The sequence below is a fragment of the Carcharodon carcharias genome, chromosome 15 (assembly GCF_017639515.1).
Source record: "Carcharodon carcharias isolate sCarCar2 chromosome 15, sCarCar2.pri, whole genome shotgun sequence".
NCBI lineage: Eukaryota > Metazoa > Chordata > Chondrichthyes > Lamniformes > Lamnidae > Carcharodon > Carcharodon carcharias.
In genome coordinates this window covers 80216421-80277368 of record NC_054481.1, presented here as the reverse complement: position 1 = coordinate 80277368, position 60948 = coordinate 80216421, and the positions used below count along the sequence as shown (strand labels likewise).

General features: G+C 49.1%; 3 pseudogenes; all 3 read left to right on the top strand.

Annotated features, from left to right (window-relative positions):
* Positions 1–1252: 1252 nt before the first annotated feature.
* Positions 1253–37347, top strand: LOC121288402 (annotated as a pseudogene).
* Positions 37348–46782: 9435 nt separating this feature from the next.
* On the top strand, positions 46783–52834 carry LOC121287893 (annotated as a pseudogene).
* Positions 52835–56720: 3886 nt separating this feature from the next.
* LOC121287930 lies at positions 56721–59741 on the top strand (annotated as a pseudogene).
* Positions 59742–60948: the final 1207 nt, after the last annotated feature.

Below are 60948 nucleotides of genomic sequence, written 5' to 3'. Positions count from 1 at the left end.
ATTGTAGCAGTAGCAACAACAGCAGGAACAGCAACAGGAACAGCAACGTCAGCAGGAACAGCAACAGCAGCAGAAACAACAGCAACAGGAACAGCAGCAACAGCATTAGCAGCAATAGGAACAGAAGCAACAACAGCAGCAACATGAGCAAAAAGAATCGTAACAGCAGCAGCAGCAACAGCAACAGCAGCATAACAGCAGCAGCGGGCAACTGCAACAACAGGAACAGCAATAACAACAGCAAAAGGAACAGCATCAAGAGCAACAGCAGCAGCAACAGCAACAGCATCAGCAGCAACAGCAAGAGCAACAATAACATCCAAAGCTGCAACACCAGCAAGAGGAACAAAAGCTGCAGCAGGAACAGCAACAACAGCAGCAACAGCAGCAGCAGCAACAACAGCAACAATAGGAACATTACAGCAGCATCAATCGCAGAAACAGCAACAGCAGCAACAGCATGAGCAACAGCAGCTCGTGGAACCCGAGCAGCAGCATTAACAGCAGAAATAGCAACAGCGACAGCAGCAGCAAGAGCAAGAGCAACAGCAGCTGCAGCTGGAACAGCAGCAACAGGAACAGTAACAATAGCAGCAATAACATCAGCAATAATAACAATAGGAACAGCAACAACAGCAGCATCAATTGTAGCAGCAGCAGCTGCAACAGCAGCAGCAACAGCAGCAACAAGAGCAACAGCAGCAGCAACAGCAACAGCAACAGCAGCAACAGCAACAGCGACAGCATCAGCAGAAATAGGAAAAGCAACAATAAAAGCAACAATAGGAACAGCATCTACAGCAGCAACAGCAGCAGCAACAGCAGCAACAGGAACAGCAACAGCATTTTGAGCAACAACTGCAGCAATTGTAGCAGTAGCAACAACAGCAGGAACAGCAACAGGAGTAGCAAGGGCAGCAGGAACAGCAACAGCAGCAGCAACAACAGCAACAGCAACAGCAACAGCAACAACAACAGGAGCAGTGGCAGTAACAACAGCAGTGACAGGAATATCAGCAACAGCAGCAGCAGCAAAGCTTTAGCAGAAGCAACAACAACAGCATCAGCAACAGCAGCAACAGCAATAGCGACAGTTGGAACAGCAGGAGCTTCAGCAGCAAGAACAGTAATAACAGGAATATCAGCAACATCAGCAGCAGCATCAGTAACAAGAGAAGCAATAGCAGCCGCAACAACAGCAGCAACAGCAGGAGCAGAGGCAGCAACAAATGGAGCAACAGGAATATCAGCAATGGTAGCAGCAGCAAAAGCAGTAGCAGCAACGGCAGCAATAGCAGCCACAAGAGCAACAGCAGCAACAGGAACAGGAGCAACAGGATTATCAACTGCAGGAGGAACAGCAGCAGCAACAGCAACCGGAACAGTATCAATAGGATCAGCAACAACAGCAGCAGCGGCAGCAGCAACAGGAACAGCATCAACAGCAACAAAAGCAGCAACAGCAGCAACAGGATCAGCAACAGAAATAGCAGCTGAAACAGCATCAGCAGCAAGAGCAGCAGCAACTGCAACATCAACAGGTGCAGCAACAGCAAGCAGCAGCAGCAACAGCAAGAACAAAAACAGCAACCACAGCAGCAACAGCAGCAACAGGAACAGCAACAGCAACAACCACAGCAATAGTAACAGCATCAGCAGCAGCAACAGAATCACAGCGGCAGCAACAGCTGCAGCAACAGCAGCTGCAGCAGGAACAACAGCAACTGGAAAAGTAACAACAGCAGCAACAGCAGCAACAGGAACAGCAACAACAGCCACAGCAAAAACAGCAACAGCAGCAGCAACAGCAGCAACAGGAGTATCAAGAGCAGCAATAGCAGCAGCAACAGTATGAGCAGCAACAGCAGCAGCAACAGCAGTCGTAACAGGAATAGCAGCAAAAGGGACAGCAACAACAACAGCAGAAGCAGCAACAAAAACACAACAGCAACAGCAACAGCAGAAGCAGGAAATGCAACAACAGCAGGCACAGCAACAGCAAAAGCAGCAACAGGCGCAGCAACAGGAACAGCAGCAGCAGCACCAGCAACAGGAACAGGAACAACAGCAGCAACAGCAGCCACAGGATCAGCAACAGCAAAAGCAACAGTTGCAACAGCATCCACTACAGGAACAGCAGCAGCAATCGCAGCAGAAAAAGCAGTAGCAGCAACAACTGCAGCAATAGTAACAGCAACAACAACACAACAGCAACAGCAACAGCAGAAGCAGGAACAGCAACATCAGCAGGCACAGCAACAACAACAGCAGCAACAGGTGCAGCTACAGCAGCAGAAACAGGAACAGCAGCAACAGCAACAGCAGCAGCAACAGCAAGAGCAACATTAACAGCCAAAGCTGCAGCAACAACAGGAACAGCAACAACAGCAGCAACAGGAACAGCAGCAACAGTATCAGCAGCAACAGCACGAGCAACAATAACAGCCAAAGCTGTAACAGCAGCAACTGGAACAACAGCAGCTACAGGAACAGTAATAACAGCAGCAACAGCAGCAGCAACAACAACAGTAACAGTAACAATAGAAACAGCAACAGCAGCATCAACAGCTGAAACAGCGACAGCAACAGCAGCAGCAACAGCAACAGGAACAGCAACAGCAGCAACAGCAGCAGCAACAGCAACAAGAGGAACCACAGCTGCAGCAGTAACAGCAGAAACAGCAACAGCAAGAGCAGCAGCAACAGCAAAAGCAACAGCAGCTGCAGCCGGAACAGCAGCAACAGCATCAGCAATAGCAGCAACATGAACAGCAGAAACAGCAGCAGTGATCATAGCAGCAGCAGCTGCAACAGCAGCAGCACCAGCAGCAACAGCAACAGCAACAAAAATAGCAGCAATAGGAAAAGAATCAACAACAGTTACAGCAGCAACAGGAACAGCAAAAGCATTAGGAGCAACTACCGCTGCAATAGTAGCAGTAGCAACAATAGCAGGAACATCAGCAACAGCAGCAGCAACAACAGCAACAGGCACAGCAGCAACAGCAACTGCAGCAACAACAGAAGCAACAAAAGCAGAAAGAACAGCAACAGGAAAAGTAGCAATAGGAACAGGAACAACAGCAGCAACGGCAGCATTAGGAACAGCAACAGCAGCAGCAACAGCAGCAACAGGATCAGCAACAGCAAAAACAACAGTAGCAACAGCAGCAACTACAGCAACAGCAGCAACAGCAGCAGCAATGGAACAGCAGCAATAGGAGCAGCAGCAACAGCATTAGCAGCAATAGGAACAGCAACAACAGCAGCAACATGAGCAAAAGGAATCGTAACAGCAGCAGCAGCAACAGCAGCAGCAGCAGCAATTGCAACAACAGGAACAGCAATAACAACAGCAACAGGAACAGCAACAAGAGCAACAGCAAGAGCAACAATAACAGCCAAAGCTGCAACACCAGCAAGAGGAACAAAAGCTGCAGCAGGAACAGCAACAACAGCAGCAACAGCAGCATCAGCAACAGCAGCAACAATAGGAACAGCTACAGCAGCATCAATCGCAGAAACAGCAACAGCAGCAACAACAGGAGCAACAGCAGCAAGTGGAACCAGAGCAGCAGCATTAACAGCAGAAATAGCAACAGCGACAGCAGCAGCAAGAGCAAGAGTAACAGCAGCTGCAGCTGGAACAGCAGCAACAGGAACAGTAACAACAGCAGCAATAACATCAGCAATAATAACAACAGGAACAGCAAAAACAGCAGCAGCAATTGTAACAGTAGCAGCTGCAACCGCAGCGACAACAGCAGCAAGAAGATCAACAGCTGCAGCAACAGCAACAGCGACAGCATCAGCAGCAACAGGAAAAGCAACAATAACAACAGCAATAGGAAGAGCATCTGAAGCAGCAACAGCAGCAGCAATAGCAGCAACAGGAATAGCAACAGCATTAGGAGCAACAACCGCAGCAATTGTAGCAGTAGCAACAACAGCAGGAACAGCAACAGGAACAGCAAGAGCAGCAGAAACAGCAACAGCAGCAGCAACAACAGCAACAGGAACAACAGCAATAGGAACAGCAGCAACAACAGCAGCAACATGACAAACAGAATCGTAACAGCAGCAACAGCAACAGCAGCAAAAGCAGCAACAGCAGCAAAAGGAGCAGCAACAGCAGCAGCAACAGCTGCAACAGCAACAGCAACAGTAACAACAGGAGCAGTGGCAGTAACTACAGCAGTAACAGGAATATTAGCAACAGCAGCAGCAGCAAAGCTTTAGCAGCAACAACAACAACAGCATCAGCAACAGCAGCAACAGCAACAGCGACAGTAGCAACAGCAGCAGCAGCAGCAGCAAAAACAGTAGTAACAGGAATATCAGCAACATCAGCAGCAGCATCAGTAGCAAGAGAAGCAATAGAAGCAACAACAACAGCAGCAACAGCAACAGCGCCAGTAGCAACAGCAGGAGCAGAGGCAGCAACAACAGCAGCAACAGGATCATCAGCAATGGTAGCAGCAGCAACAGCAGTAGCAGCAACAGCAGCAATAGCAGCCACATGAGCAACAGCAGCAACAGGAACAGGAGCAGCAGGAATATCAACCGCAGGAGGAAAAGTAGCAGCAACAGCAGCAGCACAACAGGAACAGCAGCAACAGGATTAGCAATCACAGCAGGAAGAGCAGCTGCAACAGCAACAGGATCAGTATCAATAGGATCAGCAACAACAGCAGCAGCGGCAGCAGCAACAGGAACAGCATCAGCTGCAACCACAGCAGCAACAGGATCAGCAACAGCAATAGCAGCTGAAACAGTATCAGCAGCAAGAGCAGCAGCAACTGCAACATCAACAGGTGCAGCAACAGCAAGCAGCAGCAATAGCAGCAACAGGAATAGCAACAGCATTAGGAGCAACAACCACAGCAATTGTAGCAGTAGCAACAACAGCAGGAACAGCAACAGGAACAGCAAGAGCAGCAGAAACAGCAACAGCAGCAGCAACAACAGCAACAGGAACAACAGCAATAGGAACAGCAGCAACAACAGCAGCAACATGACAAACAGAATCGTAACAGCAGCAACAGCAACAGCAGCAAAAGCAGCAACAGCAGCAAAAGGAGCAGCAACAGCAGCAGCAACAGCTGCAACAGCAACAGCAACAGTAACAACAGGAGCAGTGGCAGTAACTACAGCAGTAACAGGAATATTAGCAACAGCAGCAGCAGCAAAGCTTTAGCAGCAACAACAACAACAGCATCAGCAACAGCAGCAACAGCAACAGCGACAGTAGCAACAGCAGCAGCACAACAGGAACAGCAGCAACAGGATTAGCAATCACAGCAGGAAGAGCAGCTGCAACAGCAACAGGATCAGTATCAATAGGATCAGCAGCAACAGCAGCAGCGGCAGCAGCAACAGGAACAGCATCAACAGCAACAAAAGCAGCAACAGCAGCAACAGGATCAGCAACAGAAATAGCAGCTGAAACAGCATCAGCAGCAAGAGCAGCAGCAACTGCAACATCAACAGGTGCAGCAACAGCAAGCAGCAGCAGCATCAGCAAGAACAAAAACAGCAACCACAGCAGCAACAGCAGCAACAGGAACAGCAACAGCAACAACCACAGCAATAGTAACAGCATCAGCAGCAGCAACAGAATCACAGCGGCAGCAACAGCTGCAGCAACAGCAGCTGCAGCAGGAACAACAGCAACTGGAAAAGTAACAACAGCAGCAACAGCAGCAAAAGGAACAGCAACAACAGCCACAGCAAAAACAGCAACAGCAGCAGCAACAGCAGCAACAGGAGTATCAAGAGCAGCAATAGCAGCAGCAACAGTATGAGCAGCAACAGCAGCAGCAACAGCAGTCGTAACAGGAATAGCAGCAAAAGGGACAGCAACAACAACAGCAGAAGCAGCAACAAAAACACAACAGCAACAGCAACAGCAGAAGCAGGAAATGCAACAACAGCAGGCACAGCAACAGCAAAAGCAGCAACAGGCGCAGCAACAGGAACAGCAGCAGCAGCACCAGCAACAGGAACAGGAACAACAGCAGCAACAGCAGCCACAGGATCAGCAACAGCAAAAGCAACAGTTGCAACAGCATCCACTACAGGAACAGCAGCAGCAATCGCAGCAGAAAAAGCAGTAGCAGCAACAACTGCAGCAATAGTAACAGCAACAACAACACAACAGCAACAGCAACAGCAGAAGCAGGAACAGCAACATCAGCAGGCACAGCAACAACAACAGCAGCAACAGGTGCAGCTACAGCAGCAGAAACAGGAACAGCAGCAACAGCAACAGCAGCAGCAACAGCAAGAGCAACATTAACAGCCAAAGCTGCAGCAACAACAGGAACAGCAACAACAGCAGCAACAGGAACAGCAGCAACAGTATCAGCAGCAACAGCACGAGCAACAATAACAGCCAAAGCTGTAACAGCAGCAACTGGAACAACAGCAGCTACAGGAACAGTAATAACAGCAGCAACAGCAGCAGCAACAACAACAGTAACAGTAACAATAGAAACAGCAACAGCAGCATCAACAGCTGAAACAGCGACAGCAACAGCAGCAGCAACAGCAACAGGAACAGCAACAGCAGCAACAGCAGCAGCAACAGCAACAAGAGGAACCACAGCTGCAGCAGTAACAGCAGAAACAGCAACAGCAAGAGCAGCAGCAACAGCAAAAGCAACAGCAGCTGCAGCCGGAACAGCAGCAACAGCATCAGCAATAGCAGCAACATGAACAGCAGAAACAGCAGCAGTGATCATAGCAGCAGCAGCTGCAACAGCAGCAGCACCAGCAGCAACAGCAACAGCAACAAAAATAGCAGCAATAGGAAAAGAATCAACAACAGTTACAGCAGCAACAGGAACAGCAAAAGCATTAGGAGCAACTACCGCTGCAATAGTAGCAGTAGCAACAATAGCAGGAACATCAGCAACAGCAGCAGCAACAACAGCAACAGGCACAGCAGCAACAGCAACTGCAGCAACAACAGAAGCAACAAAAGCAGAAAGAACAGCAACAGGAAAAGTAGCAATAGGAACAGGAACAACAGCAGCAACGGCAGCATTAGGAACAGCAACAGCAGCAGCAACAGCAGCAACAGGATCAGCAACAGCAAAAACAACAGTAGCAACAGCAGCAACTACAGCAACAGCAGCAACAGCAGCAGCAATGGAACAGCAGCAATAGGAGCAGCAGCAACAGCATTAGCAGCAATAGGAACAGCAACAACAGCAGCAACATGAGCAAAAGGAATCGTAACAGCAGCAGCAGCAACAGCAGCAGCAGCAGCAATTGCAACAACAGGAACAGCAATAACAACAGCAACAGGAACAGCAACAAGAGCAACAGCAAGAGCAACAATAACAGCCAAAGCTGCAACACCAGCAAGAGGAACAAAAGCTGCAGCAGGAACAGCAACAACAGCAGCAACAGCAGCATCAGCAACAGCAGCAACAATAGGAACAGCTACAGCAGCATCAATCGCAGAAACAGCAACAGCAGCAACAACAGGAGCAACAGCAGCAAGTGGAACCAGAGCAGCAGCATTGACAGCAGAAATAGCAACAGCGACAGCAGCAGCAAGAGCAAGAGTAACAGCAGCTGCAGCTGGAACAGCAGCAACAGGAACAGTAACAACAGCAGCAATAACATCAGCAATAATAACAACAGGAACAGCAAAAACAGCAGCAGCAATTGTAACAGTAGCAGCTGCAACCGCAGCGACAACAGCAGCAAGAAGATCAACAGCTGCAGCAACAGCAACAGCGACAGCATCAGCAGCAACAGGAAAAGCAACAATAACAACAGCAATAGGAAGAGCATCTGAAGCAGCAACAGCAGCAGCAATAGCAGCAACAGGAATAGCAACAGCATTAGGAGCAACAACCGCAGCAATTGTAGCAGTAGCAACAACAGCAGGAACAGCAACAGGAACAGCAAGAGCAGCAGAAACAGCAACAGCAGCAGCAACAACAGCAACAGGAACAACAGCAATAGGAACAGCAGCAACAACAGCAGCAACATGACAAACAGAATCGTAACAGCAGCAACAGCAACAGCAGCAAAAGCAGCAACAGCAGCAAAAGGAGCAGCAACAGCAGCAGCAACAGCTGCAACAGCAACAGCAACAGTAACAACAGGAGCAGTGGCAGTAACTACAGCAGTAACAGGAATATTAGCAACAGCAGCAGCAGCAAAGCTTTAGCAGCAACAACAACAACAGCATCAGCAACAGCAGCAACAGCAACAGCGACAGTAGCAACAGCAGCAGCAGCAGCAGCAAAAACAGTAGTAACAGGAATATCAGCAACATCAGCAGCAGCATCAGTAGCAAGAGAAGCAATAGAAGCAACAACAACAGCAGCAACAGCAACAGCGCCAGTAGCAACAGCAGGAGCAGAGGCAGCAACAACAGCAGCAACAGGATCATCAGCAATGGTAGCAGCAGCAACAGCAGTAGCAGCAACAGCAGCAATAGCAGCCACATGAGCAACAGCAGCAACAGGAACAGGAGCAGCAGGAATATCAACCGCAGGAGGAAAAGTAGCAGCAACAGCAGCAGCACAACAGGAACAGCAGCAACAGGATTAGCAATCACAGCAGGAAGAGCAGCTGCAACAGCAACAGGATCAGTATCAATAGGATCAGCAACAACAGCAGCAGCGGCAGCAGCAACAGGAACAGCATCAGCTGCAACCACAGCAGCAACAGGATCAGCAACAGCAATAGCAGCTGAAACAGTATCAGCAGCAAGAGCAGCAGCAATTGCAACATCAACAGTAGCAGCAACAGCAAGCAGCAGCAATAGCAGCAACAGGAACAGCAATAGCATTAGCAGCAACACCCACAGCAATAGTAACAGGAACAACAGCAGCAACAGAATTGCAGTGGCAGCAACAGCAGCAGCAACAGCAGCAACAACAGCAGCAGCAGGAACAACAGCAACAGGAACAGTAACAACAGCAGCAACAGCAGCGGCAACAGCAGCAACAGGAACAGCAGCAACAGCAACAGCTCAGCAACAGCAACAGCAACAGCAACAGCAGTCGCAACAGGAACAGCAGCAACAGGAGCAGCAACAACAACAGCAAAAGCAGCAACAAAAACACAACAACAACAACAACAGCAGAAGCAGGAACTGCAACAACTGGAGGCACAGCAACAGCAAAAGCAGCAACAGGCGCAGCAACAGGAGCAGCAACAGGAACTGCAGCAACAGGAACAGCAACAACAACACAACAGCAACAGCAACAGTAGAAGCAGGAACAGCAACAGCAGCAGGCACAGCAACAGCAAAAGCAGCAACAGGTGCAGCTACAGCAGCAGCAGCAGGAACAGCAACAACAGCAACAGTAGCAGCAACAGCAACAGCAGCATAACAGCAGGAACAGCAGCAGCAACAGCAGGAACAGGATCAGCAACAACAAAAGCAACAGTTGGAACAGCAGCCACTACTGGAACAGCCGCAGCAATAGTAGCTGAAAAAGCAGTAGCAGCAACAATTCCAGCAATAGTAACAGAAACAACAACACAACAGCAACAGTAACAGCAGAAGCAGGAACAGCAACAGCAGCAGGCACAGCAACAGCAGCAACAGGTGCAGCTACAGCAGCAGCAACAGGAACAGCAGCAACAGCAACAGCAGCAGCAACAACAAGAGCAAGAATAACAGCCAAAGCTGCAGCAACAACAGGAACAGCATAAACAGCAGCAACAGCAGCAACAGCATCAGCAGCAACAGCAAGAGCATCAATAACAGCCAAAGCTGCAACAGCAGCAACTGGCACAACAGCGGCAACAGGAACAGCAATAACAGCAGCAACAGCAGCAGCAGCAACAACAGTAACAATAGGAACAGCAACAGCAGCATCAACAGCTGAGACAGCAGCAGCAACAGCAGCAGCAACAGCAACAGGAACAGCAATAACAGCAGCAACAGCAGCAGCAGCAACAACAGTAAGAATAGGAACAGCAACAGCAGCATCAACAGCTGAAACAGCAACAGCAATAGCAAGAGCAGCAGCAGCAGCAATAGCAGCAGCAATAGCTACAGCAACAGCAGCTGCAGCCGGAACAGCAGCAACAGCATCAGCAATAACAGCAATATGAACAGCAAAAACAGCAGCAGCGATCGTAGCTGCAACAGCAGCAGCACCAGCAGCAATAGCAACAGCAACAGCAGCAAATGAACAGAATCATCATCAGCAACAGCAGCAACAACAGCAACAGCAGCAGCAACAACAGCAACAGGAACAGCAACAACAGCAGCAGCAACAGCAACAGGAACAGCAGCAACAGCAACTGCAGCAACAACAGAAGCAACAACAGCAAAAAGAACAGCAACAGCAGCAACAGGATCAGCAACAGCAAAAACAACAGTAGCAACAACAGCAGCTACAGGAACAGCAGCAACAGCAGCAGCAACGGGTATAGCAGCAATAAGAACAGCATCTACAGCAGCAGCAACAGCAGCAACAGCAACAGCAACAGCATTAGGAGCAACAACCGCAGCAATAGTGGAAGTAGCAACAACAGCAGGAACATCAGCAACAGCAACAACAACAGCAACAGCAGCAGCAACAACAGCAAAAGGAGCAGCAGCAACAGCAACTGCAGCAACAACAGAAGCAACAACAGCAAAAAGAACAGCAACAGCAGCAACAGGAAAAGTAGCAATAGGAACAGGAACAACAGCAGCAACAGCAGCAATAGGAACAGCAACAGCAGCAGCAACAGCAGCAACAGGAGCAGCAAGAGCAAAAACAACAGTAGCAACAGCAGCAGCTACAGGAACAGCAGCAACAACAGCAGCAACATGAGCAAAAAGAATCGTAACAGCAGCAGCAGCAACAGCAGCATAACAGCAGCAACAGCAGCAGCAGCAACTGCAACAACAGGAACAGCATTAACAGCAGCAACAGGAACAGCAACAAGAGCAACAGCAGCAGCAACAGCAACAGCATCAGCAGCAACAGCAAGAGCAACAATAACAGCCAAAGCTGCAACACCAGAAAGGGGAACAAAATCTGCAGCAGGAACAGCAACAACAGCAACATTAGCAGCAGCAGCAACAACAGCAACAATAGGAAAATCTACAGCAGCATCAATCGCAGACACAGCAACAGCAGCAACAGCAGGAGCAACAGCAGCAATTGGAACCAGAGCATCAGCATTAACAGCAGAAATAGCAACAGCGACAGCAGCAGCAAGAAGAACAGCAACAGCAGCTGCAGCTGGAACAGCAGCAACAGGAACAGTAACAACAGCAGCAATAACCTCAGCAATAATAACAACAGGAACAGCAAAAACAGCAGCAGCCATCGTAGTAGTAGCAGCTGCAACAGCAGCAGCAACAGCAGCAACAAGAGCAACAGCAGCAGCGACAGCATCAGCAGCAACAGGAAAAGCAACAATAACAGCAGCAATAGGAACAGCATCTACAGCAGCAACAGCAACAGCAGCAGCAATTGCAACAACAGGAACAGCAATAACAGCAGCAACAGGAACAGCAACAAGAGCAACAGCAGCAGCAACAGCAACAGCATCAGCAGCATCAGCAAGATCAACAAAGCAGCCAAAGCTGCAACACCTATTACTGATGCTGTTGCTGCCGCTACTCCTCCTGTTGCTGGTAATGCTGTTGCTGCTGCTGTTGCTGCTGTGGCTGCGGTTGCTGCTGTTGCTATTGCTGTTTTTGCTGTTCCTGTTGCTGTTGTTGCTGCCTTTGCTGTTGTTGCTATGGCTGCTTCTGTTGCTGCTGCTGATGTTGCTGGTGTTGCTGTTGCATTTGCTGCTCTTGCTGCTGTTGTTGCTGCTGAAGCAGCTGCAGTTGCTGCTGGTGTTGCTGTTGCTGCAGCAGCTGCAGTTGTTGTTGCTGCTGCTACGGTTGCTGATGATCCTATTACTGATGTTGTTGCTGCCGCTGCTCCTCCTGTTGCTGCTAATGCTGTTGCTCCTGCTGCTGTTGCTGATATTCCTGTTACTGCTGTTCTTGCTGACGCTTCTCCTGCTGTTGCTGCTGATGCTGTTGCTGTTGCTGCTCTTGCTGATGGTACTGCTGTTGCTGTTCCTTTGGCTGCTGTTGCTGATGCTACTGCTGTTGTTGTTCCTTTGCCTGTTGTTGCTGCTGCAGTTCCTGCTGTTGCTACTGCTGCTGTTACTGATGTTGCTGCTGCTGTTTTTGCTGATGCTGTTGTTGTTGTTGCTGCTGATGTTGCTGGTATTGCTGTTGCGTTTGCTGCTCTTGCTGCTGTTGTTGCTGCTGAAGCAGCTGCAGTTGCTTCTTGTGTTGCTGTTGCTGCTCCTGCTGCAGATGTTTTTGCTGTTGCTGCTGTTGCTCTTGCTGCTGCTGCTGCAGTTGTTGTTTCTGCTGCTGTTGCGGCTGCTGCTGTTGCTGATGATCCTATTTCTGAAGTTATGCTGCCACTGCTCCTCCTGTGCTATTGCTGTTGTTGCTGCTGCTGTTTTTGCTGCTACTGTTGCTGTTGCTGTTGATGATCCTGTTGCTGCTGCTGCTGTTCTTGCTGTTCCTGTTGCTGCTGTTGTGGCAGCTGTTGCTGTTGTTATTGCTGTTGATTTTTCTGCTCTTGCTGTTGAAGCTTCTGTTGCTCCTGCTCTTGCTACTGTTGCTGTTAGTGTTGCTGGTGGTGTTGCTAATGCCGTTTTTGCTGATGCTGCTGCTGTTGCTGCAGCTGTTGCTGTTCTTGCTGTTCCTGTAGTTGCTGTTGCTGCTGCTGTTGATGCTGTTGTAGATGTTCCTGTTGCTGTTGCTGTTGCTGCTGTTTCTTGCTGTTGCTTCTGTCACTGTTGCTATTGTTGCTATTGCTGATGTTGCTGATTTTGCTGCTCTTGCTGTTGTTGCTGCTGCAGCTCCTGCTGTTGCTAATTTTGCTGTTGCTGCTGATGTTGCTGTTCCTGTTACTGCTGTTCATGGTGCTGCTGCTGATATTGCTGTTGCTGTACCTGCTTCTGTAGTGGCTATCGCTGTTGCTGTTGTTACTGCTGCAGTTGGGTTGCTGCTGTTGCTGTTGCTGCTGTTGCTGTTACTGTTTTTGCTGTTCCTGTTGCTGTTGTTGCTGCTTCTGTTGCTGCAGCTGATGCTGCTGGTGTTGATGTTGCATTTGCTGCTCTTGCTGATGTTGTTGCTGCTGAAGCAGCTACAGTTGCTGCTGGTGTTGCTGTTGCTGCTGCTGCAGTTGCTGTTGCTGTTGTTTCTGCTGGTGCTGGGCTGCTGCTGTTGTTGATGATCCTATTACTGATGCTGTTGCTGCCGCTGCTCCTCCTGTTGCTGGTAAAGCTGTTGCTGCTGCTGCTGTTGCTGATATTCCTGTTACAGCTATTCTTGCTGACGCTGCTCCTGCTATTGCTGGTAAAGCTGTTGCTGTTGATCCTGTTGCTGATGATACTGCTGTTGCTGTTCATTTGGCTGCTGTTGCTGATGCTACTGCTGTTGCTTTTCCTTTGGCTGTTGTTGCTGCTGCAGCTCCTGCTGTTGCTACTGTTTCTGTTACCGTTGCTGCTGCTTTTCTTGCTGATGCTGTTGCGGTTGCTGCTTTTGCTGATGTTGCTAATTTTGCTGCTCCTGTTGCTGTTATTGCTGCTGCTCCTGTTGTAGCTGCTGCTGCTGCTGTTGATTTTGCCACTGCTGCAGGTTTGCTTCTGTTTCTGCTCCTGTTGTTGCTGTTGCTTTTGCTGCTGCTGCTGCTGTTGCTGCTGATGTTGCTGATGTTGCTGCTGTTGTTACGGCTGCTGTTGCTGTTGCTGCAGCTGTTATTGCTGTTGCTGGTTCTGTTGCTGCAGCTGTCGCTGCTGATGTTGATGTTCCAGCTGGTGTTGCTCTTCCTTTTGCTGCTGTTCCTGTTGCTGCTGTTACTGCTATTGCTGCTGCTGTGGCTGTTTTTCATGCTGTTGCTGCTGCTGCTGTTGCAGCTGCTGCTGCTACGATTGCTGCTGCTGTTTTTGCTGATTCTGTTCCTATTGCTGCTGTTTCTGTTGCTGTGGCTGCTGTTGCTGCTACTGTTGCAGCTGCTGCTGCTACGATTGATGCTGCTGTTTTTGCTGTTCCTGTTGCTGTTATTGCTGATGCTATTTCTGCTGTTGCTGCTGTTCCAGTTGCTGCTGTTCCAGCTGCGGGTGCTGTTGCTATTGCTGTTGCTGCTGATGCTGTTGCTGTGTAGCTGTCCCTGTTGCTGCTGCTGTTGATCTATTTGCTGTTCCTGTTGCTGCTGTTGTTGCTGATCCTGTTGTTGCTGTTGCTGCTGCAGTTGTTGCTGCTGTTTATGCGGTTCCTATTGCTGCTGTTTCTGTTGCTGTTGCTGCTGCTGTTCCTGCTACTGCTGTTGCTGCAGCTGCCATTGCTGATGTTCCTGTTACTGCTGTTGTTGCTGCCTCTGCTCCTGCTGTTGCTACTATCGCTGTTGCTGTTGCTGCTGCTTCTACTATTGCTGCGGTTGTTGCTCCTAATGCTGTTGATGTTCCTGTTGCTGCTGCTGTTGATGCTGTTCCTATTGCTGTTGTTTCTGTGGCTGTTGCTGCTGCTGTTGCTCTTGTTGCTGTTCCAGTTGCTGCTGTTGTTGCTACTGCTGTTGCTGCTGTTGTTGCTGTTCCTGTTGTTGCTGCTGCTGCTGATGCTGCTGTTGTTGCTGCTATTATGCTGCTGTTCCTATTGCTGCTCTTGCCGCTGCTGTTACTGTTCTTTTTGATGCTGTCGCTTCTGTTGTTGCTGCTGAAACAGCTGCAGTTGCTGCTGGTGTTGCTGTTGCTCCTGCAGTTGTTGTTGCTGCTGTTTCTGCTGGTGTTGGGCAGCTGCTGTTGCTGATGATACAATTACTGATGCTGTTGCTGCCGCTGCTCCTCCTGTTGCTGGTAAAGCTGTTGCTGCTGCTGCTGTTGCTGATATTCCTGTTACTGCTGTTCTTGCTGATGCTGCTTCTGCGGTTGCTGGTAAAGCTGTTGCTGTTGATCCTGTTGCTGATGCTATGGCTGTTGCTGTTCCTTTGGCTGCTGTTGCTGATGCTACTGCTGTTGCTGTTCCTTTGGCTGTTGTTGCTGCTGCAGCTCCTGCTGTTGCTACTGTTGCTGTTACTGTTGCTGCTGTTGTTGCTGCTGCTCTTCTTGCTGATGCTGTTGCTGTTGCTGCTGTTACTGCTGCTTTTGTTGCTGCTGATGTTGCTACTACTGCTGTTGCTGTTGCTGCTGTTGCTGATGTTGCTGCTTTTGCTGCTCCTGTTGCTGTTTTTGCTCCTGCTGCTGTTGTAGCTGCTGCTGCTGTTGATGTTGCTACTGCTGTAGGTTTGTTGCTGTTGCTGATGTTGTTGGTGTTGCTGTTGCTTTTGCTGCTGCTGCTGTTGCTGCTGATGTTGCTGATGTTGCTGCTGTTGTTACAGCTGCTGTTGCTGCTGTTGCTGTTGCTGCAGCTGTTATTGATGTTGCTGGTTCTGTTGCTGCTGCTGTCGCTGCTGCTGCTGATGTTCCTGTTGTTGTTGCTCTTCCTTTTGCTGCTGTTCCTGTTGCTGCTGTTACTACTATTGCTGCTGTTGCTGTTGCTGCTGTGGCTGTTTTTCCTGTTGTTGCTGTTGCTGCTGCTGCTGTTGCAGCTGCTGCTGCAATGATTGCTGCAGCTGTCTTTGCTGATTCTGTTCCTATTGCTGCTGTTTCTGTTGCTGTTGCTGCTGTTGCTGCTGCTGTTTTTGCTGTTCCTGTTGCTGCTGTTGTTGCTGATCCTGTTGTTGCTGTTGCTGCTGCTGTTGTTGCTGCTGTTTATGCTGTTCCTATTGCTACTGTTTCTGTTGCTGTTGCTGCTGCTGTTCCTGCTACTGCTGTTGCTGCAGCTGCCATTGCTGATGTTCCTGTTACTGCTGTTGTTGCTGCCTCTGCTCCTGCTGTTGCTACTATCGCTGTTGCTGTTGCTGCTGCTTCTGCTCTTGCCACGGTTGTTGCTTCTAATGCTGTTGATGTTCCTGTTGCTGCTGCTGTTGATGCTGTTCCTATTGCTGTTGTTTCTGTTGCTGTTGCTGCTGCTGTTGCTCTTGTTGCTGTTCCAGTTGCTGCTGTTGTTGCTGCTGTTGTTGCTGCTGTTGTTGCTGTTCCTGTTGTTGCTGTTGCTGCTGATGCTGCTGTTGTTGCTGCTGTTATGCTGCTGTTCCTATTGCTGCTGTTGCCGCTGCTGTTACTGTTCTTTTTGATGCTGTTGCTTCTGTTGTTGCTGTTGCTGCCGATGCGGTTGCAGTTGCTGTTTTTGCTGTTCCAGTTGCTGTTGTTGCTGCTGCTGTTGCTGTTGTTGATATGGCTGCCTCTGTTGCTGCAGCTGATGCTGCTGGTGTTGATGTTGCATTTGCTGCTCTAGCTGCTGTTGTTGCTGCTGAAACAGCTGCAGTTGCTGCTGGTGTTGCTGTTGCTGTTGCTGCTGCAGTTGTTGTTGCTGCTGTTTCTGCTGGTGTTGGGCAGGTGCTGTTGCTGATGATACAATTACTGATGCTGTTGCTGCCGCTGCTCCTCCTGTTGCTGGTAAAGCTGTTGCTGCTGCTGCTGTTGCTGATATTCCTGTTACTGCTGTTCTTGCTGATGCTGCTCCTGCGGTTGCTGGTAAAGCTGTTGCTGTTGATCCTGTTGCTGATGCTATGGCCGTTGCTGTTCCTTTGGCTGCTGTTGCTGATGCTACTGCTGTTGCTTTTCCTTTGGCTGTTGTTGCTGCTGCAGCTCCTGCTGTTGCTACTGTTGCTGTTACTGTTGCTGTTGCTGCTGCTGCTCATCTTGCTGATGCTGTTGCTGTTGCTGCTGTTACTGCTGCTTTTGTTGCTGCTGCTGTTGCTACTACTGCTGTTGCTGTTGCTGCTGTTGCTGATGTTGCTGCTTTTGCTGCTCCTGTTGCTGTTTTTGCTCCTGCTGCTGTTGTAGCTGCTGCTGCTGCTGTTGATGTTGCTACTGCTGTAGGTTTGCTGCTGTTTCTGCTACTGTTGTTGCTGTTGCTGTTGCTGATGTTGTTGGTGTTGCTGTTGCTGTTGCTGCAGCTGCTATTGCTGTTGCTGGTTCTGTTGCTGCTGCTGTCGCTGCTGCTGCTGATGTTCCTGTTGGTGTTGCTCTTCCTTTTGCTGCTGTTCCTGTTGCTGCTGTTACTACTATTGCTGCTGTTGCTGTTGCTGCTGCGGCTGTTTTTCCTGCTGTTGCTGTTGCTGCTGCTGCTGTTGCAGCTGCTGCTGCAACGATTGCTGCTGCTGTTTTTGCTGATTCTGTTCCTATTGCTGCTGTTTCTGTTGCTGTTGCTGCTGTTGCTGCTGCTGTTGCAGCTTCTGCTGCTACGATTGCTACTGCTGTTTTTGCTGTTCCTGTTGCTGTTATTGCTGATGCTATTTCTGCTGTTGCTGCTGTCCCTGTTGCTGCTGCTGTTGATCTATTTGCTGTTCCTGTTGCTGCTGTTGCTGCTGATCCTGTTGTTGCTGTTGCTGCTCCTTCTGTGGCTACTGTCTCTATTGCTACTGCTGCTGTTGCTGATACTGTTGTTGTTGTTGCTGCTAAAGCTGTTGCTGCTTCTGCTTTTGCTGATATTTCTGTTACCGCTGTTGTTACTGCCGCTGCTCCTGCTGTTGTTACTGTTGCTATTGCTGCTGTTGCTGCTGCCGCTGTTCCTTTTGCTGCTATTGCTTTTTTGCAGTTCTTGTTGCGGTTGCAACTGCTGTCGTTGCTGCTATTGCTATTGCTGCTTTCATTCTGCTGTTGCTGTTGATCTTGCTGCTGATGTTACTGTTGCTGATCGTGCCTCTGTTGCTGATGTTGCTGTTTCTGTTGTTGCTGTTGCTGCTGTTTTTGCTGTTCCTGTTGTTGCTGTGCCTGTTGCTGCTGTTCCTGTTGCTGCTGTTGTTGCTGCTGCTGTTGCTGCTGTTGCTGCTGCTGCTGTTGCTGCTGCTGCTACGATTGCTGTTGCTGTTTTTGCTGTTCTTGTTGCTGCTGCTGTTGTTGCTGCTGATGTGCTGCTATTGCTGTTGCTGCTGTTGCTGTTACAGATTTTTTTGCTGCTGTTATTCCTGCTGTTCCTGTTGCTGTTTTTGCTGCTCCTGTTGCTGTTCCTGCTGTTGTTGCTGCTGCTGCTATTGATGCGTTGTTGCTCCTAATGCTGTTGCTGTTCCTGTTGCTGCTGTTGCTGCTGCTGTTGCTGCTGTTGATCGTGTTCCTATTGCTGCTGTTTATGTTGCTATTGCTGCTGTTGCTACTGTTGTTGCTGTTCCTGTTGCTAAATTTCCTGTTGCTGTTGTAGCTGTTACTGTTGCTGCTGCTGTTGCTGCACCTGTTGCTGCTGTTGCTCTTGCTGTGCCTGCTGTGGTTGCTGTTCCTGCTTCTGCTCTTGCTGTTGCTGTTGTGTTGCTGTTGCTGCTGTTGTTTTGTTGTTGCTGTCGCTGTTGCTGCTATTCCTGTTGCTACTGCTGTTGCTGTTGCTGCTGCTGTTGCTGCTCATACTTTCGCTGCTGTTGCTACTGCTTTTGCTGTTGTTGCTGTTGCTGTTGCTGCAGTTGCTGCTGCTGTTGCTGCTGTTGTTGCTGTTCCAGTTGTTCTTCTTCCTGTTGCTGCTGTTGCTGCTGATGTTGCTGATGTTGCTGCTGTTGTTACAGCTGCTGTTGCTGCTGTTGCTGTTGCTGCAGCTGTTATTGCTGTTGCTGGTTCTGTTGCTGCTGCTGTCGCTGCTGCTGCTGATGTTCCTGTTGGTGTTGCTCTTCCTTTTGCTGCTGTTCCTGTTGCTGCTGTTACTACTATTGCTGCTGTTGCTGTTGCTGCTGCGGCTGTTGCAGCTGCTGCTGCAATGATTGCTGCTGCTGTTTTTGCTGATTCTGTTCCTATTGCTGCTGTTTCTGTTTCTGTTGCTGCTGCTGTTGCAGCTTCTGCTGCTACGATTGCTACTGCTGTTTTTGCTGTTCCTGTTGCTGTTATTGCTGATGCTATTTCTGCTGTTGCTGCTGTCCCTGTTGCTGCTGCTGTTGATCTATTTGCTGTTCCTGTTGCTGCTGTTGCTGCTGATCCTGTTGTTGCTGTTGCTGCTCCTTCTGTGGCTACTGTCTCAATTGCTACTGCTGCTGTTGCTGATACTGTTGTTGTTGTTGCTGCTAAAGCTGTTGATGTTCCTGTTGCTGCTGCTGTTGATGCTGTTCCTATTGCTGTTGTTTCTGTTGCTGTTGCTGTTGCTGCTGCTGTTCCCACGGTGGTTGAAATTCCTGTTGCTGCTGTTCCTGTTGCTGCTGTGGCTGCTATTGCTGCTGTTGCTGCTAATGCTGTTGCTGCTGCTTCCGTTGCTGATGTTCCTGTTACTGCTGTTGTTGCTTATTCTGCTCCTGCTGTTGCTACTGGCGCTGTTGCTGTTGCTGCTGTTGCTGCTGCTGCTTTTGCTTCTCTTGCTGCTGTTGCTGCTGATGTTGCTGATATTCCTGTTACTACTGTTGTTGCTGCTGTCGCTGTTGCTGTTGCTGCTGTTGTTAATGCTCTTGTTATTGCTGCTAAAGCTCTGCTGCTGCTGCTGCTGCTGTTGCTGATATTCCTGTTACTGCTGTTGTTACTGCCACTGCTCCTGCTGTTGTTAACGTTGCTGTTGCTGTTCCTTTTGCTGCTGTTGCTGCTTGCATTCTGCTGTTGCTGTTGCTGCTGCTGCTGATGTTGCTGTTGCTGATTCTATTGCTGTTCATGCTCCTGCTGTTGCTGTTGTTGCAACTGTTGCTGTTGCTGTTGCTGCTGCTGTTGCTGTTCTTGCAGTTCCTGTTGCTGCTGCCTTTGCTGCTGTTGTTTCTGATCCTGTTGCTACTGTTCCTGTTGCTGTTCTTGCTGTTGCTGCTGCTGTTCCTGCTGCATTTGCTATTCCTGTTGCTGCTGTTCCTGTTGTGCTATTGCTGCTGCTGCTGCTGTTCCTGCTGGAATTGATATTCCTGTTGCTGCTGTTGCTGATGTAGTTGCTACTGCTGTTGCTGCTACCATTGCTGATGTTCCTATTACTGCCATTGTTGCTGCCTCTGCTCCTGCTGTTACTACTGTCACTGTTGCTGCTGCTGATGTTGCTGTTGTTGCAACTGTTGCTGTTGTTGTTGCTGCTGCTGTTGCTGTTCTTGCTGTTCCTGTTGCTGCTGCCACTGCTGCTGTTGTTGCTGATCCTGTTGCTACTGTTCCTGTTGCTGTTCTTGCTGTTGCTGCTGCTGTTCCTGCTGCGTTTGCTATTCCTGTTGCTGCTGTTCCTGTTGTGCTATTGCTGTTGCTGCTGCTGTTCCTGCTGCAATTGATATTCCTGTTGCTGCTGTTGCTGATGTTGTTGCTACTGCTGTTGCTGCTACCATTGCTGATGTTCCTGTTACTGCCGTTGTTGCTGCCTCTGCTCCTGCTGTTATTACTGCCACTACTCCTGCTGTTGTTACCGTTGCTTTTGCTGTTCCTTTTGCTGCTGTTGCTGCTTGCATTCTGCTGTTGCTGTTGCTGCTGCTGCTGATGTTGCTGTTGCTGTTGCTGATCCTATTGCTGTTCTTGCTCCTGCTGTTGCTGTTGTTGCAACTGTTGCTGTTGCTGTTGCTGCTGCTGCTGTTCTTGCTGTTCCTGTTGCTGCTGCCACTGCTGCTGTTGTTGCTGATCCTGTTGCTACTGTTCCTGTTGCTGTTCTTGCTGTTGCTGCTGATGTTCCTGCTGCGTTTGCTATTCCTGTTGCTGCTGTTCCTGTTGTGCTATTGCTCTTGCTGCTGCTGTTCCTGCTGCAGTTGATATTCCTGTTGCTGCTGTTGCTGATGTTGTTGCTGTAACAAAAGCTGCAGCAGGAACAGCAACAACAGCAGCAACAGCAGCAGCAGTAACAGCAGCAACAGTATGAACAGCTACAGCAGCATCAATCGCAGAAACAGCAACAGCAGCTGCAGCTGGAACAGCAGCAACAGGAACAGTAACAACAGCAGCAATAACATCAGCAATAATAACAACAGGAACAGCAAAAACAGCAGAAGCAATCGTAACAGTAGCAGCTGCAACAGCAGCAACAATAGCAGCAAGAAGATCAACAGCTGCAGCAACAGCAACAGCAGCAACAGCAACAGCGACAGCATCAGCAGAAACAGGATAGGCAACAATAACAGCAGCAATAGGAAGAGCATCTACAGCAGCAACAGCAGCAGCAACAGCAGCAACAGGAAGAGCAACAGCATTAGGAGCAACAACCGCAGCAATAGCAACAACAGCAGGAACAGCAACAGGAACAGCAAGAGCAGCAGAAAGAGCAACAGCAGCAGCAACAACAGCAACAGGAACAGCAGCAATAGGAACAGCAGCAACAACAGCAGCAACATGAGCAACCAGAATCGTAACAGTAGCAACAGCAACAGCAGCAAAAGCAGCAACAGCAGCAAAAGGAGCAGCAACAACAGCAGCAACAGCTGCAACAGCAACAGAAACAGTAACAACAACAGGAGCAGTGGCAGTAACTATAGCAGTAACAGGAATATTAGCAACAGCAGCAGCAGCAAAGCTTTAGCAGCAACAACAACAACAGCATCAGCAGCAACAGCAACAGTAGCAACAGCAGGAGCAGCAGCAGCAAGAACTATAGTAACAGGAATATCAGCAACATCAGCAGCAGCATCAGTAGCAAGAGAAGCAATAGCAGCAGCAACAACAGCAGCAACAGCAACAGCGCCAGTAGCAACAGCAGTAGCAGCAACAGCAGCAATAGCAGCCACATGAGCAACAGCAGCAACAGGAACAGGAGCAGCAGGAATATCAACTGCAGGAGGAACAGCAGCAGCAACAGCAACAGCACAACAGGAACAGCAGCAACAGGATTAGCAACCACAGCAGGAACAGCAGCAGCAACAGCAACAGCAACAGTATCAATAGGATCAGCAACAACAGCAGCAGCAGTAGCAGCAACAGGAACAGCATCAGCTGCAACAGCAGCAGCAACAGGATCAGCAACAGCAATAGCAGCTGAAACAGCATCAGCAGCAAGAGCAGCAGCAACTGCAACATCAACAGTAGCAGCAACAGCCAGCAGCAGCAGCAACAGCAAGAGCAAAAACAACAACCGCAGTAGCAACAGCAGCAGCAGGAACAGCAACAGCAGTAGCAGCAACAAAAGCGGCAATAGTAACAGCAAAAACAGCAGCAACAGAATTGCAGCGGCAGCAACAGCACCAGCACAGCAGCAACAACAGCAGCAGCAGGAACAACAGCAACTGGAACAGTAACAACAGCAGCAACAGCAGCGGCAACAGCAACAGCAGCAGCAGCAGCAGTCGCAACAGGAATAGCAGCAACAGGAGCAGCAACAACAACAGCAACAGCAGCAACAAAAACACAACAACAACAGCAACAGGAGCAGCAGGAACTGCAACAACAGCAGGCACAGAAACTGCAACAGCTGCAACAGGCACAGCAACAGGAGCAGCAACAGGAACAGCAGCAACAGGAACAGCAACAGCAACACAACAGCAACAGCAACAGCAGAAGCAGGAACAGCAACAGCGGCAGGCACAGCAACAGCAACAGCAGCAACAGGTGCAACTACAGCAGCAGCAGCAGGAACAGCAACAACAGCAACAGGTGCAGCATAACAGCAAGAACAGCAGCTACAGCAGCAGCAACAGCAAGAGCAACAATAACAGCCAAAGCTGCAGCAACAACAGGAACAGCAACAACAGCAGCAACATGAACAGCAGCAACAGCAGCAACAGCATCAGCAGCAAAAGCAAGAGCAACAATAACAGCCAAAGCTGCAACAGCAGCAACTGGAACAACAGCAGCAACAGGAACAGCAATAACAGCAGCAACAGCAGAAGCAGCAACAACAGTAACAATAGGAACAGCAACAGCAGCATCAACAGCTGAAACAGCAACAGCAACAGCAGCATCAACAGCTGAAACAGCAACAGCAACAGCAGCAGCAACAGCAACAGGAACAGCAATAACAGCAGCAACAGCAGCAGCAGCAACAACAGTAACAATAGGAAAAGCAACAACAGCATCAACAGCTGAAATAGCAACAGCAATAGCAAGAGCAGCAGCAGCAGCAGCAAGAGCAGCAGCAACAGAAACAGCAACAGCAGCTGCAGCCGGAACAGCAGCAACAGCATCAGCAATAACAGCAACATGAACAGCAAAAACAGCAGCAGCGATCGTAGCAGCAGCAGCTGCAACAGCAGCAGCACCAGCAGCAACAGCAACAGCAACAGCAGCAAAAGGAACAGAATCAACATCAGCAACAGCAGCAACAACAGCAACAGCAGCAGCAACAACAGCAACAGGAACAGCAGCAGCAACAGCAACAGGAACAGCAGCAACAGCAACTGCAGCAACAACAGAAGCAACAACAGCAAAAAGAACAGCAACAGCAGCAACAGGAAAAGTAGCAATAGTAATAGGAACAACAGCAGCAACAGCAGCAATAGGAACAGCAACAGCAGCAATAGGATCAGCAACAGCAAAAACAACATTAGCAACAGCAGCAGCTACAGGAAGAGCAGCAACAGCAGCAGCAATGGGAACAGCAGCAATAGGAACAGCATCTACAGCAGCAACAACAGCAACAGCAGCAGCAACAACAGCAACAGGAATAGCAGCAACAGCAACTGCAGCGACAACAGAAGCAACAACAGCAAAAAGAACAGCAACAGCAGCAACAGGAAAAGTAGCAATAGGAACAGGAACAACAGCAGCAATAGGAACAGCAACAGCAGCAGCAAAAGCAGCAACAGGATCAGCAACAGCAAAAACAACAGTAGCACCAGCAGCAGCTATAGGAACAGCAGCAACAACAGCAGCAACATGAGCAAAAAGAATCGTAACAGCAGCAGCAGCAACAGCAACAGCAGCATAACAGCAGCAACAGCAGCAGCAGCAACTGCAACAACAGGAACAGCATTAACAGCAGCAACAGGAACAGCAACAAGAGCAACAGCAGAAGCAACAGCAACAGCATCAGCAGCAACAGCAAGAGCAACAATAACAGCCAAAGTTGCAACACCAGAAAGGGGAACAAAAGCTGCAGCAGGAACAGCAACAATAGCAGCAACAGCAGCAGCAGCAACAACAGCAACAATAGGAACATCTACAGCAGCATCAATCGCAGAAACAGCAACAGCAGCAACAGCAGGAGCAACAGCAGCAAGTGGAACCCGAGCAGCAGCATTAAGAGCAGAAATAGCAACAGCGACAGCAGCAGCAAGAACAACAGCAACAGCAGCTGCAGCTGGAACAGCAGCAACAGGAACAGTAACAGCAGCAGCAATAACATCAGCAATAATAACAACTGGAACAGCAAAAACAGCAGCAGCAATCGTAACAGTAGCAGCTGCAACAGAAGCAATAACAGCAGCAACAGGCACAACAGCAACTGGAACAGCAACAACAGCCACAGCAGCAACAGGAGCAGCAACAGCATAATAGCAGCAGCAACAGTAAGAACAGCAACAGCAACAGCAACAGCAGTAGCTCCAGAAATAGCACCATCAAGGAACAGCAACAACAACACAACAGCAACAGCAACAGCAGGCACAGCAAGAGCAACAGCAGCAACAGGCACAGAAACAGCAGCAGCAAAAGGAACAGCAGCAACAGCAACTGCAGCAACAACAAAAGCAACAGCAGCAAAAAGAAAAGTAAGAGCAGCAGCAACAGCAGCAACAGGAACAAAGGATCAGCAACAGCAAAAACAATAGTAGCAACAGCAGCAGCTACAGGAACAGCAGCAACAACAGCAGCAACATGAGCAAAAAGAATCGTAACAGCAGCAGCAGCAACAGCAACAGCAGCATAACAGCAGCAACAGCAGCAGCAGCAACTGCAACAACAGGACCAGCATAACAGCAGTAACAGGAACAGCAACAAGAGCAACAGCAGCAGCAACAGCAACAGCATCAGCAGCAACAGCAAGAGCAACAATAACAGCCAAAGCTACAACACCAGAAAGGGGAACAAAAGCTGCAGCAGGAACAGCAACAATAGCAGCAACAGCAGCAGCAGCAACAACAGCAACAATAGGAACATCTACAGCAGCATCAATCGCAGAAACAGCAACAGCAGCAACAGCAGGAGCAACAGCAGCAAGTGGAACCAGAGCAGCAGCATTAACAGCAGAAATAGCAACAGCGACAGCAGCAGCAAGAACAACAGCAACAGCAGCTGCAGCTGGAACAGCAGCAACAGGAACAGTAACAACAGCAGCAATAACATCAGCAATAAAAACAACAGGAACAGCAAAAAGAGCGGCAGCATTCGTAACAGTAGCAGCTGCAACAGAAGCAATAACAGCAGCAACAGGCACAACAGAAACTGGAACAGCAACAACAGCCACAGCAGCAACAGGAGCAGCAACAGCATAATAGCAGCAGCAACAGTACGAGCAGCAACAGCAACAGCAACAGCAGTAGCAACAGGAATAGCCCCATCAAGGAACAGCAACAACAACACAACAGCAACAGCAACAGCAGGCACAGCAAGAGCAACAGCAGCAACAGGCACAGCAACAGCAGCAGCAACAGGCAGAGCAGCAACAGCAACTGCAGCAACAACAGAAGCAACGGCAGCAAAAATAACAATAAAAGCAGCAGCAACAGCAGCAACTGGAACAGCAGCATAACAGCGGCAAAATCAGGAACAGTGAGAGCAAGAACAGCAAAAGCAGCAGCAATAGCAGCAACAGCTGCAGCAACAGCGACAGGCACATCTACAACAGCAACAGGAAAAGTAGCAACAGGAACAGCAAAAACAGTAGCAACAGCAGCAGGAACAGCAGCAACAGGATCAGCAACAGCATCAGCATCAGCAGCAATAGGATCAGCAACAGCAACAGCAACAGCAAAAGCAACAGCAGCAACAGCAACAGCAATAGAAACAGCACCAACAGCAGCAGCAATGGGAACAGCAGCAACAACAGCAGCAACAGCAGCAAAAAAAACAAACAGTAACAGCAGTAGCAGCAACAGCAGCAAAAAGAGAAGCAACGGCAGCAAAAGTAACAATAAGAGCAGCAGCAACAGCAGCAACAGGAACAGCAGCATAACAGCAGCAACAACAGGAACAGTGACAGCAAGAACAGCAAAAGCAGCAGCAATAGCAGCAACAGCTGCAGCAACAGAGACAGGCACAGCTACAACAGCAACAGGAAAAGTAGCAACAGGAACACCCAAACAGTAGCAAAAGCAGCAGCAACAACAGCAACTGGAAAAGCAACCACAGCAACAGCAACAGCAGCAACAGCAGCAACAGGAGCAGCAACAGCATAATAGCAGCAGGAACAGTATGAGCAGCAACAGCAACAAAAACAGCAGTTGCAACATGAATAGTACCATCAAGGAACAGCAACAACAACACAACAGCAACAGCAGGCACAGCAAGAGCAACAGCAGCACAAGCAAGCACAGCAACAGCAGCAGCAACAGGAAGAGCAGCAACAGCAACTGCAGCAACAACAGAAGCAACGGCAGCAAAAATAACTATAAGAGCAGCAGCAACAGCAGCAACAGGAACAGCAGCATAACAGCGGCAACAACAGGAACAGTGACAGCAAGAACAGCAAAACCAGCAGCAATAGCAGCAACAGCAGCAGCAACAGCGACAGGCACAGCTACAAGAGCAACAGGAAAAGTAGCAACAGGAACAGCAAAAACAGTAGCAACAGCAGCAGCAACAACAGCAACAGGAACAGCAACAGCATCAGCAACGGGAACAGCAGCAACAACAGCACCAACAGCAGCAAAAAGAACAATAACAGCAGCAGCAGCAACAACAGCATAACAGCAGCAATGACAGGAACAGCAGCAGGAACAGGAACAGCAGCAGCAACAATAGTAACAGCAACAGAAGCAACAGCATTAGCTGCAACAGGCGCAGCAGCAACAACAGCAGCAAAAAGAACAGTAACAGCAGTAGCAGCAACAGCAGCAACAGCAACAGCAACATAACAGCAGCAACAAGAGCAGCAGCAGCAGGAACAGCAACAGCAGCAGCAACAACAGCAACAGCAGCAGCAACAGGAGCAACAGGAACAGCAAGAACAGCAACATCAGCAGCAACAGCAATAGTAACAGCTGCAACAAGAGCAAGAACAGCAAAGAGGATCAGCAGCAACAACAACAGCAGAACGGAAGCAGCAACAGCAACAGCAGCAGGAAAAGAAGCAACAGCAGCAAAAGGAACAGCGACAGCAGCAGCAAAAGCAGCAATAGCAACAGTAACGACAGCAGGAGCAGTGGCAGTAAGAGCAGTAACAGGAATATCATCAAAAGCAGCAGCAGCATAGCTTTAGCAGAAACAACAAAAACAGCATTAACAACGGCAGCGACAGCAACAGCGACAGTAGCAACAGCAGGAGCAGCTGCAGCAAAAACAGTAGTAACAGGAATATCATCAACATCAGCAGCAGCAACAGCAGCAAGAGAAGCAAAAGCAGCAGCAGCAACAGCAGAAACAGCAAGAGCAGCAGCAGCAACAACCCCAGCAATAGTAACAGCAGCAACAATAGCAGGAACAGAATAGCAGCGGCAGCAACAGCAGCAACAGGAACAAAAGCAACTGGAACAGCAACAACAGCAGCAACAGGAGCGTCAACAGCAGCAACAGGAACAGCAACAACAGCAACAGCAACAACAGCAACAGCAGCAACAGGAGCGGCAACAGCATAATAGCAGCAGCAACAGTATGAGCAGCAACAGCAACAGCAACAGCAGTAGCAACAGGAATAGCACCATCAAGGAACAGCAACAACAACACAACAGCAACAGCAACAGCAGGCACAGCAAGAGCAACAGCAGCAACAGGCACAGCAACAGCAGCAGCAAAAGGAACAGCAGCAACAGCAACTGCAGCAACAACAGAAGCAACAGCAGCAAAAAGAACAGTAATAGCAGCAGCAACAGCAGCAACAGGAACAACAGGAACAGTGACAGCAAGAACAGCAAAAGCAGCAGCAATAGCACTAACAGCTGCAGCAACAGCGACAGGCACATCTACAACAGCAACAGGAAAAGTAGCAACAGGAACAGCAAAAACAGTAGCAACAGCAGCAGGAACAGCAGCAACAGGAACAGCAACATCATCAGCATCAGCAGCAACAGGATCAGCAACAGCAACAGCAACAGCAAAAGCAACAGCAGCATCAGCAACAGCAATAGAAACAGTACCAACAGCAGCAGCAATGGGAACAGCGGCAACAACAGCAGCAACAGCAGCTAAAAAAAAACAGTAACAGCAGCAGCAGCAAAAACAGAAGCAACGGCAAAAAAAATAACAATAAGAGCAGCAGAAAGCAGCAACAGGAACAACAGCCTAACAACAGCAACAACAGGAACAGTGACAGCAAGAACAGCAAAAGCAGCAGCAATAGCAGCAACAGCTGCAGCAACAGCGACAGGCATAGCTACAACAGCAACAGGAAAAGTAGCAACAGGAACACCAAAAACTGTAGCAACAGCAGCAGCAACAACAGCAACTGGAAAAGCAGCCACAGCAACAGCAACAACAGCAACAGCAGCAACAGGAGCAGCAAAAGCATAATAGCAGCAGCAACAGTATGAGCAGCAACAGCAACAACAACAGCAGTTGCAACATGAATAGTACCATCAAGGAACAGCAACAACAACACAACAGCAACAGCAGGCACAGCAAGAGCAACAGCAGCAACGGGCACAGCAACAGCAGCAGCAACAGGAAGAGCAGCAACAGCAACTGCAGCAACAACAGAAGCAACGGCAGCAAAAATAACAATAAGAGCAGCAGCAACAGCAGCAACAGGAACAGCAGCATAACAGCGGCAACAACAGGAACAGTGACAGCAAAACAGCAAAAGCAGCAGCAATAGCAGCAACAGCAGCAGCAACAGCGACAGGCACAGCTACAACAGCAACAGGAAAAGTAGCAACAGGAACAGCAAAAAAGGTAGCAACAGCAGCAGCAACAACAGCAACAGGAACAGCAACAGCATCAGCAACGGGAACGGCAGCAACAACAGCACCAACAGCAGCAAAAAGAACAATAACAGAGGCAGCAGCACAGCAACATCAGCAACAACAGCATAACAGCAGCAATGACAGGAACAGCAGCAGGAACAGGAACAGCAGCAGCAACAATAGTAACAGCAACAGCAGCAACAGCATTAGCAGCAACAGGCGCAGCAGCAACAACAGCAGCAACAGCAGTAAAAAGAACAGTAACAGCAGTAGCAGCAACAGCAGCAACAGCAACAGCAGCATAACAGCAGCAACAAGAGCAGCAGCAGCAGGAACAGCAACAGCAGCAGCAACAACAGCAACAGCAGCAGCAACAGTAGCAACAGGAACAGCAAGAACAGCAACATCAGCAGCAACAGCAATAGTAACAGCTGCAACAAGAACAAGAACAGCAAAGAGGATCATCAGCAACAACAACAGCAGAACGGAAGCAGCAACAGCAACAGCAGCAGGAAAAGAAGCAACAGCAGCAAAAGGAACAGCGACAGCAGCAGCAAAAGCAGCAATAGCAAAAGTAACGACAGCAGGAGCAGTGGCAGTAAGAGCAGTAACAGGAATATCATCAAAAGCAGCAGCAGCAAAGCTTTAGCAGAAACAACAAAAACAGCATTAACAACAGCAGCAACAGCAACAGCGACAGTAGCAACAGCAGGAGCAGCTGCAGCAAAAACAGTAGTAACAGGAATATCATCAACATGAGCAGCAGCAACAGCAGCAAGAGAAGCAAAAGCAGCAGCAGCAACAGCAGCAGAAACAGGAACAGCAAGAGCAGCAGCAGCAACAACCCCAGCAATAGTAACAGCAGCAACAATAGCAGGAACAGAATAGCAGCGGCAGCAACAGCAGCAACAACAGCAGCAACAGGAACACCAGCAACTGGAACAGCAACAGCAGCAGCAACAGGAGCGGCAACAGCAGCGACAGGAACAGCATCAACAGCAACAGCAGCGACAGGAGCGGCAACAGCATAATAGCAGCAGCAACAGTATGAGCAGCAACGGCAACAGCAACAGCAGTAGCAACAGGAATAGCACCATCAAGGAACAGCAACAACAACACAACAGCAACAGCAACAGCAGGCACAGCAAGAGCAACAGCAGCAACAGGCACAACAACAGCAGCAGAAACAGAAACAGCAGCAACAGCAACTGCAGCAACAACAGAAGCAACAGCAGCAAAAAGAAAAGTAAGAGCAGCAGCAACAGCAGCAACAGGAATAGCAGCATAACAGCAGCAACAGCAGCAGCAGCAGCAACAGCAATAACAGGAACAGTGACAGCAAGAACAGCAAAAGCAGCAGCAATAGCAGCAACAGCTGAAGCAACAGCGACAGGCACAGCTACAACAGCAACAGGAAATGTAGCAACAGGAACAGCAAAAACAGTAGCAACAGCAGCAGCAACAGCAGCAACAGGAACAGCAACAGCATCAGCAACAGCAGTAACAGGATCAGCAACAGCAACTGCAACAGCAAAAGCAACAGCAGCAACAGCAACAGCAATAGAAACAGCACCAAAAGCAGCAGCAATGGGAACAGCAGCAACAACAGCAGCAACAGCAGCAAAAAACAAACAGTAACAGCAGCAGCAGCAACAGCAGCAACAGTAGCATAACATAGCAGCAGCAACAGCAAAAGCAGCAGGAAGAGCAAGAGCAGCAGCAACAACAGCAACAGGAACAGCAGAATCAGCAACAGCAGCAACAGGAACAGCAGCAACAACAGCAGCAAGAGCAGCAAAAAGAACAGCAGCAACAGGAAAAGCAACAACAGCAACAGAAACAGCAGCAAGAGGAACAGCATCAACAGCAACAGCAGCAGCAAAAACAGCAGCAGCAATCGTATCAGCAGCAGCTGCAACAGCAGCAGCAACAGCAATAACAACAACAGAAACAGCAGCAAAAGGAACAGCATCAACAGAAACAGCAGCAGCAAAAACAGCAGCAGCAATCGTAGCAGCAGCAGCTGCAACAGCAGCAACTGCACAACAACAGAATCAACAGCAGCAAAATGAATACTAACAGCAGCAGCAACAGCAACAACAGGAACAGCAACAGCAGCAGCAACACCAGCAACAGGAACAGTAAGAACAGCAACAGCAGCAGCAACAGCAGCAGCAACAGCACCAGGAACATCTACAACAGCAAGAGGAAAAGTAGCAACAGGAACAGCAACAACGGTAGCAACAGGAACAGCCACAGCAACAACAGGAACAGCAACAGCAGCAGCAACGGGAACAGCAGCAACAACAGCAGCAACAGCAGCAAAAAGAACAATAACAGCAGCAACAACAACAGCAGCATCAGCAAGAACAGCATTACAGCAGCAACGACAGGAATAGCAGCAGGAACAGGAACAGCAGCAGCAACAATAGTAACAGCAGCAGCAGCAGCAACAGCATTAGCAGCAACAGGCGCAGCAGCAACAACAGCAACAACAGCAGCAAAAAGAACAGTAACAGCAGTAGCAGCAACAGCAGCAACAGCAACAGCAGCATAACAGCAGCAACAACAGCAGCAGCAGCAGGAACAGCAACAGCAGAAGCAACAACAGCAACAGCAGCAGCAACAGCAATAGCAACAGCTGCAACAAGAGCAAGAACAGCAAAGTGGATCAGCAGCAACAGCAACAGCAGAACGAAAACAGCAACAGCAACAGCAGCAGCAATAGAAGTAACAGCAGGAAAAGGAAAAGCAACAGCAGCAGCAAAAGCAGCAACAACAACAGTAACAAAAGCAGGAGCAGTGGCAGTAACAACAGCAGGAGCAGGAATATCAGCAAAAGCAACAGCAGCAAAGCTTTAGCAGCAGCAACAAAAACAGCATTAACAACAGCAGCAACAGCAACAGCGACAGTAGCAACAGCAGGAGCAGCTGCAGCAAAAACAGTAGTAACAGGAATATCAGCAACACCAGCAGCAGCAACAGCAGCAAGAGAAGCAAAAGCAGCAGCAGCAACAGCAGAAACAGGAACAGCAAGAGCAGCAGCAGCAACAACCCCAGCAATAGTAATAGCAGCAATAACAGCAGTTGGAACCAGAGCAGAATCACTAACAGCAGAAATAGCAACAGCGACAGCAGCAGCAAGAACAACAGCAACAGCAGCTGCAGCTGGAACAGCAGCAACAGGAACAGTAACAACAGCAGCAATAACATCAGCAATAATAACAACAGGAACAGCAAAAACAGCAGCAGCAATCGTAGCAGCAGCAGCTTCAACAGCAGCAGCAACAAGAGCAACAGCAGCAGCAACAGCAACAGCAGCAACAGCAACAGCGACAGCATCAGCAGCAACAGGAAAAGCAACAATAACAGCAGCAATAGGAACAGCAGCTACAGCAGCAACAGCAGCAGCAACAGGAACAGCAACAGCATTAGGAGCAAAAACCGCAGCAATTGTAGCAGTAGCAACAACATCAGGAACAGCAACAGGAACAGCAAGAGCAGCAGGAACAGCAACAGCAGCAGCAACGACAGCAACAGGAACAGCAGCAACAGCATTAGCAGCAATAGGAACAGCAGCAACAACAGCAGCAACATGAGCAAAAAGAATCGTAACAGCAGCAGCAGCAACAGCAACAGCAGCAAAAGCAGCAACAGCAGCAAGAGGAACTGCAACAGCAGCAGCAACAGCTCCAACAGCAACAGCAACAGTAACAACAACAGGAGCAGTGGCAGTAACAACAGCAGTGACAGGAATATCAGCATCAGCAACAGCAGCAAAGCTTTAGCAGCAACAACAACAACAGCATCAGCAACCGCAGCAACAGCAACAGCGACAGTCACAACAGCAGGAGCTTGAGCAGCAAGAACAGTATTAACAGGAATATCAGCAACATCAGCAGCAGCATCAGTAGCAAGAGAAGCAATAGCAGCCGCAACAACAGCAGCAACAGCAGGAGCAGAGGCAGCAACAACAGCAACAGGAATATCAGTAATGCTAGCAGCAGCAACAGCAGTAGCAGCAAAAGCAGCAATAGCAGCCACATGAGCAACAGCAGCAACAGGAACAGGAGCAACAGGAATATCAACCGCAGGAGGAACAGCAGCAGCAACAGCAACAGAACAACAGGAACAGCAGCAACAGGATTAGCAACCGCAGCAGGAACAGCAGCAGCAACAGCAACAGGAACAGTATCAATAGGATCAGCAACAACAGCAGCAGCGGCAGCAGCAACAGGAAAGGCATCAGCAGCAACAAAAGCAGCAACAGCTGCAACAGGATCAGCAACAGCAAAAGCAACAGTTGCAACTGCAGCCGCTACAGGAACAGCAGCAGCAATAGCAGCTTAAAAAGCAGTAGCAGCAACAATCACAGCAATAGTAACAGCAACAACTACACAAAAGCAACAGCAACAGCAGAAGCAGGAACAGCAACAGCAGCAGGCACAGCAACAGCAGCAACAGGTGCAGCTACAGCAGCAGAAACAGGAACAGCAGCAACAGCACCAGCAACTGCAACAATAACAGCCAAAGCTGCAGCAACAAAAGGAACAGCCACAAAAGCAGCAACAGGAACAGCAGCAACAGCAGCAATAGCATCAGCAGCAACAGCAAGAGCTACAATAACAGCAACAGCAGTAACAGCAGAAACAGCAACAGCAAGAGCAGCTGCAGCAGCAACAGCAGCAGCAACAGCAACAGCAACAGCATTAGGAGCAACAACCGCAGCAATAGTGGAAGTAGCAACAACAGCAGGAACATCATCAACAGCAGCAACAACAGCAACAGCAGCAGCAACAACAGCACCAGGAATAGCAGCAACAGCAACTGCAGCGACAACAGAAGCAACAACAGCAAAAAGAACAGCAACATCAGCAACAGGAAAAGTAGCAATAGGAACAGGAACAACAGCAGCAACAGCAGCAATAGGAACAGCAACAGCAGCAGCAAAAGCAGCAACAGGATCAGCAACAGCAAAAACAACAGTAGCAACAGCAGCAGCTACAGGAACAGCAGCAACAACAGCAGCAACATGAGCAAAAAGAATCGTAACAGCAGCAGCAGCAGCAGCAACAGCAGCATAACAGCAGCAACAGCAGCAGCAGCAACTGCAACAACAGGAACAGCATTAACAGCAGCAACAGGAACAGCAACAAGAGCAACAGCAGCAGCAACAGCAACAGCATCAGCAGCAACAGCAAGAGCAACAATATCAGCCAAAGCTGCAACACTAGAAAGGGGAACAAAAGCTGCAGCAGGAACAGCAACAATAGCAGCAACAGCAGCAGCAGCAACAACAGCAGCAATAGGAACATCTACAGCAGCATCAATCGCAGAAACAGCAACAGCAGCAACAGCAGGAGCAACAGCAGCAAGTGGAACCCGAGCAGCAGCATTAAGAGCAGAAATAGCAACAGCAACAGCAGCAGCAAGAAGAACAGCAATAGCAGCTGCAGCTGGAACAGCAGCAACAGGAACAGTAACAACAGCAGCAATAACATCAGCAATAATAACAACAGGAACAGCAAAAACAGCAGCAGCAATCGTAACAGTAGCAGCTGCAACAACAGCAATAACAGCAGCAAAAGGTACAACAGCAACTGGAACAGCAACATCAGCCACAGCAGCAACAGGAGCAGCAACAGCATAATAGCAGCAGCAACAGTATGAGCAGCAACAGCAACAGCAACAGCAGTAGCAACAGGAATAGCACCATCAAGGAACAGCAACAACAACACAACAGCAACAGCAACAGCAGGCACAGCAAGAGCAACAGCAGCAACAGGCACAACAACAGCAGCAGCAACAGGAACAGCAGCAACAGCAACTGCAGCAACAACAGAAGCAACAGCAGCAAAAAGAACAGTAAGAGCAGCAGCAACAGCAGCAACAGGAACAGCAGCATAACAGCAGCAACAACAGCAGCAGCAGCAACAGCAATAACAGGAACAGTGACAGCAAGAACAGCAAAAGCAGCAGCAATAGCAGCAACAGCTGCAGCAACAGCGACAGGCACAGCTACAACAGCAACAGGAAATGTAGCAACAGGAACAGCAAAAACAGTAGCAACAGCAGCAGGAACAGCAGCAACAAGAACAGCAACAGCATCAGCAACAGCAGCAACAGGATCAGCAACAGCAACTGCAACAGCAAAAGCAACAGCAGCAACAGCAACAGCAATAGAAACAGCACCAACAGCAGCAGCAATGGGAACAGCAGCAACAACAGCAGCAACAGCAGCAAAAAACAAACAGTAACAGCAGCAGCAGCAACAGCAGCAACAGTAGCATAACATAGCAGCAACAACAGCAAAAGAAGCAGGAACAGCAAGAGCAGCAGCAACAACAGCAGCAGGAACAGCAGAAATAGCAACAGCAGCAACAGGAACAGCAGCAACAACAACAGCAAGAGCAGCAAAAAGAACAGCAGCAACAGGAAAAGCAACAACAGCAACAGAAACAGCAGCAAGAGGAACAGCATCAACAGCAACAGCAGCAGCAAAAACAGCAGCAGCAATCGTAGCAGCAGCAGCTGCAACAGCAGCAGCAACAGCAATAACAGCAAAAGAAACAGCAGCAAAAGGAACAGCATCAACAGAAACAGCAGCAGCAATCGTAGCAGCAGCAGCTGCAACAGCAGCAACTGCAGCAACAACAGAAGCAACAGCAGCAAAATGAACACTAACAGCAGCAGCAACAGCAACAACAGGAACAGCAACAGCAGCAGCAACACCAGCAACAGGAACAGTAAGAACAGCAACAGCAGCAGCAACACCAGCAGCAACAGCAACAGGAACAACTACACCAGCAAGAGGAAAAGTAGCAACAGGAACAGCAACAACGGTAGCAACAGGAACAGCCACAGCAGCAACAGGAACAGCAACAGCAGCAGCAACGGGAACAGCAGCAACAACAGCAGCAACAGCAGCAAAAAGAACAATAACAGCAGCAACAACAACAGCAGCATCAGCAAGAACAGCATTACAGCAGCAACGACATGAATAGCAGCAGGAACAGGAACAGCAGCAGCAACAATAGTAACAGCAGCAGCAGCAACAGCATTAGCAGCAACAGGCGCAGCAGAATCAACAGCAGCAACAGCAGCAAATAGAACAGTAACAGCAGTAGCAGCAACAGCAGCAACGGCAACAGCAGCATAACAGCAGCAACAACAGCAGCAGCAGCAGGAACAGCAACAGCAGAAGCAACAACAGCAACAGCAGCAGCAACAGCAATAGCAACAGGTGCAACAAGAGCAAGAACAGCAAAGTGGATCAGCAGCAACAGCAACAGCAGAACGAAAGCAGCAAAAGCAACAGCAGCAGCAATAGAAGCAACAGCAGGAAAAGGAAAAGCAACAGCAGCAGCAAAAGCAGCAACAACAACAGTAACAAAAGCAGGAGCAGTGGCAGTAACAACAGCAGGAGCAGGAATATCAGCAAAAGCAACAGCAGCAAAGCTTTAGCAGCAACAACAAAAACTGCATGAACAACAGCAGCAACAGCAACAGCGACAGTAGCAACAGCAGGAGCAGCAGCAGCAAAAACAGTAGTAACAGGAATATCAGCAACACCAGCAGCAGCAACAGCAGCAAGAGAAGCAAAAGCAGCAGCAGCAACAGCAGAAACAGGAACAGCAAGAGCAGCAGCAGCAACAACCCCAGCAATAGTAATAGCAGCAACAACAGCAGTTGGAACCAGAGCAGAATCACTAACAGCAGAAATAGCAACAGCGACAGCAGCAGCAAGAACAACAGCAACAGCAGCTGCAGCTGGAACAGCAGCAACAGGAACAGTAACAACAGCAGCAATAACATCAGCAATAATAACAACAGGAACAGCAAAAACAGCAGCAGCAATCGTAGCAGCAGCAGCTTCAACAGCAGCAGTAACAGCAGCAACAAGAGCAACAGCAGCAGCAACAGCAACAGCAGCAACAGCAACAGCGACAGCATCAGCAGCAACAGGAAAAGCAACAATAACAGCAGCAATAGGAACAGCATCTACAGCAGCAACAGCAGCAGCAACAGCAGCAACAGGAACAGCAACAGCATTAGGAGCAAAAACCACAGCAATTGTAGCAGTAGCAACAACATCAGGAACAGCAACAGGAACAGCAAGAGCAGCAGGAACAGCAACAGCAGCAGCAACGACAGCAACAGGAACAGCAGCAACAGCATTAGCAGCAATAGGAACAGCAGCAACAACAGCAGCAACATGAGCAAAAAGAATCGTAACAGCAGCAGCAGCAACAGCAACAGCAGCAAAAGCAGCAACAGCAGCAAGAGGAACTGCAACAGCAGCAGCAACAGCTCCAACAGCAACAGCAACAGTAACAACAACAGGAGCAGTGGCAGTAACAACAGCAGTGACAGGAATATCAGCATCAGCAACAGCAGCAAAGCTTTAGCAGCAACAACAACAACAGCATCAGCAACCGCAGCAACAGCAACAGCGACAGTCACAACAGCAGGAGCTTGAGCAGCAAGAACAGTATTAACAGGAATATCAGCAACATCAGCAGCAGCATCAGTAGCAAGAGAAGCAATAGCAGCCGCAACAACAGCAGCAACAGCAGGAGCAGAGGCAGCAACAACAGCAACAGGAATATCAGTAATGCTAGCAGCAGCAACAGCAGTAGCTGCAAAAGCAGCAATAGCAGCCACATGAGCAACAGCAGCAACAGGAACAGGAGCAACAGGAATATCAACCGCAGGAGGAACAGCAGCAGCAACAGCAACAGAACAACAGGAACAGCAGCAACAGGATTAGCAACCGCAGCAGGAACAGCAGCAGCAACAGCAACAGGAACAGTATCAATAGGATCAGCAACAACAGCAGCAGCGGCAGCAGCAACAGGAAAGGCATCAGCTGCAACAAAAGCAGCAACAGCTGCAACAGGATCAGCAACAGCAAAAGCAACAGTTGCAACTGCAGCCGCTACAGGAACAGCAGCAGCAATAGCAGCTTAAAAAGCAGTAGCAGCAACAATCGCAGCAATAGTAACAGCAAAAACTACACAAAAGCAACAGCAACTGCAGAAGCAGGAACAGCAACAGCAGCAGGCACAGCAACAGCAGCAACAGGTGCAGCTACAGCAGCAGAAACAGGAACAGCAGCAACAGCACCAGCAACTGCAACAATAACAGCCAAAGCTGCAGCAACAAAAGGAACAGCCACAACAGCAGCAGCAGGAACAGCAACAGCAGAAGCAACAACAGCAACAGCAGCAGCAACAGCAATAGCAACAGCTGCAACAAGAGCAAGAACAGCAAAGTGGATCAGCAGCAACAGCAACAGCAGAACGAAAGCAGCAACAGCAACAGCAGCAGCAATAGAAGCAACAGCAGGAAAAGGAAAAGCAAAAGCAGCAGCAAAAGCAGCAACAGCAATAGTAACAAAAGCAGGAGCAGTGGCAGTAACAACAGCAGGAGCAGGAATATCAGCAAAAGCAACAGCAGCAAAGCTTTAGCAGCAACAACAAAAAACAGCATTAAAAACAGCAGCAACAGCAACAGCGACAGTAGCAACAGCAGGAGCAGCAGCAGCAAAAACAGTAGTAACAGGAATATCAGCAACATCAGCAGCTGCAACAGCAGCAAGAGAAGCAAAAGCAGCAGCAGCAACAGCAGAAACAGGAACAGCAAGAGCAGCAGCAGCAACAACCCCAGCAATAGTAACAGCAGCAACAATAGCAGGAACAGAATAGCAGCGGCAGAAACAGCAGCAACAACAGCAGTAGCAGGCTCAAAAGCAACTGGAACAGCAAAAACAGCAACAGCAGCAACAGGAGCAGCAAGAGCATAATAGCAGCAGCAACAGTATGAGCAGCAACAGCAACAGCAACAGCAGTAGCAACAGGAAAAGCACCATCAAGGAACAGCAACAACAACACAACAGCAACAGCAACAGCAGGCACAGCAAGAGCAACAGCAGCAACAGGAACAGCAGCAACAGCATAATAGCAGCAGCAACAGTATGAGCAGCAACAGCAACAACAACAGCAGTTGCAACATGAATGTTACCATCAAGGAACAGCAACAACAACACAACAGCAACAGCAGGCACAGCAAGAGCAACAGCAGCAACAGGCACAGCAACAGCAGCAGCAACAGGAAGAGCAGCAACAGCAACTGCAGCAACAACAGAAGCAACGGCAGCAAAAATAACTATAAGAGCAGCAGCAACAGCAGCAACAGGAACAGCAGCATAACAGCGGCAACAACAGGAACAGTGACAGCAAAACAGCAAAAGCAGCAGCAATAGCAGCAACAGCAGCAGCAACAGCGACAGGCACAGCTACAACAGCAACAGGAAAAGTAGCAACAGGAACAGCAAAAAAGGTAGCAACAGCAGCAGCAACAACAGCAACAGGAACAGCAACAGCATCAGCAACGGGAACAGCAGCAACAACAGCACCAACAGCAGCAAAAAGAACAATAACAGAGGCAGCAGCACAGCAACATCAGCAACAACAGCATAACAGCAGCAATGACAGGAACAGCAGCAGGAACAGGAACAGCAGCAGAAACAATAGTAACAGCAAAAGCAGCAACAGCATTAGCAGCAACAGGCTCAGCAGCAACAACAGCAGCAACAGCAGTAAAAAGAACAGTAACAGCAGTAGCAGCAACAGCAGCAGCAGCATAACAGCAGCAACAAGAGCAGCAGCAGCAGGAACAGCAACAGCAGCAGCAACAACAGCAACAGCAGCAGCAACAGTAGCAACAGGAACAGCAAGAACAGCAACATCAGCAGCAACAGCAATAGTAACAGCTGCAACAAGAGCAAGAACAGCAAAGAGGATCAGCAGCAACAACAACAGCAGAATGGAAGCAGCAACAGCAACAGCAGCAGGAAAAGAAGCAACAGCAGCAAAAGGAACCGCGACAGCAGCAGCAAAAGCAGCAATAGCAACAGTAACGACAGCAGGAGCAGTGGTAGTAAGAGCAGTAACAGGAATATCATCAAAAGCAGCAGCAGCAAAGCTTTAGCAGAAACAACAAAAACAACATTAACAACAGCAGCAACAGCGACAGTAGCAACAGCAGGAGCAGCTGCAGCAAAAACAGTAGTAACAGGAATATCATCAACATCAGCAGCAGCAACAGCAGCAAGAGAAGCAAAACCAGCAGAAGCAACAGCAGAAACAGGAACAGCAAGAGCAGCAGCAGCAACAACCCCAGCAATAGTAACAGCAGCAACAATAGCAGGAACAGAATAGCAGCGGCAGCAACAGCAGCAACAACAGCAGCAACAGGAACACCAGCAACTGGAACAGCAACAACAGCAGCAACAGGAACAGCAACAACAGCAACAGCAGCAACAGGAGCGGCAACAGCATAATAGCAGCAGCAACAGTATGAGCAGCAACAGCAACAGCAACAGCAGTAACAACAGGAATAGCAGCATCAAGGAACAGCAACAACAACACAACAGCAACAGCAACAGCAGGGACAGCAAGAGCAACAGCAGCAACAGGCACAACAACAGCAGCAGCAACAGGAACAGCAGCAACAGCAACTGCAGCAACAACAGAAGCAACAGCAGCAAAAAGAACAGTAAGAGCAGCAGCAACAGCAGCAACAGGAACAGCAGCATAACAGCAGCAACAACAGCAGCAGCAGCAACAGCAATAACAGGAACAGTGACAGCAAGAACAGCAAAAGCAGCAGCAATAGCAGCAACAGCTGCAGCAACAGCGACAGGCACAGCTACAACAGCAACAGGAAATGTAGCAACAAGAACAGCAATAACAGTAGCAACAGCAGCAGCAACAGCAGCAACAGGAACAGCAACAGCATCAGCAACAGCAGCAACAGGATCAGCAACAGCAACTGCAACAGCAAAAGCAACAGCAGCAATAGCAACAGCGATAGAAACAGCACCAACAGCAGCAGCAATGGGAACAGCAGCAACAACAGCAGCAACAGCAGCAAAAAACAAACAGTAACAGCAGCAGCAGCAACAGCAGCAACAGGAACAGCAACAGCATCAGCAACAGCAGCAACAGGATCAGCAACAGCAACTGTAACAGCAAAAGCAACAGCAGCAATAGCAACAGCAATAGAAACAGCACCAACAGCAGCAGCAATGGGAACAGCAGCAACAACAGCAGCAACAGCTGCAAAAAACAAACAGTAACAGCAGCAGCAGCAACAGCAGCAACAGTAGCATAACATAGCAGCAACAACAGCAAAAGCAGCAGGAACAGCAAGAGCAGCAGCAACAACAGCAACAGGAACAGCAGAAACAGCAACAGCAGCAACAGGAACAGCAGCAACACCAGCAGCAAGAGCAGCAAAAAGAACAGCAGCAACAGGAAAAGGAACAACAGCAACAGAAACAGCAGCAAGAGGAACAGCATCAACAGCAACAGCAGCAGCAAAAACAGCAGCAGCAATCGTAGCAGCAGCAGTTGCAACAGCAGCAGCAACAGCAATAACAGCAACAGAAACAGCAGCAAAAGGAATAGCATCAACAGAAACAGCAGCAGCAAAAACAGCAGCAGCAATCGTAGCAGCAGCAGCTGCAACAGCAGCAACTGCAGGAACAACAGAAGCAACAGCAGCAAAATGAACAGTAACAGCAGCAGCAACAGCAACAACAAGAACAGCAACAGCAGCAGTAACACCAGCAACAGGAACAGTAAGAACAGCAACAGCAGCAGCAACAGTAGCAGCAACAGCAACAGGAACATCTACAACAGCAAGAGGAAAAGTAGCAACAGGAACAGAAACAACGGTAGCAACAGGAACAGCCACAGCAGCAACAGGAACAGCAACAGCAGCAGCAACAGCAGCAGCAACGGGAACAGCAGTAACAACAGCAGCAACAGCAGCAAAAAGAACAATAACAGCAGCAACAACAACAGCAGCATCAGCAAGAACAGCATTACAGCAGCAACGACAGGAATAGCAGCAGGAACAGGAACAGCAGCAGCAACAATAGTAACAGCAGGAGCAGCAGCAACAGCATTAGCAGCAACAGGCGCAGCAGCAACAGCAGCAAGAGAAGCAAAAGCAGCAGCAGCAACAGCAGAAACAGGAACAGCAAGAGCAGCAGCAGCAACAACCCCAGCAATAGTAATAGCAGCAACAACAGCAGTTGGAACCAGAGCAGCATCACTAAAGCAGAAATAGCAACAGCGACAGCAGCAGCAAGAACAACAGCAACAGCAGCTGCAGCTGGAACAACAACAACAGGAACAGAAAAAACAGCAGCAATAACATCAGCAATAATAACAACAGGAACAGCAAAAACAGCAGCAGCAGTCGTAGCAGCAGCAGCTTCAACAGCAGCAGTAACAGCAGCAACAAGAGCAACAGCAGCAGCAACAGCAACAGCAGCAACAGCAACAGCGACAGCATCAGCAGAAATAGGAAAAGCAACAATAACAGCAGCAATAGGAACAGCATCTACAGCAGCAACAGCAGCAGCAACAGCAGCAACAGGAACAGCAACAGCATTAGGAGCAAAAACCGCAGCAATTGTAGCAGTAGCAACAACATCAGGAACAGCAACAGGAACAGCAAGAGCAGCAGGAACAGCAACAGCAGCAGCAACGACAGCAACAGGAACAGCAGCAACAGCATTAGCAGCAATAGGAACAGCAGCAACAACAGCAGCAACATGAGCAAAAAGAATCGTAACAGCAGCAACAGCAACAGCAACAGCAGCAAAAGCAGCAACAGCAGCAAAAGGAACTGCAACAGCAGCAGCAACAGCTCCAACAGCAACAGCAACAGTAACAACAACAGGAGCAGTGGCAGTAACAACAGCAGTGACAGGAATATCAGCAACAGCAGCAGCAGCAAAGCTTTAGCAGCAACAACAACAATAGCATCAGCAACCGCAGCAACAGCAACAGCGACAGTCGCAACAGCAGGAGCTTGAGCAGCAAGAACAGTATTAACAGGAATATCAGCAACATCAGCAGCAGCATCAGTAGCAAGAGAAGCAATAGCAGCCGCAACAACAGCAGCAACAGCAGGAGCAGAGGCAGCAACAACAGCAACAGGAATATCAGCAATGGAAGCAGCAGCAACAGCAGTAGCAGCAAAAGCAGCAATAGCAGCCACATGAGCAACAGCAGCAACAGGAACAGCAGCAAAAGGAAGAGCAACACCAACAAGAACATCAGCAGCAGCAGCGACAGCAGCAGCAACAGAACCAGCAACAGCAATAACAGCTGCAGCAACAGCAACAGCAGCAACAGCAGCTGTAAAAACTGCAGCGACATCAGCAACATCAGCAGCAACAGCAGCTGCACCAGCAGGAGCAAAAACAGCAACGCCACCAACATCAGCAGCAGCAACAGCAAAAACAGTAGCAGAAACAGCAGCAAACCTGCAGCAGTAGCAACATCAACAGCAGCAGCAGCAGCTACAACAGCAGCAGCAGCAAAAACAGCTACAGGACCAGCAAAAGCAGCAACAGCAGGAACAGCAACAGCAGTAGTAGCAACAGCAGCAGCAACAAAAGCAGCAGTAACAGTAGCAACAGCAACAGCATCAGCAAGAAAAGCAGCAGCAATAACTGCAGCAACAGTAACAGCAACAGTAGCAACAGCAGGAGCTGCAGCAGCAAAAACAGCCAAAGGAACAGCAGCATCAGCAACAGCAGCCAAAGGAACAGCAACAGCAGTAGCATCAGCAACAGCAACAGCTTTACCAGCAACCGCAGGAGCAGCATCAGCAAGAACAGCAGTAACAGGAATATCAGCAACAGCAGCAGCAGCAACAACTTTACCAGCAACAGGAGGAGCAGCGGCAGCAACAGCATCAGTAATAGGATCAGTAATAGGATGCAACAGCAGCAGCCCAACACCAGCAGAAACAGCAGCAACAACAACAGCAGCAACAGCAACAGCAACACCAGCAGCAACTGCAGCTGCTTCAGCAGCAACAACATCAACAAGAGCAGCAAATGCAACAGCAAAACCAGCAGTATCAGCTGCAGCAACAGAGGCAGCAACAACAGCAACAGGTACAGCAAAAACATTAACAGCAACAGCAGCAACAGCAAAAGCAGCAAAAGGAACAGCAACCGCAGCCGCAGCAGCAACAGCAACAGCAACAGCATAACCATCAACAGCAGGAGCAGTGGCAGCAACAACAGCAGTAACAGGAATATCAGAAATTGCAGCAACAGCAGCTACAGCAACTGCAGTAGCAGTAAAAACAGCAACAACAGCAGCAGCAAACTCAGCAACAGCAGCAGCAGCAACCACAACTGCATCAGTAGCAACAGCAAAAGCGATAGCCGCTACAGAAGCAGGTACAGCAACAGCAATATAAGCAGCAGCTCCATGAACAGCAGTAACAGGAGCAGCAACATCAGCAGCAACAGCAGCAGTAGCAACAGCAGGAGCTGCAGCAGCAACAACAGCAAGAGCAGCAAAATCAGCAGCATCAGCAATAGCAACAATAGCAACAGTGACAGAAGCAACAGCAGCAAGAAACAGCAGCAACAGCAGCAACAACAGCAACTAAAGGAACAGCAAGAACAGCAACAGCTGCAGCAACAGCAGCAGCATCAGCAAAAACAGCATTAGCAACACCACCAGCAACACTAACCGCAACAGTAGCAACAGCAGGAGCAACAGCAGCATCAACAGCAAGAGCAGAATAATCAACAGCAGTAACAAGAGCAACAGCTGCCACAACAGCAGCAACAGGAACAGCAAGAACAGCAACAGCAGTAACAGGATCAGCAACAGCAACAGCAACATTAGAGGCAAAAACAGCAGCAGCAACAACAGCAATAGCACGGGAGGATCATTGGCACCAACAACTTTAGTAATAGGATCATCAGCAACAGCAGCAGCCACAACAGCAGCAGCAGCAATAACAACTGCAGCAGCTGCAGCAACAGCAACACCAGCAGCAACTGCAGCTGCTTCAGCATCAACAGCAGCAAGAGCAGCAAATGCAACAGCAACACCAGCAACATCAGCAGCAGCAACAGAAGCAGCCATAGCAACAACAGCAACAGGAACAGCAAAAACAGCAATAGCAAAAGCAGCAACCGCAGCAGCAGCAGCAACAGCATTACCAGCAACAGCAGGAGCAGCAGCATCAACAAGAGTAGTAACAGGAATATCAGCAACAGCAGCTACAACAACGGCAGCAGCAGCAAAAACAGCAGCAGCAACATCAGCAACTGTACCAACAGCAACTGCAGTAGCAGCAACAAAAGCAAAAGCAACACTAGCATCATCCACAGCAGCAACAACAACAGCAGCAGGAAAAACAGCAATAGCAACAAGAGCAGCAACAGCAGGAGCTGCAGCAGCAAAAACAGCAAGAGCAGCATAATCAACAGCAACAGCAGCAGCAACAGCAACAGCAACAACAGAATCATCAAAAGCAGCAACAACAACAGCAGCAGGAAAAACAGCAATAGCAACAAGAGCAGCAACAGCAGCAGCAAAAGCTGCAACAGGAACAGCAACAACAGCAGCAATAGCAGCAACAGGATCAGCAACAGCAGCTGCAACAGCAGCAGCAAAGGCAACAGTAGCAAAATCATCAGCAACAGCAACAGCAGCAACAACAGCAGCAGCAGGAAAAACAGTAATAACAACAAGAGCAGCAACAGCAGCAGCAGCAACAACAGCAAGAGCAGCATAATCAACAGCAACAGCAACAGCAGCAGCAACAGCAGCAGCAAGAGCAACAACAGAATCATCAAAAGCAGCAACAACAGCAGCAGGAAAAACAGCAATAGCAACAAGAGCAGCAACAGCAGCAGCAACAGCAGCAGCAACAGCAGCAGCAAAATCTGCAACAGGAACAGCAACAACAGCAGCAATAGCAGCAACAGGATCAACAACAACAGCAGTAGCAACAGCAGCAGCAAAATCAACAGTAGCAAAATCATCAGCAACAGCAGCAACAACAGCAGCAACAACAGCAGCAGCAAGAAAAACAGCAATAGCAACAAGAGGAGCAACAGCAGGAGCTGCAGCATCAACAACAGCAAGAGCAGCATAATCAGCAGCAACAGCAACAGCAGCAGCAACAGCAACAGCAACAGCAACTGCAGCTGCTTCAGCAGCAACAACAGCAGCAAATGCAACAGCAACACCAGCAACATCAGCAGCAGCAACGGAAGCAGCCATAGCAACAAATGCAAAGGCAGCAACAACAGCAACAGGAACAACAAAAACAGCAATAGCAACAGCAGCAACAGCAACAGCAGCAAAAGTAACAGCAACAGCATTACAAGCAACAGCAACAGCATTATCAGCAACAGCAGGAGCAGCAGCATCAACAACAGCAGGAACAGGAATATCAGCAGCAACAGCAACAGCAGCAACAACAGCAGCAGCAACAGCAGAAGCAACAGCAGCAGCAACAGCAGCATCAAAAGCTGCAACAGGAACATTAACAATAGCAGCAACAGCAGCAACAGGATCAGCAACAGCAGCAGCAATAGCAGCAGCAAAAGCAACAGTAGCAAAATAATCAGCAACAGCAGCAACAACAGCAGCAACAACAGCAGCAGCAGCAACAGTAGCAGCAACAGCAGCAGCAACTGCATTACCAGCAACAGCAACAGCATTACCAGCAACAGCAGGAGAAGCAGCATCAACAACAGCAGTAACAGAAACATCAGCAATAGCAGCAAAAGCAGTTACAACAACTGCAGCAGCAACAACAGCATTACCAGCAACAGCAACGGCATTACAAGCAATAGCAGCAGAAGCAGCATCAAAAACAGCAGTAACAGGAATATCAGCGACAGCAGCAATAGCAGATACAACAATTGCAGCAGCAGCAAAAACAGCAGCAGCAACATCAGCAACTGTACCAACAGTAACAGCAGCAGCAGCAGGAAAAGCAAAAGCAACACCAGCAACATCAGCATCAGCATCAACAACAGCAGCAGGAAAAACAGCAAAAGCAACAAGAGCAGCAACAGCAGGAGCTGCAGCATCAACAACAGCAAGAGCAGCATAATCAGCAGCAACAGCAACAGCAGCAGCAACAGCAACAGCAGCAAAAGCAGCAGCTACAGCAGCAGCAAAAGCTGCAACAGGAACAGCAACAACAGCAGCAACAGGATCAGCAACAGCAGCAGCAGCAACAGCTTTACCAGCAACAGGTGGAGCAGCGGCAGCAACAGCATCAGTAATAGGATCATCAGCAACACCAACACCAGCAGAAACATCAGCAACAACATCTGCAACAGCAGCAGGAACAGCAACAGCGATACCCACTACAGAAGCAGGTACAGCAACAGCAAAAACAACTTTAGCAACACCACCAGCAACACTAACAGCACCAATAGCAACAGCAGCATCAAAAGCAAGAGCAGAAAAATCACCAGCAACAACAACCGCAACAACTGCCACAACAGCAGCAACAGCAGCAGCAACAGCAGCAACAGGAACAGCAAGAACAGCAACAGCAGCAGCAATAGCAGCAACAGGATCAGCAACTGCAGCAGCAACAACAGCATTACCAGCAACAGCAACGGCATTACAAGCAATAGCAGCAGAAGCAGCATCAAAAACAGCAGTAACAGGAATATCAGCGACAGCAGCAATAGCAGATACAACAATTGCAGCAGCAGCAAAAACAGCAGCAGCAACATCAGCAACTGTACCAACAGTAACAGCAGCAGCAGCAGGAAAAGCAAAAGCAACACCAGCAACATCAGCATCAGCATCAACAACAGCAGCAGGAAAAACAGCAAAAGCAACAAGAGCAGCAACAGCAGGAGCTGCAGCATCAACAACAGCAAGAGCAGCATAATCAGCAGCAACAGCAACAGCAGCAGCAACAGCAACAGCAGCAAAAGCAGCAGCTACAGCAGCAGCAAAAGCTGCAACAGGAACAGCAACAACAGCAGCAACAGGATCAGCAACAGCAGCAGCAGCAACAGCTTTACCAGCAACAGGTGGAGCAGCGGCAGCAACAGCATCAGTAATAGGATCATCAGCAACACCAACACCAGCAGAAACATCAGCAACAACATCTGCAACAGCAGCAGGAACAGCAACAGCGATACCCACTACAGAAGCAGGTACAGCAACAGCAAAAACAACTTTAGCAACACCACCAGCAACACTAACAGCACCAATAGCAACAGCAGCATCAAAAGCAAGAGCAGAAAAATCACCAGCAACAACAACCGCAACAACTGCCACAACAGCAGCAACAGCAGCAGCAACAGCAGCAACAGGAACAGCAAGAACAGCAACAGCAGCAGCAATAGCAGCAACAGGATCAGCAACAGCAGCAGCAACAACAGGAGCAACAGCAACAGTAGCAAGTGCAGCAGCAAAAGCAGCATCAGCAACATCAGCAGCAGCAACAGCAACAGCACAGGAGCAACAACCTCAGTAATGGGATCATGAGCAACAGCAACAGCCGCAACAGCAGCAGAAACAACAACTGCAGCAGCAGCTGCAACAGCAACACCAGCAGCAACAGCAGCTGCTTCAGCAACAACAGCAGCAAGAGCAGCAAACGCAACAGCAACACCAGCAACATCAGCAGCAACAACAGCAACAGCATCAGCAAAAACAGCAGCAGCAACAACAGTAACAGCAGCAGTAGCAACAGCAGGAGCTGCAGCAGCAACAACAGCCAAAGGAACAGCAACAGCAGTAGCATCAGCAACAGCAGCCAAAGGAACAGCAACAGCAGTAGCATCAGCAACAGCAGCAACAGCATTAGCAGCAACAGCAGGAGCAGCATCAGCAAGAACAGCAGTAACAGGAATATCAGCAACAGCAGCAGCAGCAACAGCATTAGCAGCAACAGCAGGAGCAGCAGCATCAACAACAGCAGTAACAGGAATAGAAGAAACATCAGCAACAGCAGCAACAACTGCAGCAGCTGCAGCAACAGCAACACCAGCAGCAACTGCAGCTGCTTCAGCAGCAACAACAGCAGCAAGAGCAGCAAATGCAACAGCAACACCAGAAACATCAGCAGCAGCAACAGAAGCAGCTTTAGCAACAACAGCAGCAGCAACAGCATTATCAGCAACAGCAGGAGCAGCAGCATCAACAACAGCAGTAGCTGGAATAGAAGCAACAGCAACAACAGCAGCTACAACAACGGCAGCAGCAGCAAAAACAGCAGCAACAATATCAGCAACTGTACCAACAGCAACCGCAGCAGCAGCAGCAAAAGCAAAAGCATCAAAAAGAACATTAACAGCAGCAGCAACACCAGCAACAGGAACAGCAGCATAACAGCAGCAACAACAGCAGCATCAGCAGCAACAGCAACAATAGGAACAGCAACAACAGCAGAAAAAGCAGCAGCAACAACAGCAGCAACTGGAACAGCAACAAGAGCAACAGCAGCAGCAACAGGAACAGTAAAAACAGCAGCAGCATTCGTCGCAGCAGCAGCTGCAACAGCAGCAGCAACAGCAGCAATAGCAACATAAATAGCAGCAATAGGAACAGCATCAACAGCAACAACAGCAGCAGCAACAGCTGTAACAGGAACAGCAAAAACAGCAACAGCAGCAACAGCAACTGCAATAACAGCAACAGCAGCAGCAACAGGAACAGCAGCAACCATATCTGCAGCAATAGCAACAACAGAAGCAACAGAAGCAACAGCATCAAAAAGAACATTAACAGCAGCAGCAACACCAGCAACATGAACAGCAGCATAACAGCAGCAACAACAGCAGCAATAGCAACATAAACAGCAGCAATAGGAACAGCATCAACAGCAGCAACAGCAGCAGCAACTGGAACAGCAACAAGAGCAACAGCAGCAGCAACAGGAACAGCAAAATCAGCAGCAGCAATCGTCGCAGCAGCAGCTGCAACAGCAGCAGCAACAGCAGCAATAGCAACATAAACAGCAGCAATAGGAACAGCATCAACAGCAGCAACAGCAGCAGCAACAGCAGCAACAGGAACAGCAAAAACAGCAACAGCAGCAACAGCAACTGCAATAACAGCAACAGCAGCAGCAACAGGAACATCAGCAACCGTACCTGCAGCAACAGCAACAACAGAAGCGACAGAAGCAACAGCAACAAAAAGAACATTAACAGCAGCAGCAACACCAGCAACAGGAACAGCAGCATAACAGCAGCAACAACTTCAGCATCAGCAGCAACAGCAACAACAGGAGCAGCAATAACAGCAGAAAAAGCAGCAGCAACAACAGCAGCAACTGGAACAGCAACAAGAGCAACAGCAGCAGCAACAGGAACAGCAAAAACAGCAGCAGCAATCGTCGCAGCAGCAGCTGCAGCAGCAGCAGCAACAGCAGCAATAGCAACATAAACAGCAGCAATAGGAACAGCATCAACAGCAGCAACAGCAGCAACAGGAACAGCAACAGCATTAGGAGAAACAACCGCAGCAATAGTAGCAGCAGCAACAACAGCAGGAACAGCGACAGGAGCAGCAAAAACAGGAACAGGAAAAGCAGTAATAACAGCAGCAAAAAAAAATGTAACAGCAACAGCAGCAACAGCAACAGCAGCATAACAGCAGCAGCAACAGCAGCAGCAACAAGAACAGTAAAAACATAACAGCAGCATAACAGCAGCAACTGGAACAGCAGCAGCAAAAACAGCAACAGCAGCAGCAGCCACAACAGCAGCAACAGGAACAGCAGCAACAGGCACAGCAACAACAGGAACAGGAACAACAGCAGCAACAGCAACAAAAGAAACAGCAATAACAGCAGCAGAGGCACGATCAGCAACAGTAACATCAGCAGCAGGAGCAACAGCAGAACGAAAGCAGCAATAGCAACAGCAGCAACGACAGCAGTTGCAACCACAACAAGAACTGCAAAAAAGCAACAACAGCAAAACGAACAGCAGCAGCAGCAACAGCAGCAAGAGCAACAGTATCAACAGCAGGAGCAGCGGCAGTAACAACAGCGGTAACAGAAATATCAGCAAAAGCAGAAGCAGCAACAGCTTTAGCAGCAACAACAACAATAGTATCAGCAACAGCAGCAACAGCAATGGAGACAGTAGCCACAGAAGGAGCAGCAGCAGCAACAACATTAGTAACAGGAATATCAGCAACATCAACAGCAGCAACAGTGACAGTAGCAACAGCAGGAGCAGAGGCAGCAACAATGGCAGTAACAGGAACATCAGCAATGGTAGCAGCAACAGCAGTAGCAACAACATCAGCAACAGCAGCAACAAGAATATCAACTGCAGCAGGAACAGCAGCAGCAGCAGCAAGAACAGCAACAGGAACAGTAGCAACAGGATCAGCAACAACAGCAGCAGTGGCAGCAGCAACAGGAACAGCAAGAACAGCAACATCAGCAGCAACAGCAGCAGCAACAGCAAGAACAGCAATAGGAACAGCAACAGCAACATCAGCAGCAGCAGCAACAGCAACAGCAGAATGCAAGCAGCAACAGCAGCAAAAAGAACAGCAACAGCAGCAGCAACAGCAGCAACAGCAACAGTAACAACAGCAGGAGCAGTGGCAGTAAGAACAACAGTAACAGGAATATCAGCAACAGCAGCAAAGATTTAGCAGGAAAAACAACAGCAGCATTAACAACAGCAGCAACAGCGACAGTAGCAACTGCAGGAGCAGCAGCAGCAACAACTGTAGTAACAGGAATATCAGCAACAGCAGTAAGAGAAGCAAAAGCAGCAGCAGCAACAGCAACAGCGCCAGTAACAACAGCAGGAGCAGAGTCAGCAACAACAGCAGTAACAGGAACATCAGTAATGGTAGCAGTAGCAAAAGCATTAGCAGCAACAGCAGCAATAGCAGCCACATCAGCAACAGCAGCAACAGGAACAGCAGCAACAGGAATATCAACCACCATGAGAACAACAGCAGCAACAGCAACAGCACAACACTGACAGTAGCAACAGGATCAGCAACACCAGCAGCAACTGCAGGACCTTCAGCAGTAACAACAGCAGCAGGAGCAGCAAAATCAACAGCAACACCAGCAAGATCAGTAGCAGCAAAAGCAATAGCATCAGCAAGACCACCAGCAGCAACAAAAGCAGCAACAGTAACAGCATCAGTAGCAACAGCAGGAGCTGCAGCAGCAACAACAGCCAAAGGAACAGCAACAGCAGTAGCATCAGCAACAGCAGCCAAAAGAACAGCAACAGCCATAGCATCAGCAACAGCAGCAACAGCAACAGCTTTACCAGCAACAGCAGGAGCAGCATCAGCAAGAACAGCAGTAACAGGAATATCAGCAACAGTAGCAGCAGCAGCAACAGGTTTACCAGCAACAGGGGGAGGAGCGGCAGCAACAGCATCAGTAATAGGATCATCAGCAACAGCAGCTGCCCAACACCAGCAGAAACAGCATCAACAACAACTGCAGCAGCTGCAGCAACAGCAACAGCAATAGCCGCTACCGAAGCAGGTACAGCAACAGCAAAAACAGCCTTAACAAGACCACCAGCAACACTAACAGCACCAATAGCAACGGCAGCATCAAAGGCAAGAGCAAAAAAATCACCAGCAACAACAACAGCCACAACTGCCACAACAGCAGCAACAGCAGCAGCAACAGCAGCAACAGGAACAGCAAGAACAGCAGCAGCAACAGCAGCAACAGGATCAGCAACAGCAACAGCAGCAGCAACAACAGGAGCAACAGCAACAGTAGCAAGTGCAGTAGCAACAGCAGCATCAGCAACATCAGCAGCAGCAACAGCAACAGCACAGGAGCAACAACTTCAGTAATAGGATCATGAGCAACAGCAACAGCTGCAACAGCAGCAGAAACAACAACTGCAGCAGCAGCTGCAACAGCAACAGCAGCAGCCGCAACAGCAACAGCAACAAAAACAACTGCAGCAGCAAAAACAACTGCAGCAGCAAAAACAACTGCAGCAGCAGCAACAGCAACACCAGCAGCAACTGCAGCTACTTCAGCAACAACAGCAGCAAGAGCAGCAAACGCAACAGCAACACCAGCAAGCTCAGCAGCAACAATAGCAACAGCTTCAGCAAAAACAGCAGCAGCAACAACAGTAACAGCAGCAGTAGCAACAGCAGGAGCTGCAGCAGCAACAACAGCCAAAGGAACAGCAACAGCAGTAGCATCAGCAACATCAGCCAAAGGAACAGCAACAGCAGTAGCATCAGCAACAGCAGTAACAGGAATATCAGCAACAGCAGCAGCAGCAACAGCTTTACCAACAACAGGAGGAACAGCGGCAGCGGCAACATCAGTAATAGGATCATCAGCAACTGCAACAGGATCAGCAACGGCAACAGCAACAGCAGCAGTAACATCAGGAGCAACAGCAACAGTAGCAACTGCAGCAGCAACAGCAGCAGCCACTACTGCAGCAGCAGCAAAAACAACTGCAGCAGCAGCAGCAACAGCAACACCAGCAGCAACTGCAGCACCTTCAGCAGTAACAACAGTTGCAGGAGCAGCAACATCAACAGCAAAACCAGCAAAATCAGCAGCAGCAACAGCAACAGCATCAGCAAGGACTGCAGCAGCAACAACAGCAGTAACAGTAACAGCAACAGTAGCAACAGCAGAAAAAGCAGCAGCAACAACAGCCAAAGGAACAGCAACAGCAGTAGCATCAGCAACAGCAAACAAAGGAACAGCAACAGCTGTAGCATCAGCAACACCAGCAACATCAGCTGCAGCAACAGAAGCAGCCATATCAGCAACAGCAACAGCAGCAGCAACAACAGCAACAGGAACAGCAGCAACAGCAACTGCGATAAAAGCTGCAGCAGCAGCAACAGGATCAGCAGCAACCGTATCTGCAGCAACAGCAACAACAGAAGCAACAGAAGCAACAGTATCAAAAAGAACATTAACAGCAGCAACAACAGCAGCATCAGTAGCAACAGCAGCAACTGGAACAGAAACAAGAGCAACAGCAGAAAAAGCAGCAACAGGAACAGCAAAAACAGCAGCAGCAATCGTCGCAGCAGCAGCTGCAACAGCAGCAGCAACAGCAGCAATAGCAACATAAACAGCAGCAATAGGAACAGCATCAACAGCAGCAACAGCAGCAGCAACAGCAGCAATAGGAACAGCAACAGCATTAGGAGAAACAACCGCAGCAATAGTAGCAGCAGCAACAAAAGCAGGAACAGCGACAGGAGCAGCAAAAACAGCAACAGGAAAAGCAGGAATAACAGCAGCAAAAAAAACAGTAACAGCAACAGCAGCAACAGCAACAGCAGCATAACAGCAGCAGCAACAGCAGCAGCGACAAGAACAGTAAACACATAACAGCAGCATAACAGCAGCAACTGGAACAGCAGCAGCAAAACAGCAACAGCAGCAGCAACAACAGCAGCAATAGGAACAGCAGCAACAGGCACAGCAACAACAGGAACAGGAACAACAGCAACAACAGCAACAAGAGAAACAGCAACAACAGCAACAGAGGCACGATCAGCAACAGTAACATCAGCAGCAGGTGCAACAGCAATAGCAGAATGAAAGCAGCAATAGCAACAGCAGCAACGACAGCAGCTGCAACCACAACAAGAACTGCAAAAAAGCAACAACAGCAAAACGAACAGCAGCAGCTGCAGCAACAGCAGCAATAGCATCAGTATCAAAAGCAGGAGCAGCGGCATTAACAACAGCAGTAACAGGAATATCAGCAACAGCAGCAGCAGCAAAGCTTTAGCAGCAATAACAACAACAGCATTAACAACAGCAGCAACAGCAACAGCGACAGTAGCAACTGCAGGAGCAGCAGCAGCAACAACTGTAGTAACAGGAATATCAGCAACAACAGCAGCAAGAGAAGCAAAAGCAGCAGCAGCAACAGCAGCATCAGCAACAGCGCCAGTAGCAACAGCAGGAGCAGATTCAGCAACAACAGCAGTAACAGGAACATCAGCAATGGTAGCAGCAGCAACAGCAGAATGCAAGCAGCAACAGCAGCAAAAAGAACAGCAACAGCAGCAGCAACAGCAACAACAGCAACAGTAACAACAGCAGGAGCAGTGGCAGTAAGAACAGCAGTAACAGGAATATCAGCAACAGCAGCAAAGATTTAGCGGCGACAGTAGCAACTGCAGGAGCAGCAGCAGCAACAACTGTAGTAACAGGAATATCAGCAACAGCAGCAAGAGAAGCAAAAGCAGCAGCAGCAACAGCAACAGCGCCAGTAACAACAACAGGAGCAGAGTCAGCAACAACAGCAGTAACAGGAACATCAGTAATGGTAGCAGTAGCAAAAGCATTAGCAGCAACAGCAGCAATAGCAGCCACATCAGCAACAGCAGCAACAGGAACAGCAGCAACAGGAATATCAACCACCATGAGAACAACAGCAGCAACAGCAACAGCACAACACTGACAGTAGCAACAGGATCAGCAACACCAGCAGCAACTGCAGGACCTTCAGCAGTAACAACAGCAGCAGGAGCAGCAAAATCAACAGCAACACCAGCAAGATCAGCAGCAGCAAAAGCAATAGCATCAGCAAGACCAGCAGCAGCAACAACAGCAGCAACAGTAACAGCATCAGTAGCAACAGCAGGAGCTGCAGCAGCAACAACAGTCAAAGGAACAGCAACAGCAGTAGCATCAGCAACAGCACCCAAAAGAACAGCAACAGCCATAGCATCAGCAACAGCAGCAACAGCAACAGGTTTACCAGCAACAGGGGGAGGAGCGGCAGCAACAGCATCAGTAATAGGATCATCAGCAACAGCAGCAGCCCAACACCAGCAGAAACAGCATCAACAACAATTGCAGCAGCTGCAGCAACAGCAACACCAGCAGCAACTGCAGCTGCTTCAGCAGCAACAGCAGCAGCTAGAGCAGCAAATGCAACAGCAACACCAGCAACTTCAGCTGCAGCAACAGAAGCAGCCATATCAACAACAGCAACAGCAGCAGCAACAACAGCAACAGGAACAGCAAAAACAGCAACAGCAACAGCAGCAACAGCAACTGCAATAACAGCTGCAGCAGCAGCAACAGGAACAGCAAAAACAGCAACAGCAACAGCAGCAACAGCAACTGCAATAACAGCTGCAGCAGCAGCAACAGGAACAGCAGCAACCGTTTCTGCAGCAACAGAAACAACAGAAGCAACAGCATCAAAAAGAACAGTAACAGAAGTGGCAACAGCAGCAACAGGAACAGGAGCATAACAGCAGCAACAACAGCAGCATCAACAGCAACAGCAACAACAGCAGCAACTGCAGCAGCAACAACCACAGCAACTGGAACAGCAACAAGAGCAACAGCAGCAGCAACAGGAACAGCAAAAACAACAGCAGTAATTGTAGCAGCAGCAGCTGCAACAGCAGCTGCAACAGCAGCAATAGCAACATAAACAGCAGCAATAGGAACAGCATCAGCAGCAGCAACAGCAGCAGCAACAGGAACAGCAGCAACCACTACTGTAGCAACAGCAACAACAGAAGCAACAGCATCAAAAAGAACAGTAACAGCAGCGGCAACAGCAGCAACAGGAACAGGAGCATAACAGCAGCAACAACAGCAGCATTAGCAGCAACAGCAATAACAGGAACAGCAACAACAGCAGCAACAGCAGCAGCAACAACAGCAGCAACTGGAACAGCAACAAGAGCAACAGCAGCAGCAACAGGAACAGCAAAAACAGCAGCAGCAATCGTAGCAGCAGCAGCTGCAACAGCAGCAGCAACAGCAGCAATAGCAACATAAACAGCAGCAATAGGAACAGCATCAACAGCAGCAACTGGAACAGCAACAAGAGCAACAGCAGCAGCAACAGGAACAGCAGCAACCACTTCTGTAGCAACAGCAACAACAGAAGCAACAGCATCAAAAAGAACAGTAACAGCAGCGGCAACAGCAGCAACAGGAACAGGAGCATAACAGCAGCAACAACAGCAGCATTAGCAGCAACAGCAATAACAGGAACAGCAACAACAGCAGCAACAGCAGCAGCAACAACAGCAGCAACTGGAACAGCAACAAGAGCAACAGCAGCAGCAACAGGAACAGCAAAAACAGCAGCAGCAATCGTAGCAGCAGCAGCTGCAACAGCAGCAGCAACAGCAGCAATAGCAACATAAACAGCAGCAATAGGAACAGCATCAACAGCAGCAACAGCAGCAGCAAAAGCAGCAACAGCAGCAGCAACATTCATTAGGAGCAACAACCGCAGCAATCATAGCAGCAGCAACAACAGCAGGAACAGCGACAGGAGCAGCAAAAACAGCAACAGGAACAGCAGGAATAACAGCAGCAAAAAAACTGTAACAGCAACAGCAGCAACAGCAACAGCAGCATAACAGCAGCAACAACAGCAGCAGCAAAAAGAAAAGCGTAAACAGCAACAGCAACAGCAGCAGCAACAGTAGCAACAACAACAGAAACAGCAGCAACAACAGCAGCAACTGGAACAGCAGCAGCAACAACAGCAACAGCAGCAGCAGCAACAACAGCAGCAACAGGAACAGCAGCAGCAGGCAGAGCAACAACAGGAACAGGAACAACAGCAGCAACAGCAATAACAGAAACAGCAACAACAGCAACAGAGGCACGATCAGCAACAGTAACATCAGCAGCAGGAGCAACAGCAAAAGCAGAATGAAAGCAGCAATAGCAACAGCAGCAACGACAGCAGTTGCAACCGCAACAAGAACTGCAAAAAAGCAACAGCAGCAAAAGGAATAGCAGCAGCAGCAGCAACAGCAGCAAGCAACAGTAACAACGGCAGGAGCAGCAGCAGTAACAACAGCGGTAACAGAAATATCAGCAAAAGCAGAAGCAGCAACAGCTTTAGCAGCAACAACAACAGTATCAGCAACAGCAGCAACAGCAATAGAGACAGTAGCCACAGAAGGAGCAGCAGCAGCAACAACAGTAGTAACAGCAATATCAGCAACATCAGCAGCAGCAACAGTGACAGAAGCAACAGCAGGAGCAGAGGCAGCAACAACGGCAGTAACAGGAACATCAGCAATGGGAGCAGCAACAGCAGTAGCAACAACAACAGCAACAGCAGCAATAGGAATATCAACTGCAGCAGGAACAGCAGCAGCAACAGCAACAGCACAACAGGAACAGCAGCAACAGGAATAGCAAATGCAGCAGGAACAGCAGCAGCAGTAGCAAGAACAGCAACAGGAACAGTAGCAACAGGATCAGAAACAACAGCAGCAGTGGCAGCAGAAACAGGAACAGCAAGAACAGCAACAGCAGCAACAACAGCAACAGCAACAGCAACAGTTGCAACAACAGCAACAGCAGGTGCATGAACTTCAATAGAATCAGCAACAGCAACATCAGCAGTAGCAGCAACATCAACAGCAGAATGCAAGCAGCAACAGCAGCAAAAGGAACAGCAACAGCAACAGTAGCAACAGCAGGAGCAGCAGTAGCAACAACAGTAGTAACAGGAATATCAGCAACATCAGCAGCAACAGCAGCAAGAGAAGCAAAAGCAGCAGCAGCAACAGTAGCAACAGCAACAGCGCCAGTAGCAACAGCAGGATCAGAGTCAGCAACAACAATAGTAACAGGAACATCAGCAATGGTAGCAGCAGCAACAGCCTTACCAACAACAGCAGCAATAGCAGCCACGTCAGGAACAGGAACAGGAACAGCAACAGTAACAGCTACAACAGCAACAGGAAATTTAGCAACAGGAACAGCAACAACAGTAGCAACAGCAGCAACAACAGCAGCAACAGGAACAGCAACAGCAGCAGCTACAGCAGCAACAGGATCAGCAACAGCAGCAGCAACAGCAAAAGCAACAGCAGCAACAGCAGCAGCAGTAACAGCACCAATAGCGGCAGCAACGGGAACAGCAGCAACAACAGCAGCAACAGCAGCAAAAATACAGTAACAGCAGCAGCAACAACAGGAACAGCAGCAACAGCATTAGCAGCAACAGGAACAGCAGCAACAACAGCAGCAAGAGCAGCAAAAAGAACATGAACAGCAGCAGCAACAGCAACAGTATCATAACAGCATCAACAACCGCAGCAGCAACAACTGGAACAGCAACAACTGCAGCAACAGGAACAGCAACTACAGCAGCAATAGCATCAGCAATGACAGCATCAGGAACAGCAAAAACAGCAGCAGCATTCGTACCCGCAGCAGCTGCAGCAGCAGCAGCAACAGCAACAGAAACAACAGAAATAGGAACAGCAGCAACAGCAGCAGCAACAGCAGCATCAGGAACAGCAACAGCATTAGGAGCAACAACCACGGCAATAGTAGTAGAAGCAGCAACAGCAACAGCGATAGTAGCAAAAGCAGGAGCAGAGGCAGCAACAACAGCGGTAACAGGAACATCAGCAATGGCAGCTGCAGCAACAGCAGTAGCAGGAACAGCAGCAGCAGCAACAGCAACAGAAACAACAGCAATAGGAACAGCATAAACAGCAGCAACAATAGCAGCAGCAAACAGCAACAACAGGATCAGCAACAACAGCAGCAACAGGAACAGCAAATGGATCAACAGCAGCAGCAACTGGGACAGCTGCACAGCAACAGCATCAGCAGCAACAGCAATTGCAACAGCACCCGCAGCTGGAACAGCAGCAACAGGAACAGCAGCAACAGCAGAAATAGCATCAGCAATAACAGCAACAGGAACAGCAAAAACAGCAGCAGCAATGATAGCAGCAGCAGCTGCAACAGCCGCAGCAGCAACAGCAGCAGCAATAGCAGTAACAGCAGCAACAGGAACAGCAGCAAAAGGAAGAGCAACACCAGCAGGAGCATCAGCAGTAGCAGTGACAGCAGCAGCAACAGAACCAGCAACAGCAATAACAGCTGCAGCAACAGCAACAGCAGCAAAAGCCGCCGTAACAACAGCAGCAACAGCAGCAACATCAGCAACATAAGCCGCAACAGCAGCCACAGCAGCAATAGCAACAGCAACACCAACAACATCAGCAGCAGCAACAGCAAAAGCAGTAGCAGAAATAGCAGCAAACCTGCAGCAGTAGCAACATCAACAGCAGCAGCAGCAGCTACAACAGCAGCAGGAGCAAAAAAAGCAACAGGAGCAGCAAAAGCAGCAACATCAGCAACAGCAGCAGCAGCAACAGCAGTAATAGCAACAGCATCAGCAAGAAAAGCAGCAGCAACAACTGCAGCAACAGTGACAGCAACAGTAGCAACAGCAGGAGCTGCAGCAGCAACAAAAGTCAAAGGAACATCAACAGCAGTAGCATCAGCAACTGCAGCCAAAGGAACAGCAACAGCAGTAGCATCAGCCACAGCAGCAACAGCAACAGCTTTAACAGCAACAGCAGGAGCTGCGTCAGCAAGAACAGCAGTAACAGGAATATCAGCAACAGCAGCAACAGCAACAGCTTTACCATCAACAGCAGGAGCAGTGTCAGCAACAACAGCAGTAACAGGAATATCAGAAATTGCAGCAACAGCAGCTACAACAACTGCAGCAGCAGCAAAAACAGCAACAACAGCAGCAGCAAACTCAGCAACAGCAGCAACAGCAGCAGCAGGAGCAGCAACCACTACTGCAGCAGTAGCAACAGCAATAGCAATAGCCGCTACAGAAGCAGGTACACCAACAGCAATATCAGCAGCAGCAACATGAACAGCAGTAGCAGGAACAACAACATCAGCAGCAATGGCAGCCGCAGCAGCAAAAGCACCAGCAACACCAACAATATCAGCAGCAGCAACAGCAACAACAGTAGCAGAAATAGCAGCAAAACTGCAGCAGTAGCAACATCAACAGCAGCAACAGCAGCTACAAGAGCAGCAGCAGCAAAAACAGCAACAGGAGCAGCAAAAGCAGCAACATCAGTGACAGCAGCAACGGCAACAGCAGTAGTAGCAACAGGAGCAGCAACAAAAGCAGCAGTAACAGCAGCAACAGCAACAGCATCAGCAAGAGAAGCAGCAGCAACAACTGCAGCAACAGTAACAGCAACGTAGCAACAGCAGGAGCTGCAGCAGCAACAAAAGTCAAAGGAACAGCAACAGCAGTAGCATCAGCAACAGCAGCCAAAGGAACAGCACAGCAGTAGCATCAGCAAGAGCAGCAACAGCAACAGCTTTACCAACAACAGCAAGAGCAGCATCAGCAAGAACAGCAGTAACAGGAATATCAGTAACAGCAGCAGCAGCAACAGCTTTACCATCAACAGCAGGA